The sequence below is a fragment of the Leptodactylus fuscus genome, chromosome 1, assembly GCF_031893055.1.
Source record: "Leptodactylus fuscus isolate aLepFus1 chromosome 1, aLepFus1.hap2, whole genome shotgun sequence".
NCBI lineage: Eukaryota > Metazoa > Chordata > Amphibia > Anura > Leptodactylidae > Leptodactylus > Leptodactylus fuscus.
Genome location: NC_134265.1, coordinates 110,247,209 through 110,301,943, shown reverse-complemented (window position 1 = coordinate 110,301,943; position 54,735 = coordinate 110,247,209). Strand labels below are relative to the sequence as shown.

At 42.0% G+C, this 54,735-nt stretch overlaps 1 protein-coding gene across 1 annotated transcript; it reads right to left on the bottom strand.

Moving 5' to 3' along the window:
• Window positions 1-9,692: 9,692 nt before the first annotated feature.
• On the bottom strand, window positions 9,693-47,046 carry MMP11 (matrix metallopeptidase 11). Its single transcript, XM_075262579.1, has 8 exons — window positions 46,836-47,046; window positions 27,885-28,090; window positions 25,224-25,367; window positions 19,643-19,776; window positions 19,270-19,514; window positions 16,901-17,105; window positions 13,539-13,799; window positions 9,693-9,832 (listed from the first exon to the last, which is right to left on the bottom strand). Exons 1-8 carry the CDS (start codon window positions 46,923-46,925, stop codon window positions 9,693-9,695), a joined length of 1,425 nt encoding a protein of 474 aa, XP_075118680.1. The 5' UTR covers window positions 46,926-47,046.
• Between the last annotated feature and the right edge of the window lie 7,689 nt (window positions 47,047-54,735).

Sequence of the window (54,735 nt, the reverse complement as noted above, 5' to 3'; positions counted from 1 at the left end):
GTAGCGGCTGTCGCTGGGCCCCTAATGTCCCAGGCCCTATGGTAGCTGCTACCCTGGTAGTTGCGCCACTGGTCTCATGCATTTGATGAAAGTTATTCTCCAACATGGAATTCATCACAGACAAGTTATGCAACTTGTGACAGCAGTTCATCACATTTGTATGAACAGAAGCTAAGGCCAGCAAACAGGTGACTCGGCTCCATTCACACTGAGAAATACAGTCTGTATTTCATGGATCAAATATGTCCATGTGAAGTAAATTTAAGGAAGTGGATTTACCATACAGAAGCCTGGGAAAGGTGGATAATAACCACTGAGATAGCTTAATTGATGGGCATGTTGATTAGTACACATTATTGGTACACAGCTTTCCCAGACTCCTGAATTGAAATTTTACTACTTGTACTGATATGAGAGCTTGGGCAAGAATCTTTTGCAAAATTAGGCAGATGCTCTGTATTTTGAAGGAAAACTGGGCACCAAACTTGCCATATTTGTAGTGGGGACCACATTTCTTGTCAAATTCTTAGACTCCCAATTAGCTAATCCAGTGATGAAAGTTAGAGAAATCTGGATGCCAGTATAAATACCCATCATTTCAGCTACCTGATCTCATTTTAGATTTTGTCGCCCAGCTTTCCCCAACTCCACTTTTTGGAAGCAGATGTATGAACCATGGTGATATTGAAAGGACCGATGGGTTCATGTTGCTGGTATTATGCCAACAATGTGGGAGCAGATGTGAAAAGTACAGAATTAGAAGAAAATTTCTTCTGGCAGTATATGTGACAGTGTCTGTGCCTGGTTGAAAAATTAATTTGCTTTTTGATAAATAAACCTGCCAAAAATGCAGATCCGTTTCTGAGAGCAGATACTGCACCAACATGGCAATGAGAGACATGGAGTGACAATTACAGAATCTGTGACTTCTTCAGCTTTTATGTGATGCTAAACTTTTGCAAATTTTTACATTTTTACACCATTCACTACACATTTGAAGAGTAGATATGAAAGTGGGTGTGGTTTTCCTGTGAAGCTGATACACCAGATTTATCAAATGCATCTTTTAGGCTAAGTTCACTCTCAGAGTTTTTTGGTCAGGAATTTGGTCAGGAATCCGCCTCAAAATCAGCCTCCAAAAAAAGCCTCCCAATAGAACTCTATTGGGAGGCTCCCGGAAAAAAGTATGGACATGCTCATTCTTCAGGCGAATTTGCGAGGCGTCGAAGAAGACACTCCCGACTAGGCCCATTCATTTGGGCCTAATCCGGATCGCAGTGCCACGATTGGATGCCAGTGCACTGCACCGGCATCCAGTCACAGCTACCCTGTATTTTGAACCAGAACCTAAGGCTGCCTCCACCTCAGATTCCGGTCCAAAATACTCCGTCTGAACTTAGGCTTACACATTTAGAAACAGTTTTGCAGGTGAAATCTAATCATCAAACATGTAGACAGCAGTTATAATAAATAACAGCAAATTGTATTTATTGACAATAGATTGATGAAAACAAAACTACATAAACTGTACAAAAACTAATGAAAGCAAAATAATAGAAAAATAAGGGAAAGCAGAAAATATCATCACTGGCGTGTCCCACCATTGCTATTGGTACATCATCATATTTCACAGGTATATCCATTTGAGATATTTATAATATATATGCTGGACATTACATAAATGTCCCATAAATGCTTCTGAATGTAGCCTCCCTGCTTAGCTATTCGCAGAAGTCCACTAGAGCTGAGTTTACAACAAAATCTCTGTATGAAAGCATCTTTAGGAAAAACAAATCACTTTCATTTGTGGGTTCCTTCATGTCCCTTTAGACTATACACCTGTTCTGTCCCCACATGAAGGCGATTGAAGGTGTAACTAATAGTGGCCGTGTGACTTTCCTACTTTCGTATCCAAGCAGTGGACCAAACCGGACCAGCAGGAGCTCAGGATAGATGGATTCAAACGTAGACACGATGATATGATGAACCAACGTGGGTTTATTTGACCCAAGAACAGCGACAAACGATAACACAATACTGTAATAGCCTTGGTAGTAGTGGTATTAAATGCAGTCCTGTTGGTGTCTTTCCTGAGGCCAACTACTGATCAAAAACTGATGCCTTCACAAGCCCAAGTATAAGCAAGTCCTGTCACACCACTATGAAAAACTAAAATGGCTGCAGGGAGTGAAATGGACCAGGGCTTTGCCTAAAACCACACCCAGAGAGAAAAAACTTTATTAACAAGAACAAGGGCGTGCAGCATGCATATTCTGGCCAGCAGATAGCAGCACGACAATGCATAGAAATAGCATGAAAGGGAAATAGTAATACACGACATTTAACCAATAAATATGAGAACAGCACAACACCAACTTCCACTGAAAGATCCTTAGAACTGCCATAAGCCTCCACTTATTTACTCCTTCAAGCTATCTCCTGTTCCCAACAATATTTGTCTTGTGTCTGATTTGTGAAAATGACCCTTTACATTTGGACATTTAGGAGATTGCTCAGTATTCAAGAATTTCTTAAATACATTCATTTACTTCACTAACACCTACCTGTCAACTTTTATTCCCACTGACCCAATTTGGGCCATATTTGGTTACCATCCCCTTCAACTTTTTTTCTTCTTAAAATTGACCTTGATCATACAATGGTGGATGTTCTATTGTAATGGACCGCAGCAGAAATGTATCATGGTTTTTCCGACAGCTCTTTTCACAGAAAGTCCACAAAGACTCCTCTGTGTGAGAGTATTATTGACATTCTGCCAGTACAACTGGAAGCTCCCGCGCCCCAGTACAAAATATGTAAAGGGCCCCTACCTACATTGTGCCATTTAGAATAGCTTCATATGTTATCGGGCTGAGGGACTTTAGAAGCCCCCTCAGGGCCCAGGGACTGGTAGCAATTTCTACCGCTGCACTCCTTGGATCTACATTCCCTGGCAAGAACATATACATAGATTATGCAAGGTTGTTTCATTGGAGAATCTGGAATGAAGAAGAAATTTCCCCCATCAAACTTTCCCTGTCTACTTACTATTTCTACTTTACTCCAGGTCTTTGACATCCTCATGGGAACCACTAAAGTTGCATCAAATAGTTCATGATTGGGAATCTAACTCTAGGTTTACACCTGCATTCGGGTTTCCATTCGTTGGGACCCCATGAACGGAAACCTAATCTGCTTTAAAAAAGCAGTTACTATAGACTATAATGGGGCTCGCTGGGTTTCCACCTGATTTCCGGTGGAAAAATGTGGAGAGGAAAGACTTTCAAGCAGAATGGGGAACGGAATCCCCAAGTGGAGTAGCCTAAGTTGTATCTTATTTGTGATAGATTTCCAAGTTGGATGTAAACAATTTTGTTTTTTATTATTGTTACGTGAAATACCAGCAAAAAAGCTACCGTATGTAAAATGTTGCAAAATGCTTGATAAATTTTATGCCTGTTTTGTGATGTTACTCTATTTTCTACTTAACCATTAAAAGACAGTCACAATTCATAAATTTGTCAAATAACAGCAGAACAAGATAACCGCACCAACTTTCCCACCTTCTCTTCTAAATGAAATTGACAAAAATGCAAAATGTTGTGTAATTCATGTGCAACAAAAGTCATAAATTGTGTGCGTGAGCTGTATGATATGGAGATAAAGCTTTGTTCACACTATGGGGTATACCAGAAATGCTCCTGATATAGATGCAAAATATTTGCATAAACTTTTTTGAGCTGAATATTTGCCAAAAGCATTTCCCTTTGACATATTTCTTGGCAGTGTATAACTTTCTTCTGTATGTATATATGTATTTTTTTTTCTATGAGAGAATAGAAGGCAAAATAGCACAACCCTGGTGTGAACACAATCTCAAAGGCGTTTTCTTGCTGCAGACATTTATCCTCAATCCACATTTTACAGCCATTGCTGTAAGCACACAACTTTTCCAAAAGCCAAACAACGTCTGGCAACTGGCTCTTTCTTATGAATGTGGTCTAACACACTGTTGCATTGTTGTGTAGAGACAGTCAATTAAGGTTGTATCATTAACAGGCGCACCACAAAATTCTGTACCCTGGCCTAATCAGATGTGCTGGGTGCACACCTGTACCAGCAGGGGGCAGCAAAGGGAAGCAGGTCCTGTCTCGCAACAAAGACTGAACAGATATGATTATTTGAACATTGATTTAGGAAATTTAAAAAAAAAAAAAAAAAAAAATTTGATAGTCTTCAGTAGTTGATACCTTTTTAATGGTTAACTAATAATGATGACAGATTACAACGTTCCGGAACTCTAGGCTCCTTTCTCAAGAACAAACATTTTCCTTTAACATTGGTTTAAGAATTGTTTCCTCCATCCTGTTACCTAACTCCTAGAAATTCTCAAGCTGTTGGTTGCATATAACCATCTCTGGGACCTGGTTCTCCAAAGATATTAACTACTGCCATTGCAGTTTTTTTTTTTTTTTTTTTTTTTTTTTTTTAAAAGAGACATGTTATCTGCTGAAATAATGGCAGCCACTTACTTACTGATAAGATAAGATAATCCTTTAATAGTCCTACCATGGGGGAATTTCAGTGTGTTACAGCTGCATGATAATATGGATACAAGATAATAGTAATATATTACAGAAGAAGACACATAAGCTGTGAAAAATACTAGGAATCAATAGCAGCTAAGATAAAAAAAAGAAAGAAGACTTCAGCATCATTTATTTCTCTCTCTTCATTTGGTCTGATGTAGATTATGTAGCCTGACCACAGTTGGGAGGTAGGACCTCCGATAACGCGCCTTCTCACACTTGGGGTGAAGCAGACCGTCACTTACAGTGCTGCCAATTGCCGTTAATGTCTCATACATGGGGTTGAATTTGGACTCCAGCATGAAGGTCACCACAGACAGTATCCTTCTGTCACCCACCACCAGTACTGGGTCCAGGGGGCTCCCCAGGACAGAGCTGGTCCTTCTGATCAGCCTGTCAAGTCTATTTCTGTCCCTGGTTGATATACTGCTCCCCCAGCAGGCCACACCAAAATAGATGGCTGAAGCAACCACAGAGTTGAAAAAGGCCCTAAGAGGTGGCCCCTGGACTCCAGAGTCCCTCAGCCTCCTGAGCAGGTAGAGCCTGCTGTGACCCTTTCTGTGCAGTGCACCCAGGTGATCAGCCCAGTCCAGTTTATTATTGATGAACACACCCAGATACTTATATGTCTTGACTATCTCAATCCACAAACAAAAATGTAAAAAATCCAGCGTCCCAGGTCTTTGTAAATAAGACTTAGCTTTTATTCCATCTTGTGTCCAAACAACAAGAATTCCATTAAAATGCTAAAAGAAGGGATTTCATCCCCTGGAATATGGGAGGAAGTAGATCAACTGACACGTTTCGAGGAACTTGTCCTCTTAGTCATAGCTGTGACAACTTCCTCGAAACGCGTCAGAAATCTACTTCCTCCCGTATTCCAGAGGATGAAATCCCTTCTTTTAGCATTTTAATGGCATTCTTGTTGTTTGGACACAAAATGGAATAAAAGCTAAGTCTTATTTACAAAGACCTGGGACGCTGGATCTTTTACATTTTGTTTGTGAATTGATTACCCCAACCAGAGGGGTTGACCTGATGCACCCATCGCTCTGTCTTGACAAGAGAGGCAAAAAGTCTTACAAGGATGATAACATCTAAGTGTGAGTGGGCTGTATACAGTCTTTTTGTATTTTGTTCTTGACTATCTCAATGCATGTCCCTTGGATCTCCACCAGAATCGGAGCACATCTCCGCTTACTAAAATCCACCATCTCCTTGGTCTTCCGAGAATTAACCCTGAGGTGGTTCTGCTGGCACCATTCCATATAATCCCAGTTTAAGTCTCTGTATTCCCTGTCGTCACCATCAGTGATGAGGCCTAGAGTCATCGGAGTACTTCTGTAAGTAACAGCTGGATGAGTTGTGCCTAAAGTCAGCAGTGTACAGTGTGAAGAGGAAAGGGGCAAGAACTGTACCTTGTGGTGCCCCCGTACTACAAATCACAGTGTCTGACACTGTGACACAGTGTCCTATCCCAGCTCTTGCCCATGATTACCTCCACTTCCCCTAAAGCTTATCAGGGGTCTCGTATGTCCCACATAATTTTGCTGACAGTCTTCAGCACAGGGGCATTAAACCATGTAGGAGCCAGGAAAGGGGGCGTTATACCATGTGGGGCCCAGTAATGAGGGCAGTATAAAGTGTGGGGGAAAGTAAAGGAACTGCTATACCGTGTGGGGAAAAGGGGTGCTATACAATGTGGGAGCTCGGGGCCCCAATCAAAAAAGTTTGCAGTGGGGTCTGGTCTTTACTAGTTACGCCCCTGGGATTCAAACATGAGAAATATTTTCTGAACTACTGACAACATATAGACAATAATATAGTAGATTTTGTGTGACATTTTCATATATTTGTTAACTATACGAACAAATGAATCTATATGCATCGGATAATTTTTAGATTATCTATCTATATGTGTTATATACCAGGAACACTCAAAGAATATATTGACTACAATAAATAGACATAAATTACAATAAAATAGACAAAAAACCCAACAAAAATTCTATAAAACACATTTTATTACAGATCATATAAAAAGTATATATACAACAAAGTATAACAGGTTCACAATGGTTATTTAAATAACAGCATACAATAAGAACACCGCATAATGACTGATATGTGAGGGATACAATATGCCAGGACCTTCTACAATTTACTGTTAGTACCAATTAACCTTTAACCACTGAGCTCTAATACTTCAAGTACTGTATATGAAATGACAAGATCTTATGTCACTTCAGATGCACCAATACCACAATAGTCACCTCATCTAAAATATTGGGTACATTTACAGTGAAAATATTGGGTAAATTATTCACCTTCAATATTAAAGAGGACCTTTCACCACTTGGGGCACATGCAGTGTAATACACCACTAGAAAGCCGACAGTGTGCTGAATTCAGCACACTATCGGCTTTCATGTTCTGTGCCCCGAGTGAAGAGTTATCAGTGCCAGTACCATAGCTCTTCACCATCAGAAGGGAACACCCTTCTTCACAGCAGCATCTATAGCGCTGTACTGTGAGAGCAGTGAGGAACGCCTCCCTGATAGACGAGTACTGGGGGGCGTTCTTCACCGCTCTCACAGTACAGCACTATAGGTGCTTCTGTGAGGAAGGGCGTTCCTGAATGACTGTCAGAAACGCCCTTCGGACGGTGAAGAGCTACGGTACCGGCACTGATAGATCTTCACACGAGGCACAGAACATGTCGGCTTTCTAGCGGTATATAAAACCGCATTTGCCCCAAGTGGTGAAAAGTCCTCTTTAAAGTTAGCTAAAATGGCCAATGTGTCAGTAAAGCTAGATTCACACCATAATCAAGGAAAAAAACAAAACACGGACATCACATGGCTGCGTTAATTTCACTCTCAGTTAACTGGGGCTATTCTCATGACGGTCCATGTTTATAGGTCATATCCTATTTTTTTTTTAAAAAATGGCCTCGGATGCAAGAACATTAATTTTTCACAGCCACTTTGCACCTCTTTCGTGTGAATATAGCCTAACTCCTATTTTTTTTTTCCTCCTCTACAGCCCCACAATTCCTACAACTATATTTTGCCTACTGTAAGAGGCTATTGCTGTCTGCAGAGGAGCCTAAACTTGGGGTCACAAGGGGCTGACTCGCATCAGTAGAGGATGAGATTACTCTAAATTTGATAATAAAATCTACAAGACATAGTTACCTGTGCTGCAGGTCACAATGCTCAACTTCCCTGATGGATTATGACCTCCCTAAGCAGTGTGTGTTCAATGTCACCCCATTCTAATGGGGTACAAATTTAAAAACCTGAGTTTGTCAAAAATGTATATTCTGAAAGTTTATTAGACTTCAAGGTAGTATTTCTCCATATCCACAAACGTGACATAGATAACAAAAGTATGTCATTTATCACTGTAATGTGCTCTTTAACACGGTGGTGACAGCTGAATTTGCTTGGGGGAGGGGGTAGGCTGCCTTCAAAGGTTGTTTACCTTTTGGTCTTGGAACCTTTACCAATTTCTTCAACAAGAGCCTAAGTACCTTTGACATTTAAGATATAGGTATGCCTTTAATAGCTGAACCCTTCTTCAGCTACCAACTATACCTTCAGATCTCTGCGTACACATATATTCATGGCCCAACTGAGCATTCATGTATTCGTAATGGGGAGAGGGAAAAATGGCTTCAAGGCATCTCAATGGACGAACTGGACTAAGACCCCTAAAACTAAAGAATCAGACTTTGTGTAATTTGCACAGTACTTCTCCTGACCAGGTACTATGCAAAGAACAACTATTCATCCTGTTCAAGTGAATAGATTTGGATTGCAGTTACTGTACAGCACCTACTCCAGAGTGGCACTGGGCTGGAAATCAATCTAAAGTGCTTTTATTCTAGAGTTCATAGGGGTCCCATTGGTCAAGGCCCCAGGCTATTACTAGAATATGGAATGCCTGAGTGATATGCAGTACTATTGAGGAAACCCTGTACCCCCTACTGCGAACAGTTGTGTTGTTTGGGGCATTACAGTTCCTGCGATTGAAGATGTAGAGGCAATGATCAGTGTTAAAGGAGTTTTCCAAGGTAAAAATCTTGATGATCTATATTAAGGATAGGTCATAAATATCAGATTGGGGAGGGGTTTGGCGTCCAGCATTCCCACTGACCGGCTGTTCTCAGCTACGTATATAAAAAACTGAAGTGAGGGCAATGGGTGTTGGACCCTGACTGATCTGATATTGATGACCTATCCTTAGAATAGGTCACCAATATTTTTAGCCCATAAACTGTCTTTAAGGGATTGGGATATCATTAGGAATATCCTGTGGACTAACAACTTGTTAGACAGTTTGTGATATATCATACAATGGCTTTACATTGAAAACAATCAGAAGGCAGTTTTAGTTTATGTTACGTCATTTTATCAATACAAAAGTATCATTATTACAAATGTTATTAGAAGTTGCGGAAACCACCACTGTTCCCAGACCGCGATACGAATTCTTGTACCAGAAACCTTTCTTGGTCAGTGTCCAGCACTGTGAGAGGTATTGTCAATGTTCAGATACATACATTAAATAATAAAGAAATAAAAAGAATGTTGTAAATTGTGTTAATATCAATGTCAGCAAAGTGAAGAGAGTTAAACATACACTTCAGAGTCTTGCAGATGTGGCCTCTTGTTTCTCCACTATCTCATGTAGAAAACCGTAAAATGGTCACCAGTATAGGATGGTAGCATAGATGCTGTGGAATAAGAACTAGCTACGCATAACCGTACTTAGTGTGGTTCCTTAAATTTTCTAAGAAAAAGACTGCAATAAAAAAAATTGATGTTTAGCTTTTTTTTAAAAATGTGTCCTGCGTCCCTTGTGGAGACAATTTCTTTTGCAGATTTGAATTTCTAGGCTTCCTGGCAATCCACATCACATAACTTGCTGCAAGGTCATAATGTTTTTGCCATAACAGCTTGTGGTAGACAAAAAAATAGACTGAAGCGACAGAAAAGACTGTTTTTTGTATTACCTTCTGCACACAGGGTTGCATAACCTTTTCCTCTGCATAAAATATAGGAACGTATTAAATAAAGTTTTATTACTTGGGCTTCATCATAATGAATTGGCAGATGATGAAGCTACCGGACAGTTAAAGAAATCTTGGCTGACCAGGCGTGGATAACCTTCTAACACACGAACTTGTACAGGATCAAACTTCCAGTAATATCGCCCCCGCAGGAAGTAAGCAAAACCTGCAAGGAAAGGTCAAAGATGGTAAATTTGATTGTGAGCAAATATTTCCAAGCATGTGTTGGGATAGGAATAAGGATAACAACATTTGCTTACATCTCAGTGAATGAAAATTGTGCTTTCTCCCCTTATTGTAATGTTTAATCTGAGCACATAAGACCATAGCAACATCTGCTATATGATCAGGATAGGAGAAGATTTTCCTTGGTCTGATGATAGTGATAAATCCAATAATCTATTCTAAATTTTATCTCTGTTAAATATGTGTTATGGGGCATCTTCTGGATTTTAATGTAAACCAAAATTTGGAGCCATTCAGAGTATGGATGAAGCATCTCCTATCTTTGTATTACTACTTATATGCCCAGATCTCAACCGTTCCGATGCTGGAAGCTGCCAACAGGTGTATAATACAGTGGGCATCCTCTTCAATTGGAGAAGGCTCAGCTTCTGAACCCTCCTCATACAACTGGCCCAACATTTATCCAAAACCCAAAATGAACTATAAATAAATTAAAAATAAAATATTTTATAAAAATTTCAAGCCCTAGGACAGTGATGGCGAACCTTTTAGAGACAGAGTGCCCAAACTGCAGCCCAAAACCGATTAATTTATCACAAAGTGCCAACACAGCAATTTAACCTTAATACTGTGCGGATCCACAATTGTGGACAGTTACAGATTTGCAAAACATGGTCGTGTGAATAGAGCTTTAGAACAATTAATGCTCACTATTTACATCGCACAGATGTGTTTTATAGTGACCGTACAATGTTATTATGACCTGTAATAATATCATGTCTGCTATTAAACAGATACTGTGTGATATAAATAGTGAAGGGCCCTCCTTAGTCCAGGCTGCGCCACAGTGACCCACACGCAGTCCAATCTGCTCCACAGTGGCCCACACACAGTATAATCTGCTCCACAGTGACCCGCACACAGTACAATTTGCTTCACAGTGGCCCCTACACAATATAATATGTTTCACAGATGAGTACCCACAGAGAGGGCTCTGAGTGTTACCTCTGTTACCCGTGCCATAGGTTCACCATCACGGCCCTAGGAGGCTTCAAGCATTAGATTGCTTTAGATTTGCATTAGATTAGCATTAGATTTGCTGTAGACTGCAAAATGAAGTCTTAAAGCTCACAATCTGAGGCCTGGTTCACATCCCCTGAACATTAACTTAATCTGCATAAAAAAGCGGTTACCTTAAGAAACCCTAAGACACCATAGACTATAATGGGGTCCATGTGGTTTCCGCACGAAAAATGCAGAGAGAAAAGCGCTGCTTGCAGTGACCCAAAGACAGATGTGAACCGGGCCTGAGAGGACTGATCCTGGACAATGCTGTCAAAAACCCAGTAGTTATGGAGCTGTAATATTGTGGTGGACGTTGTGATATTTACAACATGTAAGGCTAGGTTCATAGTATTACTTGAACTACGTTTGGGGTTTCTGTCCCTGAACACGCTTAAAAAAATGTATTTTTTTGGGCAGAAAACTGACGGAAACCTGGTGGACCATATTATAGTCTATAGGGTACACGATTTTTAAGTGAGTTAGCTTTGCATTTTTCAGTTCCCCAAGCAGACCTGAAAAACAAAGAGCCAAACACTAGTGTGAACCTAGCGTAATAAAGTTTTTTCTTTGGGATTTCTTGAAAGTTTTTCATATCCATACAAAATTTCCCCTCTCTAAGGACACAAGGTAGTTTGTACTTTAATGCACAGCAACTTACTTCATATTTTCCCTCTCAGTCTTCCAAAACTCATAACTTTTTTTTATTTTCCTGTCAACATAGCTATGTGAGGGCTTATTCTTTGCGTGATAAATTTGTACTTTCATTTGGCACCATTTTTGGGTACATATAATGTTTTGATTAGCTCTTATTAAAGGGTTGGCCACTTTCAGACCAATATTGACAAACAAATGTACAATAATAAGATATACAATTTTCCAATATATTTTCTGTATTAATTCCTCACAGTTTTCTAGATCTCGGCTTGCTGTCATTCATTCTGTTACTTGTAGGAGATAAAACTCTGACCATGGTCATGTGATAAGCACACAGGTGCCGCTCGTTCTAATCACAGCACAATAATCAGACATCTGCCTGGTAATCAGCTGTGCACCTGTGTGTTTATCACATGACCAGGGAGCATAAATCACATGACCATGGTCAGACTATTATCCACTACAAGTAACAGAATGAATGACAGCAAGCCGAAATCTAGAAAACTGAGGAATTGATACAGAAAGTATATTGGAAAATTGTATATCTTTTTATTGTACATTTGTTTGTCAATATTGGTCTGAAAGTGGCCAACCCCTTTAATGTGTTTTGGAGGTCCATGTGAAATAACACACAATTCTATCAGAATTTTTTGCATTCACTCTGCACTAAAAATTGACAAGGGAACTTTGGCAGGTCATAACAGTTGTGGCGATATCATATCTGTATTGGTTTTATGTTTTACAGTTTTTCAAATAAAACGTCCTCTTTTGAAAAATAACGATTTTCCTGGAATGACCGTATTCTGATACCTATAACCTTTTTACTGTTTCAAGATAAGTCAGGGCTCTTAGTTTGCGAGGCAAGTTGTACTTTTTATTGGTACCAATTTTTGGTATGTAAGGATTTTTTATCATTTTTATTGCTATTTTTGGGGAAAGCAAAGTGACCAAAATAAGTTATTTTGCACACTGTGGTATGTATATTTTTATAAGGCGTTCTCCTTACGGGATTAATAATGCTATTTTTGGATAGTGTGGACTTATATGCACGTTTGTTTAATTTCTATGTGTTTTTTAAATGTAAAGGTGTGCTTTTTGAACTTTTTTTTTAATACTTGTTTATTTTTAACCTTTTTCTCTGTACCACAAGGGAACGTGAACCTGGGATCCCTGAACCACAGTTCAATGTACTGCAATACATACTACAGAGTATTGCAGTACATCACACTCAGACTCCCTATGTGTGATGTGCATAGACAGTCAGGAGGCCTTTGCTCAGCCTCCTGGCAACCCTTTGGACCCCACAATATTATCATGGGGGTCCGAGGATGATCTTGCCCCCGAACCTACTGGATGCCATGGTCGCTAGTGATCATGGCATCCACGGGGTTAATCCTCCGGAGTCGGAGAATCTTCTGACTCCTTAGCTCGTGGCATTACAGTGCCATACTATTACGGTGTTGACCATTAACTACGTAATAGTATGAAGCTGAGGGGAAAGGGATTAAATAACTTAATAAGCAGTTTGTTACCACCACATAGCATCTTAATCCAGGCCAGCAGATACATTGGATAAGTTATCCTGAATCAAATGTTCTTTTTCCCCGTGAATCATTGCCTCTGTTGCTAAGATATTAGTACTTTTGTGTTTTGTGCAACAAGGGTATTGCTCCAACGAGGTCATTTATGTATTGATAGAAACAGCAATATCTCAGCAATTGAGGTGCTAATTAACCATTCTAAGGATTGCTCATAGGGGAGTATATGGTGATGTATGGAGGCTCCATAAAACAGCATACAGAGCCCTCACAACTCCATATGCTGTACTGTAGGGACCTTGTGTGGCTCAATAGGGGCTGCCTGCACATAGCTTTGTTGCCTCAAGCAATTGTCATATGCTTCATGGGTATTCATGCATTTCTGAAACTAGAGGCAAGAGTTAGCTTAGAGAGGATGTATCTTCTCACCATGTTCATCCTGGAAGGCGGCATCTATGTTTGTGGGCACCCCTCTCCAGTCACTCATGCTTCTGGAGTGTCTATTTTCTATTCGTCGTTTGTCAGTATTGAGTCGCCAGTATTCTGCTCCTCTGAAGACATATGTCTTCTTGCTCTTGTTAGTACCCCACAAAAACGCAGCTTGAACATTAGATACAGATAATCCAAGATCCGATATCTGGAAGGGACCTGTAGCTTGTAACTTCCCATCAAATATCCAGTACTTTGAGCCTATAAAAATAACAATTTAAATATTAACTATATTGTATAATCCTTTACTTTCTGTAGCTGTACGCACACTTTGTGATATGTTGAGATTGCTAATAAGTAATACAGATACATCAAGATGTCATAATGCTCTAATATGCTCCAGGGAAGTTCTGACCTAAGTGTTAGTATAAAATACTTTTGATCTGTGCCCTACATAATTGTCAATACATTATTTTTATATTAATATACAAAAATCAACCAATGCGTGTGAACCTTATGCTCCCTGTGTCTGTTAGCTGTCTGTCAATGCCCCTATCTTATAATATTTGAAATATTGTGCCTTGGGGTTGGTTGCTTCATGGGGCAGTTTTGCTGGCAGAAGCTTCATTATCTGCTGTGCCTCAGGGTTAGTAGGACATGCTGCGGCATCAGAGTACAGACATACAACAAAGGCCTAAGAATGTGAGATGATCCACGGACCTGCCCTAGCTTGCACCTACACACTAAATGCACAATGTTAGTTATAATAGGTTAACAATCACCTCTATATAAGGCAATATCTACATCTGTTCTTTGTGTTATTACCTGTAGCCTGTCTCAATAGGGCACTGTTTGCCACAACACAGCTACAATGCATAATTTACTTTATAGAAAGCACTAATATACTCCTATTACTTGGGAAATAATGGTGCTGCACTGCTGCCTGTCCAGTAATAGCTTCCGACTTCAAATATTGATCAGCTGCGAATATGCAAACACAAAAAAGCTGTCCTGCCGAAGTCCTTGACCAATAGCGACTGAGCAATATACATGTATTGAATGGGGAGAAAAGAGAATGGCGCTGACGGTGGGGCATTAGCTCCCCAAGAACAAACAAATTTGCCAGCCTGAGGGAGAGCCTGATGGCCCTTTACACACTAGATGGTTCAATGGTGGCAGATTTGGGCAATCCACATCTAATGTATGGCCAGCTTGAGCGCAGCAAAAATAACAAGGCTAGAAAATGATGTCCTATCCTCAAGATAAGACATAAGCATGGACAAATCTAACAGGGGAGCATAAACAGCAGCTGCTATAGGGCCCAACATAAGTTGGTCCATTTCAAGTGAGACCTAGTGATAAATAAGGATGATTGAAAGGGATACGGAAAACCCAAATAGTAAGATATCATAATCCATGAATTCTCCTGTGATGTCACAGTCTACACAATGACCATTATGTGTGCATTATTCCTGTGCTATAAATTTGTAGTGGCCATTATCCCTGTACTGTGACATTACTGCCTTTAATATTCTTGCACTGTAATGCCACTAAGTGTATTATCCTACTGCTGTAGCATCACTGTGTGCATTATCCCTGTACTGTGACATCACTCTGTAAATGAGTGTATCTCTGTACTGTGATACAACTGTGTGACATTACTGCGTGCATTATCCCTGTACTGTGACGTCACTCTGAAAATGAGTGTATCTCTGTACTGTGATACAACTGTGTGCATTATCCTGTACTGTTATATCACTGCCTTTATTATTCTTGCACTGTAATGTCACTAAGTGTATTAACCTACTGCTGTAGCATCACTGTGTGCATTATCCCTGTACTGTGACATCACTCTGAAAATGAGTGTATCTCTGTACTGTGATACAACTGTGTGACATTACTGCGTGCATTATCCCTGTACTGTGACGTCACTCTGAAAATGAGTGTATCTCTGTACTGTGATACAACTGTGTGACATTACTGCGTGCATTATCCCTGTACTGTGACGTCACTCTGAAAATGAGTGTATCTCTGTACTGTGATACAACTGTGTGACATTACTGCGTGCATTATCCCTGTACTGTGACGTCACTCTGAAAATGAGTGTATCTCTGTACTGTGATATAACAGTACAGGATAATGCACACAGTTGTATCACTGCCTTTATTATTCTTGCACTGTAATGTCACTAAGTGTATTAACCTACTGCTGTAGCATCACTGTGTGCATTATCCCTGTACTGTGACATCACTCTGAAAATGAGTGTATCTCTGTACTGTGATTCAACTATGTGCATTATTCTATACTGTTATATCACTGCCTTTATTATTCTTGCTCTGTAACGTCACTAAGTGTATTATCCTACTGTTGTGGCATCACTGTGTGCATTATCCCTGTACTGTGACATCACTCTGTAAATGAGTGTATCTCTGTACTGTGATATAACTGTGTGCATTATCCTATACTGTGAGATCACCAGATGCAGTTATCCTGTATAGTGACATTACTGCGTGCATTAATCCTGTACTGTGACATCACTGTGTACTTGTTACACACCTGGTAGGGCCACTTTAACCATAGGGCAAATGGTACATCTATACTAGGCTCTATGTTACTGGGGGCCTCGTCAGCCAACCCGGATTGAGCAAGACAGTCTCACATTTCAGGTTCTGTTACTCTGCTCTAGACTGCAGGCAGTTGAATGCCATTCAGGCTTTGACTAATAATGTGTTAGTCAGGAGACAATGATGATCTCTGAGCTGGAGACATCATTACAGCTGGAGCCTGCAGGCAACTCCATGGGATTAAGGGTAAGGAAGTTAATTTTTTTTTAAATTGTATGTATTAACTTTATTGGACATTAAGTGAGTGTTAATGTCAGTGTGGGGGCTATTTGAGGAGGCACTATTTCATGTGGGCCACTTGTGTAATATTAAATTATGTGTGTGTGTGTGTGTGGGGGGGGAACACAACTTATGAAACCTTTAAATGGGGCCCACTAATGTCTTAAAACAAAGCTGAGCCGTGGTCAGCTGTATGAGATAGTTGGGAGTCCCTGTACCCTCACCGATCAGTTGTTTTTAGCAACTGACTCTATAGACTGGTTAATGGCTGTACCACACCATTGCAGCCCAGGTCCCATTCAAGTGCATTGCACAGCCACTGCTCCATATACTATTATATACCATTATCAGTTTTCAGCTCTGTAACACTATATTCTATACATCTGATTTCTGGGTGTGACAGGTTGCGGATCCGCACTGATCTGATTTTGACCACCTATCCTAAAAACAGGCCATCAATATCTAGTCCTGGATAACCCCTTTAAATAAAAATGATTAAAGTAATGTAATGCTATTTACCATGGAAAAACCAGATGTTTCCAACAGAATCTTCTAAAGCAGCATCTACAGACTCAGGGATCCCTTTCCAATGTCTTGAAGCTAATGCTGGATATCCACTCTGAAGTTTCCCCCCTCTCAGGCGCCAAACATAGCCAGATCTAAAGAAGAACAGCTCTCCGCGGATTGTGGATACAGCATCAAAATCTGTTGTGCAGGCATCTGGCTAAAAAAACAAGTTGGATAAAAACGATATGCAGCCAAGTATATCAATTTATTTATTTATTTTCACAAAAGTTAACAGGCATGATGTGTATTAAACTGCATTACTATCATTACCTAATACTAATGCTTAAAGGCATTGTCTACGAATTATAGGAAACTTAGGGGTGGCCAAGGTGGGTGTAAAACAAAGTCATACTCACCTATCCCAGGAGTTCCATTGTACAGTCCTGGTTTCCTTTTCTTCCCATGCCGGGACTCGCTAGGCAGGCAGCGGAGAGGCGATCATGCCTCAGCAATCACTGGTAAGGATCTGGTGATGTATTTGAGTGACGTCACTGGTCCCTCAACAGGTTTTAGAACCACCCCAGAGTTTCCTATAATTCCTGAACAACCCCTTTAAAGGCAATGTCAATCACTGAACACCATGTTTCTTTATCTACAGTATATAAATTAACAAGTCATAATTTATTGATATACAAGAGCTGAATACATACTGTTTTGTTATTCAGTTTAATATGAATCTGTCAATAAGGTCTTTCATTCAGCACACATCTATATTTTTTCACATCTGTTTAGCAAATCCATTTAACATATGCAAAAAAAAAAAAAAAAAAAAGTCTAGCTATCTGTTGACAGACTCAGGGCTCGTTCACATCTGCGTTCTTCTTTCCTTATTGCAGGTTTCCGTTTCCTGCATAAAACAGATGCAGGAGACGGAAGCCTGCAGGAGACTTTCTCACCCATTCATTTGAATGGGTGAGAAAGCTGTCCGGCCGTGCGCGGCAGTGAGCGTTTTGCGCTCTCCGCCGCGAAACCGGGTTTTATAATCCGGACACAGAGTCGAACATGCAGTACTCTGTGTCCGGATAAAAAAATCCGGTTTCGCGGCGGAGAGCGCAAAACGCTCACCGCCGCGCACGGCTGGACCCGGTCTATGGTTTCCGTCTTCTGGCATGCAGAAGACGGAAACCATAGTACGGAGACCCCAGACGCAGGTGTGAACCCAGCGTCAGTGTTAGAGATCGGAAATGGGAGGATGAGTCCACTGTGCGGCTTCTCTGCTCTGCTTGATCTGATTTACAACATGGGTAATCAGCCTAAGGCCGGGGGCCCACGGGCCGGAAACGCCGCGATTTGGCCACAATGGAAACGCTGTGGGAAAAATCGTGGCGTTTTACAGTACTTTCAACGTGGATGGGATTCATGCGAATCCCATGCCCACTTTGCGGAAAAAAAAATCACAGCGCGTTGCGGTTTTGAAAATCGCAGCATGTCAATTATATCTACAGAAACGCCGGCGGCTTTCCTTTAGATATAATTGTAACAAAGTCCGTGAAGGAAAACTCCATGAACTTTCTGTTCAAAGAGCTGCGGGAAGTACCACAATGCGTTCATGCCGCGGTTGTTCCCGCAGCGCTTTAGCGCGGCAGTTCTGGCCCGTAGGGCCTTAGCCTAAAACAGCATTCACATTTTTTAAAGGAGTTGTCTAGGATGTACAGCTTTGAGCTAGAAGACTGGGCAAGGTGTACAAAAACATACTCACCTGTTCCTGGTGCTCTGGTGTCCGGTCCAGTAACACTCTAGTGCTTCATTTGGAAGTCCTTGCCCCACATGACTGCTAAGGACAATCAGAGGCCTAAGGAAAGGAACTGAGACGTCACTTCCACACATAACCTGTGACGTCCCATGCCCTCGGTTGGCTTCAGTGGTCATGTGAGGTGTGGACTTCCGCCCAAAGAAGACCCCAGGAGCAGCAGGACGGGACCATGGTGGGAGACACTGGAGCCCTGGGGATAGGGGAGTATGATTTTTAGTTTTTTTTTTTTTTTTACACTTCCCTGGCCTCTTTGCTCAAAACTGTATATCCTAGACAATCTTTTTAAATTAGAAAGTACAATGAGGCTTTCCTTATAAGCACTTCTGTAAAGTGTATAAAAAATAAATAAAAAATCAGCCAATTTTCTTGTCCTTTTTCCACATCTCATTTTCTACCTAATGTAGAATATTCAAAATGATCCAGTAGTCACAAGCATATGTGTCTGTACAGATAGACATATCATGAAACCCAGAACATCCCCTCTCTATTGAGCAATATTGCCCTAAGAGGATATTGGAAAGAGTTGACGTGAAGAATTTGCATAAACAGATACAATTATTAAACAAACCTCAGAATAAGGGATCTCATTGCTTTCAGGCTCAAGCTGACGGCTTTCTGGCTTTGTGGTTGGAGCTGAAGTTGGAGTTTGTGGAGCACCATATAGGTATTGAATTCCCTGTTTATCATCTGTACCAAGACTGAGTGGATAGCGGAAGGTGTAGAATGGAGACATCAGAGACTTGGACACTGAGGAATGTTGTAGGCCAAGCACATGGCCAAACTCATGTGCAGCTACTTGTAAAAGGTCTGTTCCTACATTGGATGAAAGTGAATATATATTACCATAAATGCCACGTATCAGCTGCAGATTTTTCTGTAGTAAAGAGATATATACTATAGATGATAGATCCTTTAGTTTGAGAGTAATGGATGCTACTTACCTAAATTGTTTCCAATGGTCCAAGCTTCATCGTAGTCAAAGTGTACATCTCCTTCACGATGTGTTTTTGGAAAAAAAGCATGAGCAAGAATACCTCCAGGACCATCAAATGGTAGGTTGTCTCCATGCCAGTACCTGGAAAACAATAAGTTTATTGTGGTATTGCACTGTATATAAAGCACCATAAGAAAAGGTAAAAACTAGATAACATCATTTACGATGGACTAATCTCAGTTCTCAGCTATACCACTGACATTAGTGCCAAACTTTGAGACTCCAAGCTGACTATAGACTTGCATTCGACAACGTCTTTCTGCTCGGCCCAAATGAACATGCACATTAAGGCCCTAATGGACGGGCTGATATTTAGGGCAATGAACACTACTAGGAACACTTGTTGCCATTAGCAGCCCTGTCTAATAATACTATCGAGCAGCTGACGAATAAGAAGATACGTGCTGGTTGGCTGACCGCATCTTTTATGCAGGAAAACTGATGCAGATTATTATATTTTTTTCTTCTTTTTTGATGTAGATTTTATTTTTCCTATCAGTATGTCTTTGTAGATTGGGAGGAAGCCCACGCAAACACAGGGAGAACATAGAAATGCCTTGCAGATGTTGTTCCTGGTGGGATTCGAACCCAGGACTCCAGTGTTGCAAGGCTGAAGTGCTAACCACTGAGCCACCATGTTGCCCCTGCTGATGCAGATTATTGTTAGCAGATTGTCCTGTGTTACAAGGGAAATGCCGCCAATAAGCCATGTAACCGAATGGAAAAGGAACGATTGTAGCAGAGATCATTAAGTCAGTATAAATGAGTGCCAATCAATGGGTTTCTTGTTGATCAGCATTCCTTGGGACTAAGATCTGGCTGTCTAATACAAGCTATAGACTCAGCCAAACATGTTATTTCAGCAGGGAGAGGGAGTTGACAGTTGTCAGACAACAATGAGGCTAACTGCACAGGTTATAGGCCTTCTGGATTTTTGTTATTTTTATTGAGAAGTATTTTGTTACAATGTTAAAGACAATATTAATAGTTACTATTCCCTTTAATCCCCTTGGTGTAGTTTTATTAAATTTTGAATTTTTTTTAAAGAACAGTGCAATAAATTATGAAAACTAGGGTACAAAAGAAAAAACTAGTCAAAACAAGGGACAATACTATTTTTAGTCCAAAATCTATACATTGACAAAGAGACTAACAAACAAAACAAGAGAAAAAATAGGAGGGAGATGAAAGGGGAGTGAAAGGAGGATGAGATCAGAGACCATGCATGATACAATATGAATACTAAGGGGACCATATGGACTGGAAGGCCTCCATTGTGTTAAGTGTAGTAGTGAGGTATTCCATACTCCTAACATCTTTAAATGTGGGCTACTAGTGTAGGGCCAGTGGGTGGCTGAGGACCCTTCCATTGGAGGGCCTCTCGGGGTCTTAGCCACAGTGCAAAGATACAAGAACAGTTTGGACATTTTCTTACCTAGATGTTTGGGTGGCAGATTGAGGAGGTAGAATAGGGGATCCAGTGGAATGCCCTGGAGAAAAAGTGTGTCAGTCATATTCCTTATTTCCAACCAGTAGGGGCGGATCAATGGGCAGTCCCCCCCCCCCCCAAAAAAAAAAAAAAAAAAAACGTAGCTGGGTACCCACCTCCGAGAGGCATCTCCAGCAGGAAGAGGGGATACTGGGATTAAGAGTATGGAGAAGGGCTGAGTTAGGGTACCAGTGCATCAAAAGTTTGTATTGAGATCTGCTTACCGAAATCCTCAGTCCAATGAGTCATGTATTTGTGGGTCATACCTCTGCTATTCTTCATAGAAATGTAGGAATTAAATAAAAGCTGGGCGTTATCAGTTATGGGGGTGTCCCTACAAAATCTGATACTGTACAACCAGTTGTAACAATGTGAGATTGTGTAGGTCCATAGCCATTTAACAATGGAAATGGTACCACCAAGTTGTCGATTTATTTATATACAGTATATTCAGGAGACAAGCAGAGGAACAACATAATGCTAAGATGTAAAAATGTTGCTCCAAAATTGTTATATCATGGGGAACACAAGTATTTACTAAGCCAGACATGTCAGGATAGCTGATGGATTCTGTGTTATGTTGTTCATTCTTATCACTAGTACATTATATGTAGAGGCAAAGTTGTATCCATAGCAATGCTATGGCAATGCTACAAGTATGAGAACTAGAGGTATAATATTCTTTGTAGAACATTTGCAGAGCAAGACTTGACAGTTCTAGTTATAAATCATGGGGCTTGATGCTTTCATCCCAGGAGGAGATTCTGAAGTATTTTGGCAGTCTACCAAGCTGGAATGTCTCTGGATGGTAGAATTTTTTTTTACTAGAAGAATAGGGAGTTAAGTTTACTGTTGTGATGTGAAGAAGCATGAAACAGTACTGTGCACCTTCAGATATTGAGAATTTTTATCATAGTATCAAATCGTATACCTATTGTACATTAAGATCGGGGCCCCATGTAGTGCAAAGATCGCAGTGTTTTATATTAATTGCAAGGTGGATTTAATTCTGCCTAATCCCATCCACACATTGCAGAAATAAAATGCACATCATGTCAATTATATCCATGGAAAAGCTGATGGTTTCTGTATAGGTATAATAAAAGCAGAAAGTCCGCAGAGGAAAACTCTGCAAACTTTCTGTGAAAAGCCATGTGCTTTTTGGCTGTAGCTTGCTACGTGGGCCTTAGCTTAAAGCAGTATCTGGATCCTACCTTTAGGCACAAACCTAGCAATTTAAATAAAATGTAATTAATTTTTTTCTTTAATGTAAAATTCAATGACTGTACTCAAAGTAACGTGTTTGTGTGGTATTTTTGTCATGTGGCAGGTGTCAACTTAAAGAGAAAATATGAGTAAGGGGGTAGAATATGATTTTTTGTAACTACAGTATATTTTAGGCTTTATTTGTGTATGAAGGGTAAAAATTGTCTCAGCAGTAAAAGAGTTAAATTTACATATATAAAAAAAATTGAGAGTCTACAGTAGTTGATACCTTTTTTAATGGCTAACTAAAATGATGACAGATTGCAAGCTTTTGAGATTACTTAGGCCTCTTCATCAGGCATGGTTTAAACACAATTTCTGAAGGAAGCATATTTATGCAAAAAGGGACACACAGGAATAGAATGATTGGTGGGAGAGTAGATGGTAATTGGCACACACAAGTAAACAAATCATCAGTTCACAAGGCCCTTATCAGTTCAATGAGTGGTCTTTATGGTTGCTTTGATTAGTGATGTGATGGCTTATTCCTGTAGAGGGACATAAACCCATGTGACAGATTCAACCCCCCACCCTTCCTGGAGTGTGTCAAACAAAGTCATAAGCTTATATTCGCACACTTTCCTGTCTTTTTTGGATTTGAAATTTCCCCTTAAAACCAAAACTTTCATGTCATCGATGATATTATGATCTTGATTGCAAAAGTGTTTTGGCTCAGGAAGGGCCATTCTCTGCTCTGTATTCTTGTGGCGGTGTGAGTTCATCCACATTCTCAGGAATACAAGATCCCAGGTTCCTATGCCTGCACCACACCTAGTGTGGTGTATTTAATATTATGCATCAAATGTCCTACTGGGGACCTGTATGTGGGGGAGACTGGTCAGAAACTTAGAAATATTGCAGAAATATCTGCAAAAAAAAAAAAAGCAGTTTTTCTGCACGGGACTTCAGCCCTAGGCTAAGACACCACATTGTGGAAATGAAACAGAAAAAAAATGTTTTGTTTTACAGTACCAGTAAAGTGAATTGGATTGTAGCTAATCCCATGCACACATTGTGGAAGAAAAATGTAGTGCAAAAGCTGCTTTTTGAAAAACGCAGCATGTCAATTTTAGCTGTGGAAACGCAAGCACTTCCCTTTAGATTTAGGCTAAGGCCCCATTCTGCGGGGCCTTACCCTAAATCTTTAGCTTTTTTTGTTGCAGATTTTCCTGTGGTTTTTTTGAGCCAAAGTCAAGAATGGCTACAAAAGGAATGGGAAATATATAGAAAGTTCTTATATTTCTACCTACTACTCAATCCACTCCCGGCTTTAGCTTAAAAAACCGCAACAAAAAAAGCTGCGTTTCCGCAATGTGGAGCTTTAGGCTAAGGCCCCACGGGCCGGAACGGCCGCGCTAAAGCGCAGCCACAGAGTGAACGCATTGTGGTTCTTCGCACACCGCTTTGAACAGAAAGTTCACAGAGTTTTCCTCCGCTGACTTTCTGTTACAATTATATCTATGGGAAAGCCGTTGGCATTTCCATAGATATAATTGACATGCTGCGATTTTCAAAACCACCATGATTTTTACCGCGTCGTTTCCACTGCGGCCAAATTGCGGTGTTTCCGGCCCGTAGGGCCCCGGCCTTAGCCTTAATAAGGAATGAAAACCTGTAGAGAAAAATGGTTCAAAAATGCAATGAAAGGCTAAGGTCTCTGACTGCTGCAGAATTGCAAGTGTTTTCCCTATTTATTTCATGACAGAGAAAAAAACGCAGAGAAAAACTCAGCAAAAACTTTTTGCTGAATTTTTTTCTGCTGCTTTTTTATAGCTTTGTTTCACAATGTGAGGATTTAACTAAAAAGCGCTTTCTGTATGTAAACTCACATAGGAAGAACAATTTTGTGCATGGGAGTCCTGGCAGCATATTCCCAAGGTCAACATCTCCCCTGTGTTTCATGCTGCCCTACTATAGTACATCATTGGAGACCTAAAAGAGCTGCTTTAATAACAAAATGAAAGGCATTAAATGCTAAAATTGGTATAATAGACCAAGTAAAAAAAGAACTGCCTTGGGGTCAATGCACACAGTTTTTTGGTGAGGATTTTGATGCTGAATCTGCGTCAGAATCCGCCTCCAAAAAAACGCCTCACAATAGAGTTCTATGTATTCCAATAGCTTTTTTTTCCACTAGCTTTTTTTTTTGCTAGCAGAAAAAAGAAGCTGACCTTTCTTCAGGCGGATTCCACCTGAAAAAACCAATGGGAGTCAATGGGAGGCGGACAAACACTGCTTCAAAAACCACTAGTGTTTTTTTTTCAAGATCTATACACTGTGCTGGAGGAAAAAACAAAAACTAAAAACACTCCAAAAAAACATTTTGTAATTCCTGAAGCAGATTTTTTCCTCTCCAAAATCTTCGCCAAAAAGCTCTGTGTGCATTGACCCTTGCATTATCTACTGTGCTGTGGAATTTCAAATGGAAGCCCTACACATGAAATCATTAAGGGCTAGTTCACACGGGGTTCCGCGTGAACCTAGTTCACACGGGGTTCCGCGTGAACGCATTCCATCGCGGCTTTCCGCTCCGGATTAGGCCCAAATGAATGGGCCTGGTCCAGAAGGTGGCGTTGCGAGGCGGACACCGTGGCTGAATCAGCCGCGGAATCCGCTTGAAGAAAGGGCAGCTTGCTTCTTTTTTCCGCGAGCGGGAACAAACTGCAACCAGCTCCCATTGATTTTGACGCAGATCCTGACCATTTTGCCCTGTGTGAACTAGCCCTAGAAGTACTTTTATATTCTACGCCAATGTCTTTCTCATGCTACGTACCGTGTGAAATCAATATTGATGTCAGCACGTCCTTCATGTACTTCAGTAAATGTCAAAGGAGTCACATCACTCCATACTCTAAGCGCTTCAGCAACAGTTTTTCTCACCTTTACCTTGCCAAGCTGCCAAGGAAAGCGGATAATCCTAAAACACAATGAGACAATGTTAGAAATCAATAGAGATTTATTTTTATTTTACTGTTCACAGATCCATGAAGTCTTGGACCATGTTCACAATTTCCACTGTGGAAGCAAATCTGTAACACATCTGTAACATAACCTAATGTTTAGAACATATCCCTGGCTAACTAGAGCAAGCTGAAGATTTAAGTATTTGTCCCAGAAATATATTGCAATCAAACATGTTTTATGTTACACATGTTTATTTCCTTTGTGTGTATTGGAACAACACAAAAAAGGGGGGAAAAAGTAGAAAATGATGCAATTTCAATCTAAAGTGACTGCTGTGACATGTAATATGCAATTAAATTTAGAGAAGGAGGATCCCATGGTCTGTGTGACATAAGCGGGTTTCTGATATCTCCAATTATTAGTGGTATATTATATAATGCACAATATAATGCTCTAGGCAGCAATGAGAAAAACCTTTTTTGTGACATTCCAAGCTAGGTGACAGGTGTGTTATCATCACTGCATGAGCCAAAGCAATTGCTAGAAGGAAAACAACACAGACATTGCAATAGAACTACAGAATTATAGGAGCAGGACAAATGGAGCACAGTTTAGTTAGAGTTAATTTTAAACAGAAAAATCATAGGAGAGGGGGCAGGGAGAATTTCTTCACTGTATGGCGTGTGATTGCAGTTAATCTCATTTTAAGTTTTTCTGCAATAGGGCAATTTTTTTGTAATACACTGTCAGATTTGCCATTGCCCATTACTGTTATTTTTGTTGCACCGTGATCTAACACTGTTCACATATCAAGGCCAAAAACCTAAGCTAACTCACAAATGGGTGTTGTAGAGTATATTGTGCAATATCTAATTTTTTTAAAAGTTTTTTTTCTTTGGCAATAGTGTTTTTTGTTACCCATTACAGAAAAACTGCCATTATCATGAATAATGCTCTTGACCAGGGGTAGGCAACCTTCAGCACTCCATCTGTTGTAAAACTACAACTCCCAACATGCATACTTGCTTTGCTGTTTTTGGAACTCCCATGCCAGTGAATCAAGCATGTTGGGAATTGTAATTTCACAGCAGTTGGAGTGTCGAAGTTTGCTGACCCCTGCTCTACTCTAATACTCATGACCAAGTCACCCTTTCTGTGCTTTTAGTGATTGGCTAATTTTCTTAAAATAGAGCTCAAAAAAAAAAAAAAAAAAAAGACACATAGACAAACATACAGTTCCAGAATTTTTGCCAATCACTATTCTATAAGAATTTGGGGGATATTGTCACTCCTTAGGGAGAGACCACCATATAGGTGTGTGGAGACTTGTTAAGCCTTTAGCACTCCACTTTGCAAGGAACTATGGGAAGAATATGCAAATCTGCCTTCCATGATGTAATTAGGAAGACAGTTGCTGCCTCATTGTTGCAAACCAATAGAGGGCGCTCACTGGAATGTGCAAGCCCGTCTTAAGACAGGATTCCAGTGAAACAACCCAATAATGGCTGAAGGCCTCTTGGAAGGTCGGGCATGAGGCTAAAGGGAGCAGCCATTATTGGGTTGTTTCACTGGAATCCTGTCTTAAGACGGGCTTGCACATTCCAGTGAGCGCCCTCTATTGGTTTGCAACAATGAGGCAGCAACTGTCTTCCTAATTACATCATGGAAGGCAGATTTGCATATTCTTCCCATAGTTCCTTGCAAAGTGGAGTGCTAAAGGCTTAACAAGTCTCCACACACCTATATGGTGGTCTCTCCCTAAGGAGTGACAATATCCCCCAAACCCTGTCTAAGCCTCTCACCTATACCAGGTTATAGTCCTCTCTACATCGGGCTGATGAGATCCAACCAGATCGAAACAGCTGTCCTCGATTGAGAGACTATACCTGGTATTAATCCCAGCGTCATTGCTAAACAAAGGCCTCTTGGAAGGTCGGGCATGAGGCTAAAGGGAGAAGCCATTATTGGGTTGTTTCACTGGAATCCTGTCTTAAGACGGGCTTGCACATTCCAGTGAGCGCCCTCTATTGGTTTGCAACAATGAGGCAGCAACTGTCTTCCTAATTACATCATGGAAGGCAGATTTGCATATTCTTCCCATAGTATTCTATAAGAAGTGAAGTATAATGATTGGAGAAAAAAAACAAAACAGGCCATCAACGTCTGCAAGTATTAACAATAAGAAAGTGGGTGCAACAGCAACACATTCAAGTGTCGGTGACACTGCACATTTAGGTCACAGCAGGATAGTGCATCCAAAAGTGATGTGATCTTGAGTCAGGTTTATGTGCGTTCCTCCTCCTCTAATGTTGTACCATATAATTTACTACAAGGCCTATCTGCACTGTCAAGCATGTCTCCTTCATCTTTTTCACTGACACAAATCCTGCTTGCAGGACTTTTCTCTTTGCATTTTAAAGTGGAATGGGGAACAGAACCCTCAAGCACTCACTAAGCGCAGATGTGAACTAACCCTTACTGCTACTAGTAGTTTTTTTTACTTCATCTCCCCCACAAAAAGTAATCTTACTTGTATGTAAGGTTTGTCTTGTCCCAACGTCCTCCAGAGAGCACAAACCGTTTTTGTCTATTGCGACCATTTGAAGAGTCTTCAGGTACAGGAATATCAGGTACACCACAGCGTGGAGGGTTCCAAGCATCATGAGGTCTGAGAATTCCCTTTGTATGAGGTTGTCGCGTCCATAACCGTGACTTCAAGGAGGGATTATCCTGCTCCTGTAGATAAAACAAGTTGAATTCTTCCTTTGAAGTAGACATTATAATAATTTGTCCTCTTTGTTGCCTGATTTTGGAAATTGAAATAATGTGTTCCATCTTCTACCACCTCCTATTTACAAAGAAAGGAGAAAGGTTGTACTTAAAGTCCTTGGGTATATCATGGGTATATTATAATCACTCATACATCATTAGGGATCTATGAGCAGGGCCTGAGATCAATCTCTACTAACATTCTTTTCAAGAATAAAAAAATATTATTTTGATATAAATTGTTCCAGCTTCAAATTTCCAGGGATATAACTTTTATACTGGGGTGCCAGCACTCCTTGTACTGTACCCATAAAGCACATGGGAATTTTTTTTTGTTTATTTTATTTATTTGGGGGGGGGGGTTGCTAGATTAAAAAATAATACTAAATGAAGGCTATAATATATATATATATATATATATATATATATATATATATATACAGTCCTATGAAAAAGTTTGGGCACCCCTATTAATCTTAATCATTTGTAGTTCTAAATATTTTGGTATTTGCAACAGCCATTTCAGTTTGATATATCTAATAACTGATGGACACAGTAATATTTCAGGATTGAAATGAGGTTTATTGTACTAACAGAAAATGCGCAATATGCATTAAACCAAAATTTGACCGGTGCAAAAGTATGGGCACCTCAACAGAAAAGTGACATTAATATTTAGTACATCCTCCTTTTGCAAAGATAACAGCCTCTAGTCGCTTCCTGTAGCTTTTAATCAGTTCCTGGATCCTGGATAAAGGTATTTTGGACAAACAATTCAAGTTCAGTTAAGTTAGATGGTCGCCGAGCATGGACAGCCCGCTTCAAATCATCCCACAGATGTTCAATGATATTCAGGTCTGGGGACTGGGATGGCCATTCCAGAACATTGTAATTGTTCCTCTGCATGAATGCCTGAGGATTTGGAGCGGTGTTTTGGATCATTGTCTTGCTGAAATATCCATCCCCGGCGTAACTTCAACTTCGTCACTGATTCTTGAACATTATTCTCAAGAATCTGCTGATACTGAGTGGAATCCATGCGACCCTCAACTTTAACAAGATTCCCGATGCCGGCATTGGCCACACAGCCCCAAAGCATGATGGAACCTCCACCAAATTTTACAGTGGGTAGCATGTGTTTTTCTTGGAATGCTGTTTCTTTTTGGACGCCATGCATAACGCCTTTTTTTATAACCAAACAACTCAATTTTTGTTTCCAAAATGAAGCTGCCTTGTCCAAATGTGCTTTTGCATACCTCAGGCAACTCTATTTGTGGCGTACGTGCAGAAACGGCTTCTTTCTCATCACTCTCCCATACAGCTTCTATTTGTGCAAAGTGCGCTGTATAGTTGACCGATGCACAGTGACACCATCTGCAGCAAGATGATGCTGCAGCTCTTTGGAGGTGGTCTGTGGATTGTCCTGGACTATTCTCACCATTCTTCTTCTCTGCCTTTCTGATATTTTTCTTGGCCTGCCACTTCTGGGCTTAACAAGAACTGTCCCTGTGGTCTTCCATTTCCTTACTATGTTCCTCACAGTGGAAACTGACAGGTTAAATCTCTGAGACAACGTTTTGTATCCTTCCCCTGAACAACTATGTTGAACAATCTTTGTTTTCAGATCATTTGAGAGTGGGCTGTCCATGTTCGGCGACCATCAAACTTAACTGAACTTGAATTGTTTTGTAGAAAGAAATGGTCCAAAATACCTTCATCCAGGATCCAGGAACTGATTAAAAGCTACAGGAAGCGACTAGAGGCTGTTATCTTTGCAAAAGGAGGATGTACTAAATATTAATGTCACTTTTCTGTTGAGGTGCCCATATTTTTGCACCGGTCAAATTTTGGTTTAATGCATATTGCGCATTTTCTGTTAGTACAATAAACCTCATTTCAATCCTGAAATATTACTGTGTCCATCAGTTATTAGATATATCAAACTGAAACGGCTGTTGCAAACACCAAAATATTTAGAACTAAAAATGATTAAGATTAATAGGGGTGCCCAAACTTTTTCATAGGACTGTATATATATATATATATATATATATATATATATATATATATATATATATATATTCACAGAGTAATGAACACCAACAATTCTTCAAGGGGCATTCATTAATGTTAGACTTGTTAATTGCTCTAAGTTGATACTTCTCATGTGCATCTAGTTTTTCAGTCTGGAATATGAAGACTAAAAAATATAGTAAAACTTTACTAATTCTAACGCCCCATGTAGTGATATGCAGCTAAAAAATGCTGACTGAAATATCAATCTTTTTGCTGGTACTGTATAATGCTGTATTTCTGTAACAGCCACTGCAAACATAAGATTAGAGACCATGGCTAATTTCCTCTTCTAAGGAAGTGACATCACATCTGTTGGTCACATGGCCATGCTACACATTAGTCCCATTTATTTTAATATATGTTTTGCTTCACTATTTTGTGGCCTTAGCCTTAAAGAGTTTTTTAGAAGGCCACCCCTTACCCACACCAGATTTTATATAAAATATTTTAACTTCTACTATATACTGTGCACACTGGCTGTTTGAAGGACCAGGTTTCCATCGAGTAAATGAGACAAAGAAGTAGTGTTCCCCCCCCCCTCTACCTGCCTCGAAAGTTTATCACCAGTATTCACCTCTCCTCGTTCCCTTGCTGCTCTGTCAGTCTATGCACCTGGAGGTTTTATGTGAATGATGTCATCACACTGCGCCTACAGCTCCCGGGGCTTGAGCACATAGGGGCAAAGTGGTGAAGCAAGGAGCAGGTACCCAGAATATACCTCCCACTGACATGGACAGTGTGACTGGACCTGGAATCCAGGACTGTCCCGCTGAAACTGGGATGGTTGTGAGGTATGACAATGTCTCCCAGTGGCTTCACATTGTAGTTGTGCTATAGTACCCTGGAGCTCTGCAGTCCTCCTGCTTTTTGTCTGATCGATGCAGCAGGCATTACATAATGCCTGAGTGATAGAGCAGAGAGCTAAAGCACTGTTCAATTTTACATTGACATCCTAAGGATAAAAAAGGATGTGTTGCCATTTCCCTACCAGATCATTGTGGCACAACTGGGGAATCACTGATGTAAACATTAAAGAGGATACATTGCTCTGACAAGTTCTCCAGCCTTGTCAAACAGCCAAGAGTCAGGCCTAGCACTGAATATTAATACAGACCATAAGTTTTTTTAAAAAAACTACATAACCGCTGTGTAATGTCACACAGCATTACACTAAATGGACAGAAACATTACATACATGCTGAATTAGTATTGGATTGACTTGACCACTGTACAGCCACGTGATGTACAGTATGCTCTATAATGTGCTGTCATCACCTCGCCTCTTGTGTTGATGGGTAGTAGTGCTGAGGTTATTGTGTTAGCATGCAGCCGTCCTAAACACTATAAACAGCAGGCCACAGACAAAGCACTAAAGGGTTTATGACATGAACCAAAAATCTTGGCAGGATTGCATGCGACACACAGTTAAACTGTAGCCTTACCTTTAGACTCTATGTAAGTAGCCATATTATGGCTCCATTATGAAGACAATTGTAATAAAACTGCTATAAAAGTGAATGAGGTCTTTATTGTATCTATGAATGGTTCAATACTTTCTCCTGTGGTAGCATTGCTTTTAGGATACAATAGCTCTGTACATATGGTACCCAAGAGAGCATTGTACAGTAGCAGATGGCATCTCATATGGTTCCATAGTGCAGAGCCACGTGTGCAGACTCCATGTGCTCAATACAGCCTATGTATGCATAAGGCCTGATGATCAGTCCTTTGAATCAAAGTAGCATTTCTGCATAACATCTGAACCCAAAGGAGAAAATACTGAAAAGAGGTAAAAAATAAAATAAAATATAATAAATATATGCATTCTCTTTATGGTCTACAATACATTGTTACAAGCAGTGTCCCTGTTCAGGTTGTTCCTTATTTTTATAAAATAATAAAAAAAAAAAAATCTTCATTGTTATGCATACATGTACAATGACCTGTAATGACCTATGATGCTTTTAACTGCATCTCCAGACCTCTTCAATAGTATATCCTCCGCTTTGTAAATGCCTGAATGTTTTAATCCTTTCTAACCATAATATTTAGAGATGCTATCTGAAATACTTACAATCTAAAAACAGACAAGAGGCTCAAAGTACGACAGCAGCGGCCAGGTATTTACTAAAAAGGCTATTACAAGAATAAACGGAGAGCTATTTTTGCGCTGACTGTTTGCAGAGTCCTCTTGACCGTCCTTATTTATATAGACAAGAATCCAATGTGTTTTGAAGTCAAGATGTTTTTGGGCATTTCTTTCCTCATTATTTTTCCTTTTCTAATGACAAACGGTTCTATATCGCTATACAGAATAATAAAAAAACAAAACAAATGCACAATGTGCAAATAACTTGGAGGAATAAAAAATTGCTTAAATGTATGCATACCCTGGTCCTGGCTAACAGTCAGAAACGCCCTTCTGACCATAGAAGAGCTACGGTACCGGACCGTAAGCTCTTCACACCGGGCACAGATCGGGAATGCCGACAGTGCTCTGAACTCAGCGCACTGTCAGCTTTCCGGCAGTATATAACACTGCCTTTGGGAAAAATGGTGAAAGGTCCTCTTTAACAAGAAATGCACATACCTGTATGAATCTCTTCCTATCACAATGCACCTCTTCTAGTCCCACTGTAACATCATAAGGGCTCGTTCACAAGGAGTAAATGTGGCACGCAATGTGCCGCGTGTACGAGACGTTTGCGCCGCGATTTTGACGGTGCATGTTTGCGGTCGCGTTAACGCCGCATTAACGCGGCGCTAACGCGACCGCAAACATGCACCGTCAAAATCGCGGCGCAAACGTCCCGTACACGCGGCACATTGCGTGCCACGTGTACTCCGTGTGAATGAGCCCTTATGATGTTACAGTGGGACTAGAAGAGGTGCATTGTGATAGGAAGAGATTCATACAGGTATGTGCATTTCTTGTTAAAGAGGACCTTTCACCATTTTTCCCAAAGGCAGTGTTATATACTGCCGGAAAGCTGACAGTGCGCTGAGTTCAGCGCACTGTCGGCATTCCCGATCTGTGCCCAGTGTGAAGAGCTTACGGTCCGGTACCGTAGCTCTTCTATGGTTAGAAGGGCGTTTCTGACTGTTAGCCAGGAACGTCCTTCTGCCTCGCGGCGCCTATTGCGCTGTGCTGTGGAGCGGGGAGGAACGCCCCCTCCCTCTCCTGATAACACTCGTCTATGGACGAGCTGTGTGAGCAGAGGGAGGGGGCGTTCCTCCCGGCTCTCACAGCACAGCGCGATTGGCGCCGCGAGGCAGAAGGACGTTCCTGGCTAACAGTCAGAAACGCCCTTCTGACCATAGAAGAGCTACGGTACCGGACCGTAAGCTCTTTACACCGGGCACAGATCGGGAAAGCCGACAGTGCGCTGAACTCAGCGCACTGTCAGCTTTCCGGCAGTATATAACACTGCCTTTGGGAAAAATGGTGAAAGGTCCTCTTTAAACATTCTCATATGAAATGTTTCAATTCCTGTTGGATTCTGTTCAACAAAATGCGTTCACTGACAAAATAATAATGCACCCAAAAAATGGTTATATATACACATCAATGATTACAGTTGTGGACTGATTAGACACTGGGCCTTTTCACAAGGGGGCATAAAATGGCTCCTCTGCTGTCCTTTCTGAGGCTACTGGTCGGTAGTGTATCACTTGAAAGATTGCTGATTGCTAAACATACCCTTATAACACACTCAAAGACAAAGCCTTATGAATTCCAAAGCCTTATATCTGACAAAAGGGGTTCACCCAAAATGTTGCAGTTTCAATAGATAAATGAACTGTACAATGTCTCTTGTTATTTGACTTTATACAACAATCAGGACTTTGGTCAGTTCCTATGGTGATTGAGCACACAATGGTGAATTGTCAGTCGAGAGCTGCCCTGCATCTGCCTTGTCTGTAGGTGGCACCCCGTCTCTGTCTGAATAATTTGCAGGAGCTTAGCAGAAAAAAATATATCAATTACACCCATTACATTTCCTGCCATTGACAGACAGCCACCTGCACCTTCATTGGCAGTGGTGTCATGAATGAGAAACTTGGACTCCTACAGACTGTAACCACATCATCTTTAGCAACTAATCCAGGTTCTGTTTGGGAAATTTAAGCAGGGGTCTAAAACATGCGGGGTGGCAGCTGGATCGGAAAGAACCCCTGAAGCGGTCTTAAAGCTTCCTTATTTAGTAGGCCACAGGCTTGCAACCTTCATGCCCACCAACACCTCCTGCTCCCTTCCGCTGCTCCAGCACACATATGTCACATATGCTGTGACATATGTGTGCTTGGAGCAATGGGAAAGAGCTCACCCGGGAGCAGTGAGGTAAGTATTGGCTGTTGGCCAGTGGTGGGGGAAATTAAAGTATGAGGAGCCACTGCTGGGTGAACATTAAACTACACTATGACACTGCTGAGGAAAATGAAACTATATGGGACCACTGGGGGGGGGGTCTTGAAAATAAACTTATATTGAATAGAATTTGAAAGGAATGCTGCCCATCAATTTCTAAATTTTTCTACATGCAGCCCATTAGCCTGGCGAAGTTTGAGACCCCTGGGTTAGAGTATGGAGGCCTCGTGGTGAGCGCTTCAGTCCTGCCTTTGCTGTGGAGTGACACACTGCCCCAATGGCTGGTCTGATGACCCCTAAAAATGATATGGAACACTAACAGCTCAGTGATACGTACAAGACATTCTGCAACCACATGTGATACCTGTCATAGGATAATTCTCGCCCTCAGACAGCAAGATTTCCCGGGAATGCCTTTTGCAGATTGCAAAACTTTCTTGGCCTGCCAGATTTATTGACAATTAACCATTTGTGGGAGCAGCTTGGAAGCCAGATTAGGCAATTTACAAGTATGCAGGACCTACAGGCCCAGCTGCAACATCTGTGGGCAAATGTGCTAAAGGATATCACAGAGAACCTGTATGCCTCCATGTCAAACTGTATCTCATCTTGTATCCAGGCTATAGGTGGCTCAATAGCGTACTAAAGCCTCCTTTCAATTGCACAGTGCTCCTGAACTTATTCTTTTACTGTAATATTGTCACTTACTTACATCATCATTACATTCACACATAGAAAGTTTCATTCCATTATAACTCCCTGATGCGTTATTTTTTTCGCAATGGGTGTGTATATAAGATGTTAGGCTAGAAATACAGTACAGGATTTGTAGTTATGCATGTATTCGGTACTTGTATGTTCTAACTGAAATATAGATGTCAAATACAGTAGTCTGTGTTATAGTTGTTGCATCTGTAGCTTTTACAGTGTATTGAATTGGCCATAAGACATTGTGACCTAGAAAGAGGTTTATCTTAATTTATTCAAGAGTTTTAGTGGATGTTAGCTAGTCAGTGACCAACTGCTTCACCTCAAGTGTGAGAGGCAGCGCTATGGGAGATCCTTCCTCCCAACCACAGTCAGGCTGTATAAGCAACATCAGGCTAAGTAAAGATCACTCCGCACAGAGAACTAAATGATCCTGAAGTCTTTCTTTTAGTTTCTATCACTCCTAGTATCTTTTTCTATCTGCTATTCTGACCTTGTAGGTGTTCTTTTTCACGTAATATATTAATGTATTATCCAAGCGGTTGTAACACACTGAATTTCCCTGTGGTGGCACTATTAAAGGATTATCTTATTTTATCTTATTTGCTAGTATGTATTCATTATTTTGTATCTTCCATTTTTCTACCACCTTCCACATGTAATGTTCTCTGTATATACATTATTTTCTTTTTGTTACGGTTCAGCAGTGTACAGTCTTACCCGATTACAAATATGACTTAGCAGAAATAATATACAGCACATCATAACCGCAGCAGAACCCAGTAGACCACCAGGTGATCTGATTTTTAGAGAAAAATCCTCTTTGGATCCTAATTCTATAAGTGTTGAGATCCTGAGATCCCTCTTTTCTAAATTAAATTGAATCAGTATAAGAATGAAATTACAAATCCCATTGGAGACATGAACGAATAAATGGAAAGTTGCTTCAAATGCATTAAAGTTCTAACAAACTGAAATATGCGTAAACGCTGTCTTGAAAATTAACATAATTTTCAGCCATTTGCTCTATAAATGACAGATAAGGAACCATTTTTCCATATACACGTTTTTTTTTGTAAGTCAGACTTTGCTTCCATGTCCATCCAAATAACCTTCAAACTTTCTAGACAATAGAATGATATTGATCAACCAGTGACCTCAAATGCTGTTGGTGAGCAAAAACTCTGGTCCTTTAATTCCCAGTTAGAAACCGTAGCCCTGCCTGTGTAATATAAGCAGCTTCTTTGCACTCTTACTAGTTTGGTTTCATCCCCGGAAGGCACACATATTTCTGCATGGATATTGCCAGTTCTGAGTGAATGGTTTTGTCACGCTTGACTTTCCATCCTTTTCTCTGGAGTTTACAGCCTGACTATAGTAAACAGTCTGTGTTTGTACTATTTGACCCAGAGGCTTTAATTTTGCCTCAGGATTCAGACCATTAAACACTTTAAGCTCTTGACTAACTTCTCCCTCCTTCTGTGACATCACCACTTATCAGTGTCTGAAGATATCAGTGACTCAAATTCAAAGTCACCTGGAGACAGGTAAGGGCTAATTAACCCTACATATACAAAGCCGAGACAGGATGAAGAACAGACTGTCCCCCAAAGCCCTGTAGACCTTCATGTCTTTGGGTGACATAAAACACTTGTGTGTAGCTGAGATCACAGTATCCTTGAATTCAGTCAGATAAGTAGTTGTATCTCTGTGATGAAGGCAAATGAAGCATGCTTTAGAGAAGGTGGATGAAGAGTTGCCATCTTCAGGGGTCTCCTTCTTTCCAAAATACTTTGTTCTTACGTCTTCCAAGAACAGACACGCCAGACTTTATACATGACCAGATTTAGATCATCAGTATTTAGAATTACATCTTTTTTTTATGTAAATTGTGAGCCCCATATAGTGATCACAATGTACATTTTTTTTCCTATCAGTATGTCTTTGAAGAATGGGAGGAAATCCATGCAAGCACAGGGAGAACATACAAACTCCTTGCAGATGTTGTTCCTGGCGGGAATGGAACCCAGGACTCTAGCGCTGCAAAGCTGCAGTGCTAACCACTGAGCCACCATTTTGCCCCTAGAATTATATATAACACTATATTAAATCCATTTATATACCTTTGATGTAGATTGTTTGCAATATACTAAAAAGATAAGATAAGAATCATTTTATGAACATAACCATATCTATATTTTTATATAATTAATAGTTAAACATTTTTGCAAATATAAGTAACTAAAAATTTTACAGAGTTTGAAAGACTTTCTTTAACCATCTTAACGCTGACTGTTTGCTGTCTGGATCAGTTGCCAATAGATACGACCACAAATGCCAAACTTTATATAGTCTGGGACTTGTCAGAAGCCCAGCCATGATGTTCTTATTGTAGCTGGGTTATCAGGCAGGGACACTACATGTATGAGAAGGTATCCCAGCCACAATAAGGAAATCATGGCTTATTTTACGACCTTACAAAGTTCCTGCATTCATGGTCGTATCCACTGGCAAACAATCAAAACAACAAGACTGTAACCACAAAATAATTAGAGAAAATGTTTAAAACGGCAAAATTTTTAATTACTTATATTGCAAAAATGTTTAACTTTTAATTATCTACAAATTTAAAAATGGTTATATTCATGGGAATACCCCTTTAAGACTATTCCAGAGTTTACTGACGTTTTTGTGTTCCATTTGCTCTTCCATCTTTCTCTAGCAATTGGCTTTCCGCGCCCGGATTTGACGCCTCAGCTCTTTTTGTACATCCTTTAGTCTTCTCTTCAGAACTAAATGCCATTTTTTTCTCCTTGAGAAGAACTTTTATATCAGGGTTAATCCATGGTTTGTTGTTAGAGAAGCACCTCACCACTTTTGTGGTACTGTGTTCACCACACAAAAATTAATGTAGTCTATTATGGAGTGTGTGAGATCTTCCATGTCATCCCCATAGGATCTCTGCAGCTCTTCCCATGCAGTTGTGTCAAAACAATCCCTCAGAGCCTCATCACACTCCTCGGACCATATCCTCACAGGTCGCAGATGCACCAGGTTGTGATCCGATTTTCCCAGAGGCGGTGGGGTTAATTATATGCCTCCCTTACACTGACAAAGAACAAGTCCAATCTTAAAAAGGTAAATAATGATGAAATTGTAAAATATAGTTTTTCTCTGCTTCAGTAAACGCTATTGTCTTTACATAGAACCTTTCATGCCATCTAAGGTAGGGAGTGTTATATAGCATTGCAAAGCAGAAAGTGCACTGAATTCAGCGCATTTTCAGTTTTTCAGGTACCTTCCTAGAAATATCAGTTTCAGCTTCCCATATTACAGTACTGATCTTGGAATCAGTCGCACCTCTCAACGTCATCGCTGGGCATTGAGCAATACCCTCCTTCACAGTACATGACTATAGTAGCATCATGATGGCCTAGCAATGATTTTGAGCTGTAAGTCTGGCCGCTCTGACAGTGCAGTGATATTGGTAGCCAAAATTAACAGCACCTATGTCTCTGGAACCAGGGCAGATACTGGCAAAACTAAGGGAGCCTGCACACGGAGTTAAGCTCCGCTCATTCTGAACATAAAACTAATTCAGAATGAGTGCGTAAAAACCAGATCCCATTGATTTCTATGGGTGCCGGCATACGTGTGCTACCCATTGAAATCAATGGGAGGCTATTTTCCCTATTGCTTTCAATGTGATATGCACGTATCACATTGAAAGCAATAGGGAAAAAAGCCTCCCATTGATTTCAATGGGTAGCACATGTATGCCGGCACCAGGGGTGAACCTGCCCCTTTCGCCGCCCGAGGCGAACGACAGAAAGCCACCCCCCCCCCCGAGGGGGTAGAGTAGAGGGGGCAGGGCTAAGTGGAGGGGCGGGGCTTAGCGGCGTTCGCAGGCACGGAGAGGACCTGCTCTCTGCCTGAGCGTGAGGGGAGGCTGCTGGAGCAGCGCTGCTCCAGTGGCCTCCCCAATCCACCGCTCGGTGCTAAGCCAGTCCAGGACAGCTTGGTAAGCAAAAATGCCGCCCTCCCTGGGGCTCTGACATAGTGCCGCCTGAAGCGGTCGCTTCAGGTCACCTCATGGGAGGTGCGGCGCTGGCCGGCACCCATAGAAATCAATGGGATCTGGTTTTTACGCACTCATTTTACGTTCAGAATGAGTGGAGCTTAACTCCGTGTGCAGGCTCAATAACTGTGCTGAATTGAGCAGAATTCAGTCAGATTTGCAACAGTATTGAACATGTCATATCTTGGAGGATGTGAAAGGTCCTCTTTAAAGGCCACTGTATTATTTGTGGTGATACATATCCTTACTAATATTATAAATGTGAAAGTTTGTGTGTTTGGATGTTTGTTCCTCAATAACGCCGAAATGGATGCACGGATTACAGTCAGATTTTGCACATACCTAGAATGGCGCTGGGAGGAAACATAGGCGCCTTACCATCCCTGTAGGTCGGTGAATTCCACAACCGCGAGCACCGGAAGCACGGGTGGCGGAGCCTGAAGGACCTGAGAGGATGTCATCGCCCTGAGCTCCGATTGGAGCAGGCGATGGAGAGTGCGGAGGTGTAGATACTCAAGCTGGCCACAGAGCTTTCATGCTGGTGTCTGATTGGAGCGGCCAATGCAGGGGGTGGGGCTATCACGGCTCAGGCCGGCCGATGCATGGGACGAGGAAGATGGCGACACATATGCGGAGTGCCGGACACCGCGGCATCGTTAGAGCGCACCCACGCTGTGGATAGGTGAGTTCGCCGTGTGCCCGGGGGTGAGAAGGGGAAACTCACACTGGAGCCAAGTTCAGAAACCCGCCAGGTACCCGTTGAGCGCCATGCCTGCCCGTACCTGCTGCGCAGCACAGTCTGCAGCCCCAATACACGCCGGGACACTAGGCGCACAGCAGCCTCATGGAGGGGTGCCGGGATCGCGGCTGGCAGGGGGAGAGAGTGGAGCACAGCTCACCAAACCGCCGTATACCCCTCCAGTGCCATGCATGTCCATAGCTGCTGCGCCCCACTCTCTGCAGACCCTAAACATGCTGGGACACTAGCCCCATGGGGTGGGGGGGCCAGCCTGCACTGCAGGTGTCTCGTGCATGGAGAGAAGGGGGCCGCGGACGAAGTCGCGGGTATTGCTAGTTCTTAATATTTGGCTAAAATTGCCCTGACCAGTAAAATTTTGTCCATCAGGAGAAATCAGCATAGGGGAATAGGTTTTTGTAATCTTTAATGGGGTCGATACTTACTTTAGAATAATGGTATATTGTATGTGGCAGAGGGACATTTGAGTCCAGGGTTCTTGTAGTGACTGATAGTTCTATATCTCCAATAGCTACGCCCCTGAGTCCAAATTTTACAGATTGGGATTAAATAATAGATAAGGCTGTAAAGTGTAAGCAGATGGCTGGTCAGGTAATGGAGGTACATCTCACCCAGACTACTAAGGTGGGTGAGATGAGAAAACTGCAGAAGGGATGTTTATTCTCAGAAGACAACTTTCGTCTGCTGAGCATTTTGGTAAATGCTCGGTATTGGGCTGGATTTTTAGGAATGGCACGTAGGTTGGTAGTGGGACCTGTCATTCCACCCCCCTCCAGTCCACACTTTGAGGATGTTCCGGCAGCGACTCAGCTGCAGAGAGTCTGCTCATCAAAGGAGCTTAAGAAGTCAGCTCCAGCAGCAGACTGTGGGCAGAGCTTGGCTGGAGGGCCAAAGAAAAGAGGTCATATTTTTGGAGCTGTGTCCTGAATGATTCAACTGGCTTTTGATTCCTGTTATTCTAGGTGAGGTAACCAATTCTATGTTTAGTTAGAGCCTAGCAGGGCACATATTTATTTTTGTATTGTTTCCTTTTGTTGCTGCACTATCATTTTGGGTGAAAATAAAACTCTACCTTTGTTTTGGACTAAAGAAACTGGACTTGTGTGACTATGCCACCCCATCTAGCAACCCCAGTCCCCGACAAAAGGTTTAACAATAGCAGTGCCTCTTAGAATAGCACAATAACATTACTCTAGAGCAGGGGTAGGGAACCTTCGGCTCTCCAGCTGCTGTGAAACTACAACTCCCATCATGCTCCATTCACTTCCATGGGAGTTCCAAGAACAGCAGAGCCAGTATGCATGCTGGGAGTTGTAGTTTTGCAACATCTGGAAAGCCGTACGTTCCCTACCCCTGCTCTAGAGGGACTCCTACTGGTTTTTTACTGAGTTTTTTTTTTTTTTTTTTTAATACTGGGCTAATAGTATTAATTACTTTTTACTAATAGTACTAATTTCTTTGACTACTTTAATGATGACTGATTGCAAGCTTTTGGGACTGCTAGGTCCCTTCATCAGGCATGGTATAACACAATTTCTGAAGGCATGCATAGTTATACAGGAATAGAGTGTTTGGTGCACAATTGATGGAAAGCAATTGTGCACCAAACAGTCTATTCCTGTATAAATGTGCATACCTTCAGAAATTGTGTTATATCATGCCTGATGAAGGGACCTAGCAGTCCCGAAAACTTGTGGATGTGTAAAAAAAACTGTTACACAGTTATGCCTGTATTTTCATTGCTATTTCCAGCATTTGTTTTTATTTATACAGTAAAAAAATATCTTGTTTGTGAATTATGACTTAAAGGAACACTCCAGAAAACCTTTCTACAATGTGTAATGTCTGTTTCAAGGTATGGAGGCTCTGGATGACACAGGGATTCTCACATTGGTCCTTGTGGTGACAAGTAAATTGCAGTATTAACAGAATTTTGAGAAATGTAGATTACAACTAAAGTTAAAGGTAGTCTAACCCACTCTAAGCATATTCAATTGCCATCACCTTGTTACAGATCACATTACTATGACAAACAAAATACCTTTGACATGTATTTCACTGTTGGAAATGAGAGTAAAACAACTTTGATGTATTGTACAAATGAGGCAGCTGGTGCACTAGGGATGAGTCATGTAAGCATTGCTCTTTTTGCTCAAGTAGGATGGTTGATGGTTGTTATAACAGTGGAAGTATCAACTCCCACTATACAAAGTGGCACAGCTAGAAGATAGTAGGGGGCGGAGTGGCAAACTTGTGCTCTAGGGAGCTGAGGACCCCACCCCAGTGCACCAACTGACTCATTTTCATAAGATTGCAAAGTAATAATGGCAAATATAACTAAATCCATATGTTTTGCTATCACCCCTCATAATACCCCATGTCACATATATCCATTGCCCTGGTATCTAGTGGTTACATCCTCTGGAACTTCCCTTTGCATAGGACGAGCATGTGCACTGATATGTTTCTATAATGAATCTCTCTCGTTTTGAACTTAGTCAGCAGAATAACTTATTGTCCTGGTTCACCGAACAATGTGAGCATGTGCAGAATGGATCATGCAAAACACTTGTTGCAAGTCTGTAGCCTTGTGCAGCGATGCTATTGACTGCTGCACTATAAGTATTTACTGCTCATAGACTTTATAATTATAATTAGAGCAGCAGGCTGCTTACACAATCACCTACATTACCTGTCTCCAAAATGGTCACATGATACACTAACTGAAAGAACCTGTGTAGCTTAAAAATAATAGCATACATCAAATCCCAACACAGTTCATGCACCCCATTTAATTGCTGCCACCATTACTGACTTTTTATGGGCTCAGTAGAAACCCCACTCAAATATGCACATGTCTCTCTAACAGTCTGACATAAACACACTTTAAAAAGATGATGTGTCCATAGAGTATACATGAACCACCATTAAGCTGAATGATTTAATACCCAAAGGTTCAATGATGTATATATAAAAAAAAAAAAATCAAAAGACAACAAAACAAGCAAAACAGTTTGTAAAATAAAAGGGAGAAAAGATAGAAAACATTTGCCAATTAGAGTCCCTTTGTTTCCATGGAATTTGGAGGTTCTCAGATGAGCTGGGCGCACTCAGTGTGTTGCTGACTTCCAAAGTGTAAAAAAAAGTCACAGCAATCCGGTGAGTGTGGGATTGTCCCCAGCAGGCTTGTACACAATCTGATCAGGGACTGCTTCCTCTACAGTTAGTAGCATCCTCTGTGGGATGTCACATTGTACAATTTTGAGAACATGATAGGCTATATCATGACTATACTATACTCTTAAATGGCCCAATATTCCTCTTGTATTACTTGCATACATATATCATTTGTACATCAAACTTTGTTCGGGATCTACTTAATCACCTTGTATTGCATTAACCACAGAATGTTATGCAGTTTACGATTTGTGATTGTTCATATTGTTGCCCTAGTCTATTTACTTAAATGCCATGTATCTTTTATGGCCCCTGTAATTTATATGGTATTTTATTAATTTTCAGTGTTTGATAATGGGCTATGCTTTAGACCGAAACGTTACACTTTAGTGGACCCAATAAACAAGCTACTTATAAATTTGATTAGTTAGGTGGGAGCCAGAAAGTCTGCAAGGGCACAGAATCTCTCTGAGCAAGGGCTAAGCTGCACAACAGCTTAGCAGGAACAATAGTCTATTGTCTTGCCTATTTTAATTAATCAGTTTTGGGTGTGTACTCTATAGCGTGGGTTAAGAACAAATCATTTTTGTAAATTGCAGCTTCATTATGATATTTGATTCATTTTTTTTTAAACTTAAGTGCCATAAATTTGAGGGTCATACTTTGCTCACATGGTACTGAGCCTACATATTCCCAAGTGATACAACTGCACATCACAAAGCAGCCACCATTTACCTTCCCTTTGTTTCTGGGCCAAGATAAAACTTGACTCTACTATAGACAAGGATTCTTAGACTTAATAATTAATACTGTTAGTACTAACGATGGGTAAGCCGGTTTGGAACAAACTGGATTTGGCTGCAACTTTCCAAAAATTTTGGGTTTGAATGAACCTGAACTTTTCACAGTAAGAGCATGGACAAAGTCAAGTGACCTCAATTCACAATAATGTCTTGCAAGCAACCCATGTTAGGGGGACAGTCAATCATGAGGGACTATAGGTCAGAGGTCACTGATGACTCATAAACAATATAAAAAGCCCAGGCAGAAAAAGAGGGTGACCATTTTGTAGGGAGATAGCCCCACCTCCCCACTTCCTTCTCCATAGAATTCTATAGGGAGAATAATTTGATACTTTAATGGGCTGGAGTCCATTTTGGGAGAACAGGATGGAATTCAGCAAAGATTCCAGAGTAAATGTCAGTTTGGCAGGGAGATGGGAGGAGAGAAAAAAAAATAGATAAGAAAATATATTTTACAAAGCTTCTTAAGCTGATCAAAATCATTAAATAGCGGTCATCTATTGTTTGGCTCACAGCTATCTCGCTTTACAATCCCAGACACATGCACACATGGCTGGCTGAGTAGTGCATGTGTATTGAAGTAGCGGAGGGGAGAAAGCTGCTGCCAACTCCTCTGGCAGTGGCTTATCTCCCCAGTGGCTTATCTACAACTGCCTGATCCTTATTTCCCTTGACATCTAACATCTAGTATTGGAAGGCAGGCTAGCACGCACCCATAAGAATAAATGGAGGCGGCCGGCACGCAGACTTTGCCCACGACCGGCCGCTTAACCCCCTGTGTGCCGGCTGCGTCCATTCATTCCTATGGGCGCGTGCTATTCGAAACGGGAGTTTCGAATAGTACTCGCTCATTTCTAGGAGGCACCCACACTCATTAGGTGGTCAGCCAAACCAGTCAAAATCAGTGGGTCTTACATATAGGCTATCTCTGATGTATACAAAGTTTGTTAAAAAAGTTATTTGTTGAAAAAAAGTGTGTGTTTTTTTTCATGCTCTATACAGTCTCATTCATAGCTTCTATGGAATAAACAAATTGTGACAAACACTGGTTTTCCAGTCCACAGAGTCAATGCTACATAGACTGTAACCATAATAATGTTACATCATTTGTCATCTTATCCTTCTATTATAGAGTACACATTTATTCATCCACAATCCAAAAAAATGCTAAAAATGCTTTTTTCTAGCCTCTTTTTTTATATTACAGCTGTGCCCTTTATTATGACTATATGTCCTCTCTCCATCGTCCTCTGCCTTTCATTTGCTCTGCAATGAACTTTTAGTCTGTGCAATGTTTTTAAATCCTGTTTATACAGAGGATAAACATTTCAAAAGATCGGAAATAACTCTGAACAAGAACGCAGAATCCATCTGGGCAAGTTCTGCATTGGCTCCTGTAGCTGCCACCACATTGTCAACTGGTGTTCTAGGCAGCAGTACAGATGTCAATGGAGACGACTTGCAGGCAGGGACACAGCAGTCTTGGGTACCACTATATTGCACTTAAGTAGAGACATCTTTTCTTTGTTCTGGCATTGGGTCCAACCCAATTGAGTTGTGGCTCCTCCTATAGATAACTTTTCACTTACTGGACTTCACATGGAAAAAAAAGATGCTGTCCTTTGTTCTGTTCAGAACTTTGGCATACACTACCACTCTGTTAGACAATGCAATATTGTGGGGATATGCAAGTAGCAAAAAATCCAACTACTACTGAGCTCGAGATAATGGCTCATATTCTTTATGTATAGGTTAGAACATCATATAAGAAAGCCAGCCTGGTGAGTGTGGAGCTTGTATATAGTCTTTCTAACATGTTTATCCCATGACAGTATTGCACTTTAAAACCCCATGGTGGCATAAGGGTTTTCAGCTGAAAGACGGGTTTCTGTACATGCAAAAAGCTGTCATTACATATGCGGTGCTTAACCCTGATATGCAAAAAACGCCAGCCTGCAGATTCCAAATCCCAGGCAGCTGACAACACAGAAACACAACATCCCTTATACAAACAGGGTCTACCAGAGTCATCCTGTGGCTGTCACACTCATCCAATCAGAAAATCATCACCCTTGCACTGCTAAAGGCCTGCAGCACATTCCTCCCAGGTGAAAACATGTGCAGGGACAACTACACATTTCTGTTATTATTCTGTTCTTTAATGTGGCTTACTATGTGCTTACTTACAAAGGGGGTAGCGCACCCCTGGCATACTAGCCTTGGAATCTATGGGCACCTACATAGAGTGGCTAACTACTATGCTCAGGTCCATGCTGGTACTGTTTAAGAAATGACTGTGTAATGCAATTTCATTAAGGATAAAGTGCCCAACTCTGACGAATAATACTATATTCAAATGCCATCCATGATGGTGAAGTTATCAACACAATCATGTCATGTACCTGAGGATATTATTATTATTATTAGTAGTAGTAGTAGTAGTAGTAGTAGTAGTATTACATTTGGGATACACCTTACACAGGCAGTGCTAAGATTATATTTGCAGTCTTGTCAAGACAGTAATAAAATAGCTAAAATGTAAAAAGATATACTAAAGCATCTACTATCTCAAGAAACAAGCTAATACAGAACAAAAAGGACAAGAAGACAACTCATGCAAGTAAACTGCTGGCTCAGCACATAGCTTCAAGTATTAACCCATCCTACAGAACTGACTTGTGCCAATGTGCTGAGCACATAATGAATAAATACAGAATGCCATGAACTAGTTGTCTGTATCTCACCTGGTTTTTCTGCTTGGGGTTCCTCTGAGGTAATGTTGCTGTTTGTGCCCCCAGTAGGCACAGGGCATGTAGGAGAATAAGGAGATGCATCCTCAGAGTAGGGCACAGGTTGTCTGCTAGGTAGTGGCACTGTATTACTGCAGACTCTTTGTTCTTTCTTTGTCTTTCTTTTCCTCTTTCTGGGTTTCTCTCCTCTATGTGTATGTGTGGAGGAGCTGCCTGGTGCCTGTGTCAGTGAGCAGAGAATCCCTGCTGCGGATTTATACTCCTCTGTGCCTTTTGTTCTCTCTCTTCACTTTTATGGCCTGAAGTGACACATCTGAACAGCATCACGTGCTTAATGTTTGGGAAGGAGAGAGAGACAGAGGGGTTGACTAAGGAGAGGGGTTCATTTGGAGAGGAGGAGGGAGACGGTTAATCTCCTTCCCATAAACAAAAAAAAATTGAAGAAAGAAGTCTTAAAGACTTACTGAAAGTTTACAGTATGGTGTGTTACTCTAATATCTGGACTTTAGATACATAATAAACACAAAGAAAAAGTGTCAAACAATATTCATTTATGGAATTCTTTCTGCTTCCGAATGTTGCCATTGTTCTGCATACCACACTAAATTTGCAACTTATTTATTGGAAACGGCCAGAAACTTAACTGATGCTTTATGCCCGTTATACAAAAACTGGGCAGGTTGGAGTTTATCTGCCCAGCTTTGTTGTTTGCCCACATGATAAGCAACATCAGTGGTGTGTCAATGCTGCATTGGATTCCCTACTATCAGTCCACTTACCAAGCATATTTATGGAGGAATTATATTTCATGCCCAAAATCTATAGAAGATATATACTCAATGTCCATATTAAGCTAAAGGCTTAATAAGTCTCCACACACCTATATGGTGGTCTCTCCCCAAGGAGTGACAATATCCCCTTGTCCATATTAAAGTCACTGATATAGTAGTGCTTTGGACCTCCTTCACCTTCAAAACCACAACAATTTGCCATGACATACACAGACCTTACCCATAGGTGACCCATGCTGTGCCAAAAATTCTACCAAACGCCATTACTCCATCTCCTCCAGCCTGAAATGTTGACACATGAGTGGAGAGTCATCGATTCATGCTGAATGTGCCCGAATCTGACCCTCCCATTAATATAGTACAGTAAAAAAAAATCTGCACTCGTCTGTCCAGGCAATTATTTTTTTTACTGTTCATGAATCTAGTTTATATATTTTTTTGCCCACTGGAGTCTTGCCATTCTGTTCCCCTTAAACCATGAGCGGAGGATGCTTATTTTTTTCTGCATCCCGCTGTAATCTCTACCTCCCATTGAAAATAATGGGAGACAGAATCTGCTGTGGATTCAGGGGTGTAATCCGCACCCAAATCCGTGAGAAGTTTGTCTATGTGAACCTACCCTAAGGTTATGTTCAAGCTCAGTAGATTTGTTGGAATAATTCTGTAACTGCTCTATTTATCCAAATACAGGAATCCATGTCCTTGCTACAGAAAGAACCCCGTTTAGATGAATTATACTTATTATTAGTAGCAGAAATGCAAATTAGCAATGCGTGCGCTTGTAACATGAAATTATCACGCAAAAAAGTTACATATAGTGAAAAAAAGGACCACATATAGTGTAACAACTGTAGCATACCTGTGATACAAGGAAACTATGTAAGTGCTAATAAGCCTGTAGTGGATCCATTTCTTCCTCTCTTTGCCGAAAAAAACTTTATGATAGCCATAAAATCTGTTTATGTGATTCCAGCTTTACAGAGGCTCAGGAAATACAGATTATTACATGTCCTATTGAGATCATTACTAACTATATGGGCAATAAGCCCCACTACGTACAAGCTGTAGGTAGCCACAATGTTATGTCCTTGTTAGAGGTAATTTCTAAGTTTAAGCAAGCACAGCAGGGGCACAGGGGAGCAGGGGGTTTACTCCATATTTATACTGTGAGAAAGAGGAAACATCACCTAGTTGCAAGATTTCACTTTCAACTGCAAATTTATCACATCATTCCAAAATATGGAGCCATGAATAACTACCCTTCCCCATACGTCCAACACAGCAGCACAACAGATGGGGGTATTCCTGCCCCTGCACGCAATTAGGACAGGTGGAACTTTTGCTCAATCAATAACCTCCCCTATAAGAGGTCACCAGACCTCCCCCTCCACGTGTTTTTTTCTGTCCTGCGGACAGGGACAGGTGGTGGTGGGGGGAGGCCGGTGTCCTCTCCCCCTGTGATGCTAATACGGTTACTTAGCTCTCTAAAACCTCTCTGCCGGTGTGTGTCTCTCCATGAGCTCGCTGAGCTGTTTGGACGTCCGTCCGGGGGATTTCCTAGGCGAGCGCGCGCGCTCCGGTCAGCTGGTTGTCGGCAGTAGGGAGGCGCATGCGCAGTGCGCTCTCCCTTTCTCCGGCCATGTGTCCCTCCGTCCCTGGCATTTCAGGGTCGGGGAAAGCGTGTGAGTATGTGTTGGAGGGGAGGTTTCCCCCTCATACAGAGCAGAGCAGGTAAGAGGTATACTGAGATGGATAAGTGGAAGTATTATTATGTTTATTCACAGAATCCTTCCCCACCTGCCTGGCTGGTGGGGCGGGGCCTGGTCTCCCTCCCCTCTGGGAGGTATTTAAGACTCAGTTGCACTGTTACCTGATGCAGTGCAGACGTGGTTTGTGATTGCTGACACATACTCAGGAAAGTGAAAGGACTTTGCAATAAGTTTGAAGCTAGTGGTCGGCCTGTGGTTTCCAGCAAGGGGGCATGGTAAGGCGTATTGAAACAAATGTTATTTTCCCTTATAGATGTCTTCTTCATCCTCGGTATCTGAAGGACGTGGGGGAAGGTCGGCACCTAGGCTCCGGCATTTACCATGCAGGGATTGCAAGACCCTCTTGCCGGATGACTATGATTTTTCCCGCTGTCGCCAGTGCCGGTCTTCACAGCCCGTGGAGTCGCAGATTGGTGAGGCAATGTCATGGGTGAAGGAGTTCGTGAAGGACTCAATGAGGGAGATGAAGGAGTCTATCTCCCACCTAGCCAAACGACCACGCTTGGAGCTCCCCTCTGTCCCCTCCCCTAGGGAGGAGGAGTTCCAGGTCTTGGAGATCTCTTGAGATCTCTTCGGATGAGGAGTCAGATGGGGCAGGTCCATCTTTCTCATTAGAAAAAATGCCAAAATTATTCAAGTTGGTACGCCCACATAGAGGCGAGGAAGGGGATCCAAGAGCCCCAAGGGCATTTAAGGTAGAACCTTCAGTCTCAAGATGTATGGAGACGGAATGGAGGAGACCGGAGAAATCGTTTCAGATTTCTAAGAAATTTCGTACTCTCTTTCCGATGGAAGACGCGGAATTTAATCGCTGGGGGCCACCCCCGAGGGTTGACATGGCCGTGTCTAAATTGTCAAGACGCACAGTCTTGCCTTCGGATGATGGATCCAATCTCCAGGACGCGATGGATAGGCGTATATACACAGCTGCAGCAGCACAGGCCTCAGTAGGAATCTCAACAGGGGAAGTGGTCCAGTTTCTTCGTGGAAACATAGCGTCTCTTCGCAGAGATATTGACGCAGGCGTTCCGCGTGACGACCTCCTGACGTTTCTGACCTCCACATCCATGGCTGTCGATTATCTAGCAGAGGCGGCGCTCTACAATGTAAAAATTGCAGCAAAATCCATGGCGTTGGCAACGGCTGCAAGACGCCCACTGTGGCTCAAGCCCTGGAGAGCGGACAATACATCCAAGTACAATTTATGTGCACTTCCGTACGAACCAGGTAGGCTCTTTGGGAAGGAGCTGGATGTTATTATGGAAGGAATGGCTGACAGCAAGGGGAAGAGTCTCCCCCAAGGTGCCAGAGGTAGGCCTGGTCCATCATATAGAGGGAGAGGATTCTCCAGAGGATACGGAGCCAGGGGCTTCTTTCAAAGACGCCCGGGGACCCAGGGCAGAGGAGCAGGTAAACGCACCTTTCGAGGGGAAGAGAGAAAGAAGCCTTCCTTCTGACGCCAACCCCTACGGGCTCCCCTCCCGCGGAGACACATCACCCTTACCAGTGGGAGGTCAGCTGGCCCATTTCACAGCAGCATGGGGTCGTCTCATTCAGGACCCATGGGTCCTCCAGCTCGTGCAGACGGGCTACGAAATAAAGTTTGTGTCTCTTCCACCCGACAAGTTTGTGAGTACCCGTGTTTTATTTGGTCAGAAGCAGATCCTTCTAGAGAACGCCGTTCAGGAATACCTGGACAAAGGCGCTCTAGAGCCAGTTCCTTTGGCAGAATGGTCGACCAGAGTGTATTCTCCGGTGTTTCTGGTCCCCAAGACATCAGGGGGATGGAGGATGGTGGTCGACCTAAGATCTCTCAACCAGCATGTCCTCAAGTCTCGTTTCCGGATGGAAACTATCAGGTCTGTGATACCATTTCTGCAGCAGGGAGACAGCTTTGTCACCCTGGATCTAAGGGACGCCTATTTGCACGTCCCGATTTTCCCGCCACACAGGAGGTTCTTGAGGATCGCGGTTGTGCTGAACGGTACGCTGTGTCACCTACAGTTCACAGCTCTTCCGTTTGGGATTTCCTCGGCCCCCCACACCTTTACAAAGGTGGTGGCTCCGGTCGTTGCAGCACTCCGGCTCCATGGGGTGTTTATTATACCGTACCTAGACGATTGGCTGTTAAAGGCCCACTCAGCAGAGGTTCTCGCTGCCCACTTAAGGACCACAGTTACCTTCCTAGAGGAATTAGGCTGGATGATCAATTGGAACAAATCAACAATTGTCCCCACCACCAGAATCCAGTTCCTGGGATTCATTGTGGATTCTCAGAGGATGGAGATATCTCTTCCTCAGGCACGGAAGAAGATTTGTCGGGCGGTGCAACATCTGGCGGTCACACGGAAGGTTCAAATAAGAACCGCAATGAAGGTCCTAGGTCTAATGTCAGCAACTGCGGATGCAGTGCCATGGGCGCTATGGCATATGAGGCCACTACAGAGCGAGATCCTCAAGGTCTGGAGCCGCAGCCCCGCAGGGCTGAAGAAGCCTATCCAGTTGACCATCAGTACCCGTCGATCACTACGATGGTGGTCCCAGCTGAAAGACGGGATGTCCACGGTCCAGCCCGACTGGACCCTGTTGACAACAGATGCCTCCCTTGTCGGATGGGGAGCGCATCTGGGGGAGACCCTAGCACAAGGAACATGGAGCCAATCGGAGAGGATCCAGTCATCAAATTGGCGCGAGCTGCGGGCGGTGTATCAAGCCCTGCTTTACTTCGCCCAGGAGCTTCGCGGCAAGGCGGTAAAGATCAGGTCAGACAACATTACAGTTGTCCTTTATTTGAACAAACAGGGTGGGACAAGGTCCACCTCTCTTCTCAAACTGATGGATCAGATCTTTGCCTGGGCAGAGAGAAACCTAAGCCACCTCAATGCGGTGCATATAAGGGGACACCTGAACGTGCTGGCAGACCAGCTCAGCAGGGGAGAAGCGATGCCAGGCGAGTGGTCCCTCAACCACGAAGTGTTTTTGCAACTAACTCAGATGTGGGGTCTCCCCGAGGTGGATCTGATGGCCACCCAATACAATGCCAAGGTGGAGAGGTTCTGTTCCCTCTACCAGGAGGACAACCCCTTGGCAGTAGATGCCCTATCAATACCTTGGAGGTTCAGGCTGGCATACATCTTCCCTCCACTTCCCATGGTTTCGAAGGTATTGGCCAAGATCAGGCAAGACCAGGTGTCGGTGATTGCCATCATCCCGTTCTGGCCGAAGAGGGCATGGTTTACCCAACTCATACAGATGAGTCGAGGGAATTACTGGAGGCTTCCACTTCTTCACAACCTGGTAACCCAAAACAAGCAGCTATGCCAGAACTTGAAGAGGTTCAACCTGACAGCCTGGAGGTTGACCGCACCATATACGGACATGACGGATTGTCACAGGCCGTGAGAACAACTTTTGCCTGTTCGAGGGCAGAATCTACAAATCGGAGTTATTTAAGAATTGGAAGAATTTACCAGCAATGGTGCGCGGAGAAACAGTGCCCATTGACACCGATAGAGTCAATATTGGAGTTCATGCAGAATGGGCTGGAGAAGGGTCTCACCCCAGCAACACTAAAAGTACACATAGCTGCCCTCTCAGCCGTACTAGGGATCAGACTCTCTCAGAATCTGTTGATAAATCAATTCCTGAAAGGGGCCACCAGGCTCCGACCCTTGGTGCAGGTCCCAGTCCCGCAATGGGACTTAGCCACAGTACTACAGGGGCTTTGTGGGCCCCCCTTTGAGCCCCTACAAGAGGTGGGGTTAAAGTTTCTTACATACAAAGTGGCGTTTCTGCTAGCCGTCACTTCGGCTAAACGTACAGGGGAATTGCAGGCGCTGGCAGCCTCTGAACCCTATCTGTTGTTCTTCCCAGACAGGGTACAGTTAAGATACCTTCCGGGGTTTATGCCAAAAGTCCCTTCAGGACAAAATATTAACCATACAATTACTTTACCTACATTCTTTGCGTCCCCTGCCTCTCTAGAGGAGGAGAGGTGGCATACCCTAGATCTGAAGAGGGCTTTGCAGATCTACCTGGAACATTCCAGGTCCTTCAGGAAGGCGGAGAACCTGCTAATAAATTTTGCAGGTAGATACAAGGGATGTAGAGCATCCAAAACAACTTTGGCGCGATGGATCAAAGGAGCCATCTCTCTGGCGTTCAGTACCCAGGGACTGTCGCCGCCTGGGTGTGTGAGGGCTCTTTCGACCTGAGCTGTTGCCGCCTCTTGTGCAGAGAGGCACGCTGTCTCTCTGGACCAAATCTGTGCGGCGGCAACCTAGAGCTCCCACCTAACCTTTGTTAGGCATTACAGACTAGATAAATTTAGCGAGGAGGCGACTGCCTTTGGTCGCTCAGTCTTGACGTCAGTATGTCAGGAAGTCCCACCCTAGGGGGATTTTTCTTGCTACCTCCCCATCTGTTGTGCTGCTGTGTTGGACGTATGGGGAATGGAGGATTATGTAGATAATATGTTTTCCCATAGTCCAAACAGCAGCACAAAGCTCCCTCCCTATATATTTGTTGGTTGAGATTCTGAAGGATTTCGGAAATTTATACTTTATAATTAACACGTGGAGGGGGAGGTCTGGTGACCTCTTATAGGGGAGGTTATTGATTGAGCAAAAGTTCCACCTGTCCTAATTGCGTGCAGGGGCAGGAATACCCCCATCTGTTGTGCTGCTGTTTGGACTATGGGAAAACAGATAATCTACATAATCCTCCATTGCATTAAATGCCTCAATAGGTATAAGTTATAGCTCAGGTCTAGAAGCTGATGTGGATTTGAGATTTTGGTGCATACAAGACAAGCAGAGTATAACCTGAAGCATCGGGAACTTGATGCAAAATCTGTAATGGGGCCCTTACATACTGTATAACTTTTTTTTAACATAGGAGTTAATGGGTGGTGTATGCCACTAAGTGGCATCCATTATTCCAGTACATTCATGATTGCTGTTATGAAAACATCCCAATGGAAATCTCAGATGTATATTAGAAACCACAGTGTAAATGAAGCATTACTGGTACAAATAGTATACCATGCACAGGGGGGAAATTTATCAAATGCATTTATTGGTCTTACAGTAAAAGGGTGCAGGCTAAGCTGTAACTCCATACAACTGCATTTTTTTGAGCCAAAAACAAGAATGACTACAAAAGGTCTGGGAAATATATAGGAAGCACTTCTCCCTTCTGCTGAATCCACTCCATGTTTTGGCTCCATAAAAGCAGCAAAATCTGCAACAAAAAAGCTGCATTTCCGTAACATGGGGAATCATGTGTTGTAAATGCTGCGGTTTGCCCATGGCAGAAATGCCGCAGAAAAATACA

Coding starts and splice junctions, on each gene's coding strand:
- MMP11 (XM_075262579.1), bottom strand. CDS start 46,925: ATGCATCTCCTTATTCTCCTACATGCCCTGTGCCTACTGGGGGCACAA. Junction 25,368..27,884: donor AAGACAAACCTTACATACAA/GTAAGATTACTT, acceptor ATTGTGTTTTAG/GATTATCCGCTTTCCTTGGC. Junction 13,800..16,900: donor AAACATCTGGTTTTTCCATG/GTAAATAGCATT, acceptor TTATTTTTATAG/GCTCAAAGTACTGGATATTT.